At 41.1% G+C, this 72,089-nt stretch overlaps 1 protein-coding gene and 1 pseudogene across 1 annotated transcript; one reads left to right on the forward strand and one right to left on the reverse strand.

Moving 5' to 3' along the window:
• The first annotated feature begins 14,320 nt into the window (after positions 1–14,320).
• On the forward strand, positions 14,321–39,979 carry LOC147418072 (uncharacterized). Its single transcript, XM_086507067.1, has 4 exons — positions 14,321–14,346; positions 22,044–22,300; positions 22,607–23,022; positions 39,623–39,979. Exons 1-4 carry the CDS (start codon positions 14,321–14,323, stop codon positions 39,977–39,979), a joined length of 1,056 nt encoding a protein of 351 aa, XP_086363193.1.
• Positions 39,980–62,252: 22,273 nt separating this feature from the next.
• LOC147418073 (uncharacterized) lies at positions 62,253–64,151 on the reverse strand (annotated as a pseudogene).
• Positions 64,152–72,089: the final 7,938 nt, after the last annotated feature.

A 72,089-nucleotide genomic window follows, 5' to 3' on the forward strand; every position in this document is an offset into this window, starting at 1 on the left:
TAGTTGCATCAAGCTTTATCAAGGACTTTCGAGCATCTTGACATTCTTTATCAAACCACCTTTTGCGTGATCTATCTTTGTTGATACCATGGAGATGCTTTATGGCAAAGCATTCTTCCGCACAAGAACAAATAGCTTTCTTGAAAGCTTCCCATTTAGTTTCCAATGGTGCATCACATTAAAGCTTTGTCATCCAAAATTTTTGCTCAACCATTTCAATGTACATTGGTGCCCATTTGAAATCCATACATAGTGATAAATTCTCTTTCCTTTGGCTAAGATTATCATGCTTAGTTGCTTCTCCACATGAAAGGTCAATACATAAGGTGCGATGGTCGGATTCCGGGGTCCATTGACCAAACATAAAACTCTTTATGCGATACATGATGGCTTCAGAGAGTAGCATATAGTCAATCACACTATCCCCATTATGTCTCCTACATGTAAATCCATTGGTTCCACTCCACAAAGATACACCATTGGCAATGAGCATACCCGTGCTATTACACATGTGTAAAAGTAACTTTCCATAGTGATCCGGCTCTTTCTCATCCATTGAAGTACGATCATACAAGTGAACTTCCTCCAACTCCCTTGAAATGTATGGCATATCAAATTGTTGAGTATCATGTTGCAATGTTTTTGTGCGAGCATTCATATCCCCAAATACAATAACATCACCTTCACCTTTGAAATAAGCAATGTCCTCTTCCAAATCAGAAAATGGTTGATCTCTATCCATGCAAGCATAAAAGGGAGAATCATGATGAGGAATGTAGCAACCGGCTTCAAAAATGGGTGCTCTTTTTGGTGTCATAATTTTCAGCCATACATAACGTTTGTACTTGTCATCTTTCACAATTGATACAAAATCTTCCAATCCTTTCTTAACCATACATGCTAACCCTCCTTGTCCTCTTCGTTGCTTGAGATTCTTTGACCACATCAATAAATGTACATTGTAATCCTCCAAACCGTTAATCCTTTGTGTATCATGCTCCCAAGTTTCAACAAGAAGTACAACATCGGCTTTGCTTGTTAGTTCATCAATGCCAACCCCCGCATTCCATGGGTATCCATTACAATTCCAAAAGCATATTTTCAATTGTAACTCGGTCTCATAGGTCACGCATCCCTATTTGCTTGAGAGACTTGCCTCCTCCTTGGGCACATTTTCTTCATGAGAGATCTCCTTTTTTTTATTATTCTTTTCCTCATATGCCTTGCGACGCATATTTTGTTGCTTAATAGTGCAATCTTCACATACAAAACATTTTGTATCCCTCAAATAGATCCAACTATTATCAAGGATAATCTTTCGCTTGGTCTCATCCGGCATGGTGCATACTATTGGCCGTTCTCCCAAGCGAGGAGCTCCTTGCTTCCCCACTCTATGTGCTCCATAGACCATAACTCCGGACATGCCAAAGTGTGTTTTGAAGAAATCTTCAATAACAATGGCAAGAGAAGGAGGTGTCTCTAACTTCTCTTCGGGAATTCCACGAATAACAATGTTCTTGGAACGTCCCTCCCGTTCCTTCAACTCCTCCACATCCACATTCTCAACATTCTTTGTTTGAACCATAGCTTGCATGAGTGAGGAATTAGAAACCACATTGCTACCACATACATCAGCCCAAGACTTGTTTGTGCATACATTTTTCATGTCGCATACATCCCGGCTCATAGTGTCAAATTTCTCCTCTTTCAATACATGGTCATGCTCTACTTTGCTCATCCGCTCCTTCAAAGCATTCAAGTCCACAAGAGAGCGTTTACATTCCTTGACTTCCTCTTCAAGTTGCATCAAACGTGTTGTTTGCATCTCAAGTGTCCTCTTGAGATTCTCATTCTCAACCACAAGTACCCTTAGTGTGCCATTCTCCATTGCAAGTGCTCGTAAGTCTTCGCCTTGTTTGTTTATGGTCTCTTGCAATGATACCAAGTATGCCATGATCATGGTTTCCGATGTCGTTGGTTGGCTGGTTGTGTTGCTATCTCCACACTTAGGAGATTTTGGATCATTTTCCACAATGGTTGTGGACCTTGTTGAAGAAGAAGAACCCTTGCGAGTGCCGGAAGACATTGTATGTAAAATAGGAGATGAGAATCAATTTTGTTGAACCTGTTCACTTCGGAAATGCTACTACAGAAACGCCTTCCATAACTCTGAAAATTTGAGAGAGAGAGAGAGAGAGAGAGAGAGAGAGAGAGAGAGAGAGAGAGAGACTTGATGGCCGTACTAAGAATATAGTAAACATGCACCTCGATAAGGCGCAACATCCTATCTTGGCCCAGATCTACTAGTTTGGGGCCCAGTCCTTGTAGCATGAAAAGATTGGCAAAAAAAGTGAATCATGGAGAGAGAGAGAGAGAGAGAGAGAGAGAGAGAGAGAGAGAGATAGAGAGGGGGGGGGGGGGGGGGGGGGCACGTAGGCGATCAAGCAATGGGAGTACGACGGCAGCAAGGAGGGCAATCAGTAGCGCGATGACTTTTTCCTCTCAGCACGCACACAGATTCTCTCAGTGGCAGCAACGCAGGAGCTGAGTGACATGTAATGGAAATGGCCTATGAACTTTGAGAATAGAGGAATTAAGAGAATTAGAGTGAGCATTTTTGTGAGATTATTTTGAGAACATAGAGGATGAAGTTAATTATGGTAGCAACATAAACATAGTACTTAATTAACTTGGCATGAACAATACTTTTGCAAGAGAGAGTATTAGAGAACAATAGTTGAAGACCGGATTTACTTGGAGCTTGTCCCCCCTCCAAAGGACGTTTGGATTATAAATTCTCCCATCAAGAGAGACTTGGTACAACACAATCTTTGTGTTCCTTGTGACCTAGGTAATGCTATGAAGATGGAAAGATTCATGCATCATGAGCATAACATAAACTTTGCAAAAAACAAAAACTATCCCAAGCCTCGGTCCCAAGACCTCAAACACCTTCGAAGGTGGAGAGAGCTAGCCGGGGAATGAGGGTAGAGAAGAGGAAGAAGAATCATTCATAGGAGAAAGAAATAGTTCCTCACTTATCATCACTCTTCTTTCTTAGCATAGCATAGTAATGAAGATGAAGAAGATGGAAAGCTTAAGCATTGAAGCATGGCTCTTGGTTGAATTTGCATTCCATAGCCAAGAGTGTTGGTGTAGGATCTCAACTTCTCAACAAGCTTGGAGAAGGAGATAGAGCTCTTGCACTTTGTACTTCACACAATGAGTGTGTGTGTATGTGTGTGTGTGTGTGTGTGTGTGTGTGTGTAGGAGAGTATACCCCCTCTCATGCTTACTCTCTCTCTCTCTCTCTCTCGTATTTAATTATATCATTTGGACTTGTGTCCTCTTTTTTCTTTTTGAGAGAAAGAAATTAAATATTTATTTTTAATGTTTCTAAATTCTCATTGGACCCCTTTAAAGCCTATCCAGTAGGATTCAAGCACATCATGAGGGCCAAATGGGGAGGATCTTTACATGTGTCTTTTATGGTTTTTAAGATATCATGTTTAAATTGAACACTTCAAGCACCTTAGTCATTTAAGCATGAAAATTGTTTATGCCTCTTGAGGTATCATTTTTGAATTGGACACTTCGAGAACCTTAGTCATTTAAGCATGAGAAGCACCTCGAGCTTGGAAAAGGTTCCCACAAATATCTTAAGAACCTTAGTTAGCAAGCACGACAAGCACCTCATGCTTGGGTAGGATTCCCAACTCAAGGTCAGCCCTAGCTTACCTAAGGTCAAAGGACTTTTTAACACTAACTTTTGGAGGTCTTTAATGAAGATAACCCTAAGGTCTTTAAGTTCCATTAGGTGGTATTTCTCTTTAACAGGCCATCTCTCGTTTGAATTCCTTTGACCTTGGCCCCATGCTGAGACAAATCCATAAGCACATGTCTATATTCTAACACTTATTCCCGTTTATTCTCCCACATTAAATGATTAGTGTAATATGAGAAAATCATTTGGGTTGGCTAGATATTAGATTTTATGACATTACCTCTCTCTTGAAATCATAGTCATCCTCAACTATGAGGTAGAAGAGATGAAGTCTTAGTCATTAGTATACGTTTCATAGTGGATAGAGGATCCCTTTTCACCCTACGACATCATTCCAGAATGGATGACTAGTCCATTTGGTGCTTGGAGATGTAGCTGCCGCAAGCATGTCTGCTCTTTAGTCCATCTCATACTCCCAAAGTAGAGTGACAAATTCTACTTGGTGTTTGAGTGACGTCGTCATCACAAACATGATTCTAAGCGTGCATACTATTTAAATTTGTGCACAAAAGAGGATTAGTCTTATAAGACAAAAACATTGTTCTTTTAGAAAGAATTTACATTTGCTTACTATAGTGTAGCATTGTAAGCATTGACGAGGTTCATACTATCCTTAAGATGTATTCCTTGCATCCATCTAGCATCTTCAAAAGGATAATTTTTGAACTTAATAAGATACCGTCGAATAATCTTACTATGTCGTAGTACCTTGTCTTCATGCGAAAGGATAGCTTTGGGTTGTAGCACCTCTTCTTGGTCTTTGATTTCTGGAGGGTCTTCAATAATTGGTTCTCTTGGTGGATCTCCTTTGTAGGGCTTAAGTAGGCTCACATGAAAATCATTGTGTATGAGCCAATGGTTGGACAACTTGAGTTGATACGCCATGTCATTGATTAGCTTTAAGATTTGAAAAGTACCATAGTATCTTTTTGCTAGTTTAGCATAATACTTTTGATTGCCCGTAGGATTTTTACCCGTCGTTTGCCTCAATCGAGCCTTGGGAAATTTAAGTAAGACCCAATCGTTTTCTTTCTGCATTAAGGCCCTTCTGTGCTTGTCAGCAGCTTTTTGCCTTTGTTGAGAGATGGATATAGCCTCCTTAACCTTTTGAAAAGATTCTTGTAGGTCACGGCTATACTCATCAACACAATAAGATCTTTCCATGTACTTTTTAGGTTCTCCCTCTATGATCATAAAAGGTGCTTTTCCCGTAGTAGTATGGATAGTATTATTGTATGCATACTCTACAAGGGGTAAGTATGTCTCCCATTGTGAGTGTTGATCTACTTCTATAACATAAGTCTTTAGTAGATCGAGTATCGTAAGATTGACTATCTCACCTTGGCCATCCATTTGTGGCTGATAGGCAGAAGAAAAATTCAATCGTGTACCTAGATTTTCAAAGAGACCTTTCCAAAAATTATTGGTCATTCTAGGATCTCTATTTGACACGATGGATGTTGGTAATCCATGGTGTTTGAAAATCTGAGATATGAAGAGGGTTGCCCTTTGGTGTGCCTTAATAGTCTTTTTGACCAGAATAAAGTATCCTTGCTTGCTAAACCTGTCGACTATTGTCCATATTCCCGTTTTCCCATGGATAGACTTGGGAAATCCAAAGATAAATCCATGGATATACTCTTCCATGATGAATTAAGGATTGGCAATGAATGGAGTAATCCATGTTTCTTCCCTCTATCATACTTAGTGTTTTGGCATACCACACATTTTGAAACATACTCTTGTATGTCCACTTTCATGGTAGGCCAATAGAAGTACGTCTCTACTCCTCAAAGAGTAGATTGAATGCCTGTATGCCCCGCATAGGGAGGAGCATGGAACTCATACATGACTTTCTTACGAAGGGCGTGGGTAACACATAGACTATTTCCATGGAAAATATAACCACCATGTAAAGTGAATGAGTTCTCTTTCTTCCCCAAATCAAGGGCTGACATTACATCTTTAAAGTAAGGATCAATACTATACTCATCTATCATAGAAGATAGATCATTGTGAGTTGCTATAGACACCACATCAACTTTTGGTCATTGTGAAAGTGCATTGAGCACTTGATATATTGTACTTACCAGCAATGTGAGCAATATGAAATAAAATTACGAAAGAAAATTTTCCCACCTCATTTGCTTGTCGGAAAGCTTGGTTTGCATCATGAAGTTGAGACTTTGGTGGTCTATTCGTAAAATGAATGGAGTCCCAATTCCATGTGTCTAGGGCATGTAGAACAACTAAAAGATCTTTTTCATAAATGCCCAAGATCCGTTCATTTGTATTGATCCTTCAACTCTCATATGCTATGGCATGCCCTTCTTGAAGCAAGACTGCTCCAAGGCAATCACCACAAACATAGCATTGGATCTCAAATGGCTTTGAGAGATCCGGAAGCATGAGGACTGGTTGAGAGGTAATCTTCTCTTTGAGCTTGTCAAAAGAATTTTTCTCCTTAGCAGTCCATGAATACTTAACGTTCTTCTTTGTTAAGTCATGTAATGGTCTTGCTTGTTATGAAGCGTCTATAGTATGCACACATACCAATAAAGCTTCTTAGCGCATATAGATTCCTTGGATTAGACCATGCTTTTATTACCTTTAACTTTGATGGATCCATACAAATACCATCTTGAGAGATAATGTGACCTAAGTATTGAATCTCTTGAAGAAAAAATTCGCTTTTCTTTTGGTTGAGAAAAAGCTTGTTCTCCCTTAATGCTTGAAAAATCACTTGGAGATGTTGCTTGTGTTCCTCCAAGGACTTGAGTAGATGATAATAACATCAAACAACACTCCAGTGAACTTGCGGTAGGGTCTAACTATTTTCATCAAACGATTGAATGTGGCTGGTGCATTGGTCAAGCCAAAAGGCTTGACTAGATATTCATAGAGACCAAACGTTGGACGAAACGTGGTCTTTAGGATATCTTCATCCACTATCATTATTTGATGATAGCCACTTTTAAGGTCAATCCTACTGAAGTAGGTAGAGGCTTGTAGCTTACCAAACAAATCTTCTACCCAAGGCATGGCAAATCTATTTTTGATAGTGATATGGTTTAGTGCTCGATAGTGCACACACATACGATGGATGGGGGGAAAGGGGAACACACCCGGAACCCAAGCAGACTGCCTCTCTATAGCTCAGGATAATCACTGCATCCCAATCCACTAGAGTTCACCTTCAAAACTCGCACAATTGATAGTAATCCACATCGGTCTTTACGACCGTGCTGCAACACACACCGCTTTCTCTTTCTCTCTCACACACACAGAGGCCCAAGGAGGCACACACATCTCCAACACCATCACAATATTGTTGGAATAGAGCAAAGAGAAGAAGGGGGAAGGGGGAAGAAAGGGCACAAGAAATCGGTATGATTTACTTCAATTATGGCAAAAAAACATCATCTACACCACCATCAAAACCTGCTACAACTGGCTCGGCATGGAGACATCGAGAAACAAGGAAAAAATGGCAAACAGAGTGGCATGCAAAAACCCTTGAGATCGCCTCTGTTGGCTCCAAACAATTCCTCCACAACTCTCATCAAGCTTCTCCTCCTCGAAAAACACCTTTTTTTTGCCTTGGAAGCTTGGGAACACCCCTCTGAACTCTTCTCCTCCCTTGGCAAAAGAACTCCTTCCTCACCTTAAGCAAAAAAAACCCGCCTCCTCTTCTTCTTTTTTGGCTCTCCTCCATAAGCTCTCCAAAAATTGTCCTCCTCCCAAGATGCAAAAACGGGGCCCCCTCTGGCCGTGTGAGGCTTCCCCTCTCTACTTTCGGCCCTCTCTATTATTAGCCCCTGCATGGCGTGTGATAGGCTACCTTGGCTATTTTCGGCACTCCATTTTCTTGAGCCCCAAGCCTTACACCAATCCACACTTACTCGGGGCCATCGACGGCACCGTCGGTGCTCCCAATCTCTCTCTCAAAAGGGTTTCGCCCCCAAGGGCGGATGAACAACGGCCACGCTGGCTTACCACGTCAGCATTGAACTCAACCGCCGGACATCGCCAACGCCAACACACCACAGTAGGAGCATTGTTGGCATCACTCTCTAACACTCAAAACTGCCTGCGTCTGCTACCACAGAGCTACGTAGAGCTTCGCCCTTCCGGGTGCCATAGCTTGAGACCTCCAAGCTCCACACCTCATTGCTTCATAGTGTGGGGGATGTTCCACTACACATACCCCGTGTTCTGGCTGCCCACGTGCGCATATGGGATAGATCCCCGCCATGTGGCCATGTTGACTGCCCCTCACAAGCCTTCAAAGTGTTCCCCAAAACTTAAAGAAAAATCATTTTTTTTGTCTTGCTTGGAGCACCTCCCATCACATGCTTAGTTCTCCAATTCTCGAGCCGACAAGATTCACCAAAACTCCACTTTGTTGAATTCAAGCTGTATAATCTTTATTGCACCTTGACTTTGTCGGGTCTTCCAACGATGCTAGCCCCCTATACCGCATAGAATGCATCAAAAACCTTGCAAAGATCCATAAACCTTTGATGGCACACCTACCGAGGCGACCAATCCGGCACAAACCTGGGCCCCGGAAATTCAACTGCCCATATCTTGGCATCCAGGACTCAAATAATCGATGTGAAAAGACCAATAGGCTCCAAAAATTGAGTTGTACACACCCATAGCTCCAAATTGGCTTGGACACCTGGCATCACTTGGCCTATCCGTCTCGGAGCTGCAATCACTTCTAACTTCAAAGCACCGTATCTTGCACACCGTGGCTCGGTTTGACGAGCTGTCTGGACCTGCCTCTTCAGCACTTCAAGCTCTACATCCTCAAGTCAAGAACCAACACCTCGGACATTCTTCACCTGCCACCCTGTCAGGCCTTATCTGGAGCCCTTTTGGCCTATAAAACCACGTAAAGCATACATTTCTACTGCCACTTGCCTGCACAAGCTCTTCCCATCTGCTCTAGCCCTCTACCATGCATCAATAAGCATACACATCACTACATGTACCCTCTGCAAGTGTTGATGCACTTTGGTTGCACCATCATTGCCCCACCCCTTTGTTGAACATTCATGTTCAACCAAAAAGCATCTTTATTCTTCTATCAATTGCAAAAAAACTGGCAAACCCTATCCAAAACTGTGAGAAAACCGCAAAAAGGCTACCATATGTACATTAGTGCCAAACCTCAAGTGGGTTGCTCCACCCCTTGCGTCACATAGCTTCCACTTGGATCAAAAACCTTGCACTGACTCCTTCCATCCATCTGTAGCACCTTCCAATAGTGCTTCACCCATGTCCGCAACTAGCCATGCACACAATATGCCCCAATTACCTTAGCAATTCTCCGCACCGTTACATGCCTCATCAACACACCTGGCCCTGTAAGCACACCATTGGCACCAGAGGCCCGAGTAGAGACACACATCTCCAACACCGGCACCATATTGTCGGTACAGAGCAAAGAGAAGAAGGGGGGAAAGGGGAAGAAACGACACAAGAAATTGGTATGATTTGCTTCAATTATGGCAAAAAAACATCATCTACACCACCATCAAAACCTGCTACAACCGGCTCGGCCTGGAGACCTCGAGCAACAAGGAAAAAACAGCAAATTTGGCTTCACCACTCTTGCGACTCTCCTTGCTGAGAACGGTAGGAAAAAAACTCTTGAGATCGCCTCCACTGGCTCCAAACAATTCCTCCACAGCTCTCTCCGAGCTTCTCCTCCTCAAAAAATGCCTTTTTCCTGCCTTGGGAGCTCGGGAACACCCCTCCAAACTCTTCTCCTCCCTTGGCAAAAGAACTCCTTCCTTGCCTTGAGAGAAAAAAACCGCCTCCTCTTCTTCTTTTTTGGCTCTCCTCCAGGAGCTCTCCAAAACTGTCGTCCTCCCAAGTTGCAAAAATGGGCCCCCTCTGGCCGTGTGAGGCTTCTCCTCTCTACGTTTGGCCCTCTCTATTATTAGCCCCTGCATGGCGTGTGATAGCCCGCCTTGGCTATTTTTGACAGTCATTTTTCTTGAGCCCCAAGCTTTGCATGAATCCACACTTGTCGTGCCATCGGTGCTCCAAATCTCTCTCTCAAAAGGGTTTTGCCCCCACAGGGTGCGTGAATAACGGCCATGCGGGCCTACCACATCGATCGCGAGACGTCATTGGCGTCAACACACCACAACAAGAGCGCCACTGGAGCTGCTCTCTACACACTCAAAACCACTTGCATCCGCCTACCATAGAGCCGTGCAGAGCTCTGCCCCGCCAGGCGCCATAGCCTGAGACCTCCAAGCTCCACGCCTCATTGCTTCACAGTGTGGGGGATTTTCCACTATACATACCCCGTGTTCTGGCTGTTGCATGCACATATGGGATAGATCCCCACCACGTGGCACTGCCCTGCTGACTGCCCCTCACAAGCCTTCAAAGTGTTCCCCAAAACTTAAAGAAAAATCATTTTTTTGTTTTCCTGTTTGGAGCACATCCTATCTCATGCTCAATGCTCCAATTCTCAAGCCGACAAGACTTACCAAACCTTCACTTCATTGAATTCAAGCTGTATAATCTTTGTTGCACTTTGACTTTTCCGGGCCTTCCAATGACGCACGCCAAAATGGAAAAAAAGCATCTGGAATCAGTTCACCGCAATTGCACCCCAAATTCAAACTGCTATAACTTGCAGACTAGGACTCTGTTTGATGCATTGTAACTTTTGGCTAGCCCCCTATACCGCACAGAATGCATTCAAAACCTGGAAAAGCTCCATAAACCTCAGATGGCACACCTACTAAGGCGGCCAACCCGGCACAAACCTGGACCTCGACAAAACTTCAACTGACCATATCTTGGCATCTAGGACTCAGATTGTTGATCTAAAAAGACCAACAGGCTCCATAAATTGAGCTCTACACATGCGTAGCTCCAAACTAGCTCGGACCACTTGGCATCACTTGGCCTATCCGTCTCGTATCAACAATCGGTTCTAACTTCAAAGCACCATATCTTGCACACCGTGGCTCCATTTGACAAGCCATCTGGACCTGCTTCTTGAGCACTTCAAGCTCTACATCCTCAAGCCAAGAACCAACACCTCAGAAATTCTTCACCTACCACCCTTTTAGGCCCTATTTGGAGCCTTTTTGGCCTATAAAACCACTTGGGAAGAATTTTGGGCATTGGTTTTCCCCTTTGCATCACTTTTGTCTATATTTTTCATGGGCTTGACATTTCATCTAGCCCCTTGGTAGAAATTGATGCGGAAAACAACCATGGTGTGGTTGATTACTTCGGTGATAGAACCAGGCCGTTGGGAGTTGACATACTCGGCCATTTCTTCAGGTAATCCCACACAAAATTGTTGCTTTTTCTCGGCGAAGTCTATCTTTTGGAAGACAATAGCCTTGAGATGTAAATCCCAAAACTTGTCCACATATTTGTGAATAGACTCATGGGAGAGAAGCTTCAAACTACACCATTCGTCGGTAAGTACTTTGTCCTTCGCATTGCTTGCCAAGAATTGCTTCATGATGGAAACTCGTAGAGTTTTCCATGTCTTTGGGGCTTCGCCATTGCCACAAAGGCTAGCCCACCATTGACGAGCCGATTGCTGGAAGTGCATAGCTACATGGTGAAGCTTGGAGGATTTTGTTATATATATCATCTCAAAAGTCCGCATCAAATTGATGGATGAAGGCCAATGCTTTGTTGGTGGCACCAAAGGTGCCATCATAGGTGAGAAAAGAGATACTCTTTCCTCCCTATTTGAAGTTCTTGAGCTTTTGTGACCTTCGCCATGCAGGGTATGATTTGTGATGTCCTCCCCTCTTGTATTATCTAGGAGAATAGCCATAGCTTTTATTAAAAGAGGAGGAAGGTTAAGAAGAAGGAGAAGAGGGTGGTCTCTTTCTTGACTTTTTCTTCCTTTGTTTCTTCTCTTCCCTTTCGGAGTGACAAGGAGAAGGACTATGTGTTGAATGTTTCATCTTGAGAGGAGTTGGCGATCGTCTAGAGCTTCATCTTCATGGAGCCACATCTTCAGAGGAACTTAGGGATTTATTACTTTCTTGTTCTTTGGATTCCTCCTCTTGTATGGGAGAGAGTCTTCTTTTGGGGGTCTCATCAAAGAGGCCTCCTAAGCTCTCTCTCCTCGTGGAGAGGAACGAAAATCTCATAAGCACAAAGTTGTAACTTCAGCTTGCAAAGCAAGGCTACCCATATCTTGTTGCAACCTAGTAACAAGATAATTGAGAAACATGGGGACATCATCATTAGCACCTTTATGTGCAAAATCAAAGTTATCAATGTTCATTCTACTCTCTTGGCTATTGTTAGCCATGCAAATTATACTTATGTGTTTACTTAGTGTATTCTTTGGTAATTCAAAACCTTAGTTTCTACTCCTCTTAGCCTTTGAAAATCAACACTCAAGTATCTACACCCACGGCTCAAATTGGTTAATTTACAGAGAGTAGTGGAGTGGGTCTAATATTGCAGAATTGCCTAGAGCTAGCTCCTTTCGGGCTTATTATGGCTCAATAATGGTAAATCCATAGGCAAGTCTAAAAAGACCCCATTATTAAGACCAAAGCTCTCCCGAGGTGTGCACCATATCCCACCTAGTGGGCTCAACAAAACCAATAATAGATCCAGTTCCACTTACCCTAATATAAATAACAAAATCAACCATTAATAGCATACTTAAGGACCTCTCTTCTTAAGCAAGAAAAGAGAAACCAGATGCTCTGATACCAATGTAATGGAAATGGCCTATGAACTTTGAGAATAGCGGAATTAAGAGAATTAGAGTGAGCATTTTTGTGAGATTACTTTGAGAACATAAAGGATGAACTTAACTGATGGTAGCAACATAAACATAGTACTTAATTAACTTGGCATGAACAATAATTTTGCAAGAGAGAGTATTAGAGAACATGACAATAGTTGAGGATCAGATTTACTTGGAGCTTGTCCCCCTCCAAAAGGTGTCTGTATTATAGATTTTCCCATCAAGAGAGACTTGGTACAATACAATCTTTGTGTTCCTTGTGAGGTGATGCAATGAAGATGGAAAGCTTCATGCATCACGAGTATAACATAACCTTTGCAAAAAGCATTAACTATCCCAAGCCTCAGTCTCAAGACCTCAAACACACTTGAAGGGTCGAGAGAGCTAGCAGGGAATGAGGGTAGGGAAGAGGAAGAAGAATCATTCATAGGAGAAAGAAATAGTTCCTCACTTATCATCACACTTCTTGCTTAGCATAGCTCAATAGCATATTAATGAAGATGAAGAAGATGGAAAGATTAAGCATTGAAGCATGGATCTTGGTTGGATTTGCATTCCATAGCCAAGAGTGTCTGTGTAGGCTCTCAACTTCTCAACAAGCTTGGAGAAGGAGATGGAGCTTTTGCACTTTGCACTTCACACAATGAGTGAGTGTCTGTGTATGTGAAAGAGTATACCCCCTCTCATGCTTGGTCCACCCCCCCCCCCCCCCCCCCTCTCTCTCTCTCTCTCTCTCCCGTATTATTTGATTATATCATTTGGACATGTGTCCTCTTTTTCCTCTTTGAGAGAAAGAACTTAATTATTTTCCTTTATGCATATAAATTCTCATTGGACCCCTTTAAAGCCTATCAAAGAGGACCAAACAGGGAGGATCTTGAGATGTGTCTTTTATGCTTCTTAAGATATCATGTTTGAATTGAACACTTCAAGCACCTTAGTCATTTAAGAAGAAAATTGTTTATGCCTCTTGAGAGATCATGTTTGAAGTGAACACTTCAAGAACCTTAGTTATTTAAGCATGAAAATCACCTCAAGCTTGGGCATGGTTCCCACAAACACCTTAAGAACCTTAGTTAGCAAGCATGACAAGCACCTCATGCTTGGGTTGGATTCCCACCTCAAGGTCAGTCCTAACTTGCCTAAGGTCAAAGGACTTTTTAACACTAACTTTTGGAGGTCTTTAATGAAGCTAACCCTAAGGTTTTTAATCTTGGTTAGGTAGCATTGATCTTTAACAGACCATCTGTCATTTGGACCCCTTTAACTTTGGCCCCATGTTGAGACAAATCCATAAGCACGTGTCTATATTCTAACCCTTGTTTTCGTATATTCTCCCACATTAAATGATCACTTTAATATGAGAAAATCATTTGGATTGGTTAGATATTAGATTTTATGACATGACACACCAATGTGCAGTCGTAGAGCTTGCATGTATGCACAGGTTGCGTGCTTGTAGCCTTGTGGCTCACACACGATGTTTACCAATTCCCTAACACTTGACATTTTTGGGCTGCTATTGGGAAGCCGCTCTGTGACAAGCTCCACTCACAGCCTACATGCAATGTTGAGGTCTTTTTTTTACATGTTAGAAAGGTTGGGAAGTGGGTGTGTGCTGTCTATGTGTGCAGATTTGGATAGAATGATATTAGACAATCTAGTGCTTTTGGTCAATTTTTGCTCTGCTTCATTTTTGTTCACTATTTTGTTGCAAGTAGGTTCACTGTTTATTTTGTATTTCAACAATCGGTTATTTTTAAGGCATGGTAATTTCAGTTTTCCAGCAAAGGTATTTAAGTTTTCCTGTAAATATATGTTCTTGTTGAGGTCAACTTAAAAAAAGAAAACCAAAAAACAAAAACAAACAAAAAGAGTTATATGAATAGGGGAGCGAGTATTTTTTAGCAACAAAATAATCGAGCAAGTCTCTTCATACATTTTTAATACTTAGAGTGAATTACATTACTACAAGCGGGTTTTCCATTGTTGAAAACTAATCCCACAATCCAAATCAAATCCCATGATGACTAACCCCATGGAACCAAAATTGGAGCCAATTTCAAGGTTGACTCCTGCCTAGCTATGTGAGCATCTACTTCATTCAATAACCCCAAGCCAATGTATGTGCTCTCACTCTCATCACCATGAAGATCATTGACATAAAATTCCTCTGTGATCAACCCCAACCAAGGACCTAAACGTTAATGAGAAAAATATAATCAATTATTAGTTGAGAGTACCTAGCATTAGAGAGCTTTCCTTATTGTTTGTGGGGACAAGCTAGATAATGTTGGAATTAGGGTTGCAGAGAAACACACACAACTTGGAGGAGATGAAGGAAGCTCAAGGAACACAATAGAGAGTCTGTTGTTTGGTGTGCAATACAAAGATAGATAGCCCTAGAGTAATGGGCGTATCTACAATGCACAGGGGAAAAAACCTCCTAAAGATGGAAAAAATGCCCCAGTCCTAGTGTGTCCACACACATCACTACCTCATGCATATGGTAACAAATCCGTTGAGTGGCATAAAATGGTAACCATCTTTTTGCAACATTTGTCAGCCTACTCAACGTCCTCTTCCTCATATGTGTATATATTTTTCTATGCTATTAAGTTATCTAGAGTAAATTCCCCCTCTTCGTTTAGCTTTTGTGGCGACACATACATTATACTCTTCCCAAAAATGTCACCTTAGTCATATATTTATATTACCACCCTTTTCTTTTTTGCTTTGTAAATAGAATAAGCATACAATAACCAACTATATACCCCCAAACTTTCTTACCTCTTGTGAATTAGTAGTAGAAAAATCATATATCCATCTTCCACCCCTTATAGATAAATTCCCATGGAAATCAACTCTCCACTTGTCTTTACCAAAGATTATGGTCCCTCTCTACAAGTCTTCTATGCCCCCTACATAGGTGGCCCAATATCTCTTAAGAATATACATATAGTTTCTCTCCTTTCAAAAAGACTCCAATTGTATATTCTTTTCACAAGAAAATAATATTGGACCCTCCTCTATTTGCTTAAGCATCATAGCCTTTTGAAAAAGCATGATTCCCCTTGGATGCATACAAGCAAAGGGCCCATACAAGAAGACTTTGAAGCAAAAGGTTCCCTAGCCTAGCGTGGACCTTCCAAACCGAATTCCTTGGTGCATGGGCGTGAAGAATAGTCCAAATTCATATCAAACATGTTGAGAAGGTCAATTTTTTCTTTTGAAGCATGTCATTCTGAGCTACAGGTAAAAAGTTATGGTCAAAATAGTGTAAATCTGTCAGATTCGCAGCAAAAGGGAACTGTAAATCAAGTAAATCAAGAGAGTGAGATCTTATTTTTCCCCTACTCATCTTCTAGAAGAGCAATGAGTGTTCAAGGTCACTTGCATGTGATGGGACCAACCTAAAGATGCTTTCTAAATGCCAAGACAGACAAGTTGAGATACCCCGCAGGAGCCACCCGTAGGACCTCATGGTGGGGCCCACCTACATTATGCACCCCTATGGAGCCTTCACGGTCTAAAATGATATTTTTGGTGAATAAATAGTCCCTTTTATGTCCAATATTCAATGAGTGGTCAAAGGACACCTAATTAGGTCTAATCACTTACTCTAATTAAGTGTAGCATAATCCCACTCCTACACAACTATAAATAGCCCCCCTTGGAGAGACTCAAGGACACACACACCTATATTTTCAACTTCATGTTGTTTCTTGATCAATAGTAGAGAAAACCCCAACTCTCCCTCTTTCACATCCTCCCTCCTAACCCTCCTCTTTGGAGGAAGTGCAACTCTATTCTCCACTCTCTCCATTCTACAATCTCTTACTCCATCAACCCAATAAATCATTTGTAGCACCTCAATAACTTGTAAATACATCATGATCTCTCTCATGGTTATGTTAATGATCATGAAATCATCTTCAAAAACTTTCAAGTGTCGCAATTCGTGATGGTTAGCCAGCGTCTGTCCTCCCCTTAAAAGGTGTGCGAGAAATCAAGTAAGTGTTCTATTCTCAACTTACCATTGGTTTGTTTCTCCACACTTATTCAATTGGTCTAAAGAAATTTCTCACTCCAACTCTCTTTTGCTTCATTACATATGCATGTGGCTACCTCTCATGGTGATTTTATTTGTGTCACGGCATTGCATAGATGGAGATGAGCTCTCTATGCAAAGTGTGTTAGTTTGATGTAAGTGATTCTCTTGTGTGTTTGAGAGGCAAGTCTTGCGCGCATGATTTTTTTGATGAGTGCTTGAGAGAGGAAGAGTTTGGATGTATTATGGGTATTCTTATGGGGAGAAGGTGAATGCTATTCCACAAATTGCATATTTCATTTTGATGCACGGCATTGGGTTGCATAATCGTTGATGGTGTTCAAGTGTCCAAAATGTATATAGAGTAAGGGGGTTTTCAAAGTGTGTTGCTTGGGTGGGTGAGTGCAAGTGTTATTTTTTTATGATTGGTTTCCTTCTCCACTCCCAAAAGAAGGTGGTGCCCCAAGTAGTGTGCGTACCTCTTTACGAACATTTTGTGAGGGTAGGCCCATTGGTTTGGGTTTAGAGGCCCCATTTCAAAAAGCTCGCCCTCATAAAGTGGTGCCCCCACGGAGGAACATATTTCCAAGTTACCTTCAAATTCTTTAGTGATGAACAATGGAGTTCCCATCTATCCATTTCATTTTGCACAACACATTAGAGTAAATGTTCACATAGATAGAAAAGTCTTTTTCCAGCAACGCATTGTTTTTATGTTTGGTGCAGAAAGACTTAGAGAAATACTGGCATCACCCAATCCAGTTATACTTCCAATCATCAATTATGAAACTTCTTTTGATGTTCACGTTTTCATTTTGTTTTAAAGGCAGGAACAAGGAGTGGTGAAGGGGTGCTCAAGGGCCATATGAAGGAATGAGGTCTTCAAACCAACAACGAGGAGTAGCACATGAATCATGATCAAAATAATGAACCTTTTAGGCCTATTGCTCGGCAATCCATTCATATAATCATTGCAACTAAGTTTAGGTTTCAGTCTATCATAAGGAGGATATTTGGATCCACTCGCCTCAATGAAATCAATGCTTCAATTAATCCATTTATTCTACCTATGATAAAGTACGAATTAACAATGGATGTGTACATCTTCATTTTAATGTAATCAGATTTATAGTGTCAATAATCTTGTGCGGCCTGTAAGAGAAAAGTTTCTTTAAAAAAAGAGATTGAAAAAAGTCTAAACAAAATGTCAAGTTCTTTTCCCACGTTCTATGCAAGAAGTGGGGAAGATGCGCAAGAGTTTCTTGACAACTTGGAGATGGCACATCTCATATCCGGGAGAGATGAAGAGGAAGTAAAGCTACGAGCCTTCTTGTTGGTTCTAAAAGCAGAAGCTAAAGCATGGTATGAGACCTTGCAACCCCAAATCAAGTCCAATTGGGAGAGACTGCGAGCAAGCTTCCTCTCCAAGTTCGGGCAAGGTGATACTTCTGAAGGACTATGGAAATGTCTTATTGGGCATAAGCAGGTATCACTTGAAGACTATCCCTCTTATGAAGCAACCTTTGTCAATCTATGGGGTAGGTGGGAGGCTACATTAGAAAATCATGGTGGTGCACCTAACTTTCTAAAAAAAGAGAGATTCATGGCTGGCTTGTATCCACTTTTAAAGGCTAAAGTAGAGCTAAAATTCCCATCCACCTTCGAAGAAGCACGTGAGGTAGCCATCATCAAGTTTAGAAAACTACACTTCCAAGCACATAGAGCAAGGGGTTTGAATGAAGTGAGTGAGAGGGAGTCTTCACAAACCATGGAAGCACCAATTAGGGCCCCTCTTGCACAATCTTCACAAATAGGAGATAACTCTCAACAAGAGGTTTTACAAAGGCTAACTCAACAGCTTGAGAACCTCACTCTGAATCTAGTACAAGGCCTACCTCAACAACGACAACCAAGAGAAGGGAATCGCAATCAACGAAGACAAGCTCAAGAGTTGCGATGTTGGAATTGCAATGAAATGGGCCATGGCATGTACAATTGTCCACATCCAAGGCGACTTCCGGGAGACATATATCCCCCTAGATCGCCTCCTCTCACTGTGCAACAAGAACAAGCTCAAGGCCCACAAATCCTTCGACGACCACCACCACCAGCAAATATACCTCCCGTCCCACATGAGGAGGAAGAAAGAGGAGTCAACATCATCAAGCTAGAAGAGGTAATAGATGAGCATACTCTAAACTTTGATGTTATGCCGGCAGAAAAACGCACAAGAGCACATGATAAGGATGAAGACATGAGAAGTGAAGGAACAAATTCAGCCAGAAGGGACAAGAAGAAGAAGTCAAAGATGGAAGAAGCTGAAAGTAGCAGGAAGAAAAGATCAAGGCGAAGGGAAATTGGTATCAACGACTTCCCATTGGGAAAGGAGCTAGAGCCCTACAACATCTTGGAGGATTTACAAACCCAAAAGCCAAACATTTCATGGCCTCAACTTCTACACCTATCAGCCAAAGTAAGAAGGCAATGGCCAAAGTTGGTAAGTACAAGAATTCCAAAAAAGAAAGCAAATCTTTCCATTAAGGTTGTGGCCTCAAAGCTACAAAAAGATGTGGAACCCATTGTGGATGCTTACATAAGGGGTAAAAAGGTGTCTAATGTATATGTTGATGGTGGAGCTCAAATGTGTGTGATCACGGAAAAATCAATGAACAAGTTAGGGCTTGAAATTACAAATTCCTCTAATTGTCAAGCTAGGCTAGCCAACAACTCAAGTGTGAAGTGTTTGGGGATCATTGAAAATGTAAAAGTCTCTGTATGTAACATAGATGCACGAGTGGATATGTATGTCATGCCAGCTAAGGGGGAGGGCTATCCCATCATCCTAGGGAGGCCTTGGCTCATTGCTGTGAATGCAGATCAAAAATGGGGAAGTGGTCATTTGATTCTTAAGAAGGGTCAACCGGTGGTGTATGATTGGCGAGAAGGAAAGCAACTAGATATCAACTATGAAACCACGGCAGATGAAGAGAGCGAGGAGGAGAGTCCCTACTCAAGTGATGAGGAAGCATCAACCAGTGCATCAACCAGTGAAGAGGAGTCTTCTTTGGAGGTAATGGGAATTGTATTCAACGCCAACACTCAAGATGTTCCAGTAGAAGAAAAGCCAACAGACAATCACACACGAGGGGATGAAAGATGCCACCACCTTGAAGAAGGATTTGAGAAGATGCTCGCAAAAGATCTTACTTGTGAGGAGAAGAGGTCCTACATCAATATGTTAAGGAGGTATCCCAATTTGTTTATCACTGACTACTCACAAATAAGAGGTGTAGATTTAATAGAGCATCGAATTGAATTGAAACCAGGGACCAAACCCGTGGCTCAAAAGTTAAGGCGACTAGGATCTGTGCAACAAAAGGCTCTCCTACAGGAAGTGAATCGACTCTTGAAGGCTGGCTTCATCTATCCAGTATCCAACTCCGAATGGGTATCACCTATTGTAGTCACTCCCAAGAAGAATGGTAAGTGGAGGGTCTGCGTGGATTACAAACCCCTCAACGCTGCGACAAAGAGGGACCACTTCCCTCTCCCTTTCCAAGATGAAATTTTGAATGAAGTAGCAAGTCACGAATGCTACACTGTGTGTGATGGGTATTCAGGATATTTCAAATTAGAATAGCAGAAGAGGACCAACCAAAAACCACCTTCATCACACCTTGGGGATGTTTTGCATTCAGAGTAATGCCTTTTGGGCTCACCAATGCTCCTAGCACCTTCATGAGATTCACAATATTTGTATTTCAGCCATTCTTTGGAAAATCTATAAGAGTCTTTATGGATGATTTCTGTATTTATAGTTGTAGATCACTTCATTGCCAAAAGTTTGAAGAGGGGCTTAAAAGGCTCCATCAATTTGGGGGACAACTCAACCCAGAGAAGTGTCATATCGGTGAATCTCAGGTGGTTTTGCTAGGCCATGTGGTTTCTTCACAAGGAATTCAAGTGGATCCCTCTAAATTAGAGGCCCTTTTGTCATTATCTCCACCAACAACAACAAAGGAGCTAATGACCTTCAACCACAAAGTGAGCTACATGTCTCGCTTCATCCATCTCCTAGCAGAAGCCATCGCCCCTTTGCATAGGTTGGCAAGCCAATCTACATTTGAATGGGGGAGGGAACATGCAAAATGTTTTGAGGAAGTGAAGGGCATTCTTAGCTCTCTCCCAATCCTAATGCCACCAGATCCAAAGGAGACTTACTATGTCACTCCAAGTGTAGGTTTCGAAGCAATTGGTGTTGTTTTGATGCAAAAAGATCCTAAAACATCATACATGAGGCCGATCTATTTTGCAAGCAAGGTGATGACTCCAGCCGAGAAGGGATACACTGAAATGGAGAAAGTGGTCTTTGCAATCTTGTTTGCGGTAAGGAAGTTTCGATCGTATCTTCTCCCTGTGCCATTTGTTTTTCTCACCTTAGAGCACAATCTACCATATGTAGTACAACACATGAGCCTCTCATCTAGAATAGCAAAGTGGGTGCTTGAACTCCAAGAATTTGAATACACTTTCCTTGTAGAAGATAGCACAAGAGCAGGACTTGCAGACATTCTCACCTACAAAGTGAGAGAAAGGGAAGGATCACGACTACAAAGAGAGGAAGGCTCAAAACAGTTCAAAGTGAAGGAGATTGATAATGCCCATACTTTATGCTTTGACGGAGCCTATCAACGCCAACAAGACAAAGAAGCAGGGGGGATCCTCATTTTAAACCCACAAAAGGAGGTAATGGTTAGAAAAGGTATCACTCTACCCAATGTTCACTCTAACAATGAGGCTGAGTATGCTGCTCTAACCCTTGGGTTAGAAGAATGCAAAGAATTAGGCATACAAAGACTTATTATAAAAGGTGATTCTTTGCTAGTGGTCAGGCAAATCCAAGGGACTTGGAGGTGCAAGAATCGTACATTGTTTGAGTGGCTTAGTAGTGTAAGAGCTTTGATGAAGGGTTTTAAAGCAACACACGTACAACACATTGTGAGAACTCATAACAAGGAAGCAGACTTACTCGCAAATGAAAAGCTTCAAATGGCGGTAGGAGGTGTGAAACTATATGAACCCAAATATCAAGGTCAAGAGGAGCTAAAAGACATTATCTTCTTTCTACAAGCAGGTGAGTGTCCCAAACACTTAGACAAGGTGCAAAGACATAGACTAGTTAAGAAGGCCACACCTTACCAGTTGATCGGGGATGATTTATATCACAAAGGGAAAGATTTGGTCTTGAGGAGAGTACCAGGTGTGCAAGAGATAGAGAAAATTCTTCTTTCATGTCATGATGATGTCTGTGGTGGTCACTTTTCTCAAGATATTACAAGTAGGAAGATTTTACAAGCAGGGTTTATTTGGCCGAGCTTACATCGCGATGTCCAATATTGGTGTAAAGCATGTAAGCCATGCCAAATTGCTGGGGATAGACGACTAACATATGAGCCTCGAGTCCCAATAATATCTTATGGCCCTTTTGAAAAGTGGGGTGTGGATGCAATAGGTCCCCTACCTCGTACTTCTACAGGGAAGGTTTTCATCATCATGGGTGTTGACTACATGACACGATGGGCGGAAGCAACAAGCACAACCCGAATCACAGCTGAAGAGGTATCAAAGTTTCTTTTTGATCATATTTGTAGTAGGTTTGGAACACCCCTAGAAATATTATCAGATCGAGGCCCGGGTTTTAGGGCTGACCTTTTGAATGATCTCTTGAGGAGGTTAAAAGTGAAACACCTGCATTCCACACCCTACTATCCTCAATGCAATGGATTGGTGGAAAAAGTGAATGGAATGATATGTAAGATCATTTCTAAACAGGTTGTGGACCGGCCTAATGATTGGGATCGCCATTTGACGGCTGCTCTTTGGGCGTATAGGACATCTTTCAAGGTATCTACCCAATTCACCCCTTTTCATCTAGTTTATGGACAGGAAGCACTTCTCCCCATTGAGGTAGAGCTCTCAAGCTTGCGCGTTCTTGCAAGAGTGGCAAAAAAACCAAAGGAGGTTCTACATGAAAGGATCTTAGATCTCCAACGACTTGAGCTAGATAGAGAAGAGTCCATTGATCACTACATCACCAAAGCGACAAGCCAAAGGGATAAAATCAACAAGAAGCTCAAGGGGAAAGGATTGAAGGAAGGTATGTTGGTTCTTCGCTATGATAACCGACTTGATACTCGACTTGACAAAAAGTTTTTGCAAAGATGGGAGGGACCTTTCATGATAAAAACAAAGTTTGGGAATGGTAGTTACAGATTAGCAGATTTATCAGGAAAAATCCACAAGACCAGAGTCAATGGATGGAGATTAAAGCCCTACTTTCAACGTATCAATCCGTTGATAGGCAGTCATCTGCCTACATTGTCTAAGCTCCAAATTGGCATGGCTCCCTTCGGCTTGGCAAATGCTCCACCTATTTTTAAAGCTTTGATGTGCAAAGAAGAACCAGACTTGGAATCTGAACATTCCCAAGGCAACCCTCCCATCTCCGATTTATGGGATTGAGGTAATGAAAAGCAGGTCTAATGGAGTAAAAGAGTGCATGACACTCCTCCTATTGAAAAAAAAAAAAAAGTGAAAAAGAAAAAATGACAAAAAAAAAGAGAAAAAAAGAAGAAAAGAAGCAACACCGTCCTCCTAAAGATATGAATATCTCTAGGCTTGGGGGAGGGCTAATATGAGTGGCATAAAATGGTAACCATCTTTTTGCAACATTTGTCAGCCTACTCAACGTCCTCTTCCTCATATGTGTATATATTTTTCTATGCTATTAAGTTAGCTAGAGTAAATTCCCCCTCTTCGTTTAACCTTTGTGGCGACACATACATTATACTCTTCCCAAAAATGTCACCTTAGTCAAATATTTATATTACCACCCTTTTCTTTTTTGCTTTGTAAATAGAATAAGCATACAATAACCAACTATATACCCCCAAACTTTCTTACCTCTTGTGAATTAGTAGTAGAAAAATCATATATCCATCTTCCACCCCTTATAGATAAATTCCCATGGAAATCAACTCTCCACTTGTCTTTACCAAAGATTATGGTCCCTCTCTACAAGTCTTCTATGCCCCCTACATAGGTGGCCCAATATCTCTTAAGAATATACATATAGTTTCTCTCCTTTCAAAAAGACTCCAATTGTATATTCTTTTCACAAGCAAATTATATTGGGCCCTCCTCTATTTGCTTAAGCATCATAGCCTTTTGAAAAAGCATGATTCCCCTTGGATGCATACAAGCAAAGGCCCATACAAGAAGACTTTGAAGCAAAAGGTTCCCTAGCCTAGCGTGGACCTTCCAAACCGAATTCCTTGGTGCATGGGCGTGAAGAATAGTCCAAATTCATATCAAACATGTTGAGAAGGTCAATTTTTCCTTTTGAAGCATGTCATTCCGAGCTACAGGTAAAAAGTTATGGTCAAAATAGTGTAAATCTGTCAGATTCGCAGCAAAAGGGAACTGTAAATCAAGTAAATCAAGAGAGTGAGATCTGATTTTTCCCCTACTCATCTTCTAGAAGAGCAATGAGTGTTCAAGGTCACTTGCATGTGATGGGACCAACCTAAAGATGCTTTCTTAATGCCAAGACAGACAAGTTGAGATACCCCGCAGGAGCCACCCGTAGGGCCTCATGGTGGGGCCACCTACATTATGCACCCCTATGGAGCCTTCACGGTCTAAAATGATATTTTTGGTGAATAAATAGTCCCTTTTATGTCCAATATTCAATGAGTGGTCAAAGGACACCTAATTAGGTCTAATCACTTACTCTAATTAAGTGTAGCATAATCCCACTCCTACACAACTATAAATAGCCCCCCTTGGAGAGACTCAAGGACACACACACCTATATTTTCAACTTCATGTTGTTTCTTGATCAATAGTAGAGAAAACCCCAACTCTCCCTCTTTCACATCCTCCCTCCTAACCCTCCTCTGTGGAGGAAGTGCAACTCTATTCTCCACTCTCTCCATTCTACAATCTCTTACTCCATCAACCCAATAAATCATTTGTAGCACCTCAATAACTTGTAAATACATCATGATCTCTCTCATGGTTATGTTAATGATCATGAAATCATCTTCAAAAACTTTCAAGTGTCGCAATTCGTGATGGTTAGCCAGCGTCTGTCCTCCCCTTAAAAGGTGTGCGAGAAATCAAGTAAGTGTTCTATTCTTAATTTACCATTGGTTTGTTTCTCCACACTTATTCAATTGGTCTAAAGAAATTTCTCACTCCAACTCTCTTTTGCTTCATTACATATGCATGTGGCTACCTCTCATGGTGATTTTATTTGTGTCACGGCATTGCATAGATGGAGATGAGCTCTCTATGCAAAGTGTGTTAGTTTGATGTAAGTGATTCTCTTGTGTGTTTGAGAGGCAAGTCTTGCGCGCATGATTTTTTTGATGAGTGCTTGAGAGAGGAAGAGTTTGGATGTATTATGGGTATTCTTATGGGGAGAAGGTGAATGCTATTCCACAAATTGCATATTTCATTTTGATGCACGGCATTGGGTTGCATAATCGTTGATGGTGTTCAAGTGTCCAAAGTGTATATAGAGTAAGGGGGTTTTCAAAGTGTGTTGCTTGGGTGGGTGAGTGCAAGTGTTATTTTTTTATGATTGGTTTCCTTCTCCACTCCCAAAAGAAGGTGGTGCCCCAAGTAGTGTGCGTACCTCTTTACGAACATTTTGTGAGGGTAGGCCCATTGGTTTGGGTTTAGAGGCCCCATTTCAAAAAGCTCGCCCTCACCGTCCTGGAGTGATGCGGTGAATGAGAGCTGGCACATGAGTAAAGGGAAGTGCCATGCCCTGAGGAAATGATCAGTCCACAAAGGGGAGTAAGCCCAAAGCTTTGCGGAAAGCTTCGAGCTCCTCATGAGACAATGCCTTAGTGAAAATATCTGCAAGGTTGTCCTGTGTTGGCACATAGCCAAGCTGATCTCTCCTGTTGAGAACCTCTCCCTGACATAGTGGTAATGCACCTCAATGTGTTTTGTGCAAGCATGAAAAGTTGGGTTCCTCCGCAACTGCCACTGCGCTCTTACTGTCAGTGTAGATAGTGTTGGCAGTGTCCTGTCCAACACCCAAATCATCCATAAGGTGTCTGAGCCATACACGCTCAACCATAGTTGTGAAGACTGCCCTGTACGCAACCTCACAACTCAAAGTGGCCACAGTAGGTTGCTTCTTGATCAACCATGATATACATGAACTGCCAAGCATGAAACAAAAACCACTTGTGGACACTCGCGTGTCAAAACAATCAGCCCAAACTGAGGTGAAAAAAGCATGTAAGTCTTGCGACAATGATCCCTCCTTGGGATAAAACAAGCCAAGATGTAAAGTGCCACTAAGGTAGCGGAAAATCCTCTTGACAGCCTGCAAATGCTTAGACCCTAGGCTATGCATAAATCTGCTGACCTGTGAGACTGCAAACTGAATATCTGGCCTCGTGTTGCATACATAAATGAGGCATCCAACAACAGTTTGGTAAAGAGTGACATCAATAGGATCACCAACGTCATGAAGACTTAATTTCAAATCTATTTCCATGGGAGTGGCAATAAGTTTGCAATCCTCAAGTCCAAACTTACATAGCAATGTCTCTATGTAACTTTTTTGACACAAGGCGATACCACCATCACACTGCTTAAATTGTATACCCAAGTAATGATGCAACAGTCCCATATCTTTCATTTTGAAAGTAGCATTCAAATCAGCCTTAAATTCAGCAATATGTCTCTCATTTGGTCCAGTGATCAGCAAATCATCTACATAAAGAACCACAATGAGAAGTACATCACCCTCATGCTTTACATACAATGTGCTTTCTGTTGGACTGTTACGAAAGCTTGGTTTGACCAAATGAGTGTCAGCTTTCTCATACCAAGCACGAGGAGATTGCTTCAACCCATAAAAAGCCTTGTTACATTTGCACACCCTCTTGTCCTTTCTTGACAAAACTGTGATGCTGCGTTACATAAACTTCCTCAAATATGTCACCATTCAAGAAAGCAGTAACAATGTCTGATTGATGTACATCCCAACCAAAATGAGCTACCAATACACATAGAAAACGCACAGTAGTCATACGACAAGTGGGAGCAAAAGTCTCTTCATAATCTATACCTTTTTGCTGTGCATAATCCTTTGCAACATTTTGAGCCTTATGGTGATCGATCTCACCGTCCGGCTTGCGTTTCAACTTGTAAACCCATTTTGTATCAATGGCCTTTTTGCTAGGAGGCAAATCACATAAATTCCATGTGTCATTTTCTATAAGTGCATCATATTCTGATTGCATGGCAGCCTTCCAATTTTTTGAATTTTGTGCTTCATCAAAAGACGGAGGCTCCTCAACATCATGTAAGCTAGACACATCCAAATCATAACAATCTGATGCATAAGATGCATGGCGAGAGCCTGAACAAGTACAACTAACAAAGGTGCATCCAATTTACTATCATGCAATGTATGCACCAGCCTTTTGGCATACCTCTAGCTTGCTCATTTTCAACCCTTTCCTCATCAAGTATATCATGTACATCTGCATCAGTAATATGCTGATCTGTAACATTTTGAGAAACCCCCATAGGCTGTACATTTGCCTCATTGGAATTTACATTCGAATTTCCAGCACTAAAAAGAGGAAACAAAGTGTCATAAATGTTCTTTGAGCTTACATTACTATCTCTAGTACATGACAGGAAGGGCTGAACAGAATCTTCCACAAACACTACATCCCGTGAAACCAGAACACGCTTTGTTTGCGGATGAGACAACCTGTAACCTTTGCTTTCAACACTATAACCAACAAAAATACATTTGACAGCTTTATCATCAATTTTTTGCACTGTGTTTGTGGCACCAAAGCATATGCAAACAACCAAAAACACGCATGTGCGCAATAGAAGGCTTTCTATCATGCCATGCTTCATATGGATTAATAGACTGCAAAGCTTTCGTAGGACACCTTTTTAGTACGTAAGTGGCACACATGATGACCTCAAGCCAAAGAGAATGTGGTAAAGCTTGACGTTTGACCATACATCGTGCCATTTCCGTAAGTGACCTGTTTTTCCTCTCAGCAACACCATTTTGCTGAGGTGTATAAGGCACTATACATTGGTGTTTTATCCCATGACTAGCCAAAAATGCATTAAATTCATGAGACATATACTCCCCCCCTCGATCGGAATGGAGGGTGCCCAGAGTACATTTCGATACATTTTCAGTCATAGCCAGAAAATATTTGAAGCACATAAAAACTTCGGACTTCGCTTTAAGCAGAAATACCCATGCATGCCTGGAGTAATCATCAATGGAAGTCACAGAGTAAAGTTAATTGCCCAAGGAAGGAGTTTGCATGGGCTCACAAACATCACGCTACAACCTGCATGTGGCCCAAAAAATGAACCATCCTTTGGAAACTTCGAACGCTGCACCTTACCCAAAATACAACCTTCACAAACATGTTTGACATGTGCTTCAAGAGGCAGCAAAGAAGCAACCATATCAGATTTTTGCAAATGTAGCAAATTGGCAAAATTCAGATGACCAAAACGTGCATGCCAAAGTTTTGCATCTGAAATAGCCCTTGATTCTACCCTAGCTGGTGCCTCCTCCTCTTCTTCTTCTTCTTCTATCCTTCCGATGAATTTTCCTTTTGTTGAGGGAAATCTTGAGCAAAATGTCATGGTTGTCCACACATGTGGAAAGTGAAGTGTTCTCTGCCTCCACCTTGTCCTCTGCCACTTATTATCTTTCCTCCTCTTAATGATCCTTAGTTGAAGAATACCCAATCTCTTTGTGTTTCTACTGGACCCATATGGTTTATCTCAGTCTTGTGCTTTGAATAAACTTTCATAAGGGCAGAAATCACTTCATCATCTCGTTCTACTAGATTTTATAACCCCATGCACATTAATGGTTTTACTTTGCTAAGTGAAAATTTTCAACGTGAAAGATGGCCATCGTGACTAGCTTATGTACCTTGGTACGTGCCACAAAGGTCTTACTACTTGTGCTACGCATATGAGTTGAAGATACATATATCATACAAAGAATAGTGGGTGGTTTTACCAAGTGCATAGGTGCACTGACATGGTCTTAACCCCAAATTCTTGTACAATGGTACATGTGGCCTTAATTGCACTAGTTTGATTTGCAAACAAGTAATGATTGAGAGCCCATGTAATGAGTGTATACTTAAAATTCACAAAGTTTACTACATGACATGACACTAGATTTATTGCAGCTAGAAGAAGAGGCAGATCCAACTACAGTGGCCCGAAAGCCCTCTATAGTTGAGCTAGAAGCCGAACCAGGGCCTATAGATAACTTCACTAATGAGGCTTAAAAAGCACTCAAGCTCAACATGCAGAGAGAAACCAAAGATATTTGGAAAGAAGATATGGTGTGGTAATAGAGGATTCTACACTCTACAAATTTTTCTTAACTCACATCCAAGCGGATCATTAAAACATGGCACCAGCAATCTCTCCCATTCCCACTTATCAAATATGAAATTCTGAAAGTAAAGGAGAGACTAGTCAAAGATCAATCTATGGACAACATCGATCCACACCTAGCTTGGGATGATGCATTGGCTCAAGAGATATCCAAAATATCTCATCCTCTACACCCAAGATCCATCTGAAATCTAAAAGGACCCCACCTTTTGCCCAGTTCCTTGAGTGCAGAGTTGGGGAAGCCTTCAATTGCTCTTAAAGAAACATCCGACATGGATAAACTACCCACGACTAAGGCCCCCAACAAGCAAAGCTACAGAGGACTACATGGTTCAAATTTTCTTAGAAGCACTAGAAGTCTTCAAGAGGATTCCAGATCTGGCATGCATCATGTTTATAAAAATTGCCAAGATGCTTTTGACATGCATCCAAACTTTTCATTAAGTAGAGCATACTGACACGCCATGGATGGCATTCCTCGAGGGAAATCAAGGGCTATGCTCTAATCTATAGAATCAACGGGAAAATAAAGTGCTTTAAGGATTTTATGCTCACCTCATGTTCTTACCCTCCTATTACATGCAAACATTTGAGGAGGCCTTCTACACAAGATTCTTCAGTTTTAGATCAAAGGTCTTTGGTCCGGTGGTAGAGGATATTTGAACCAGGTTTGTGGGCTACACGACAATGAAGCTCAACACGCAGAATCAAATATTATGATGCTCTCAAAGCCTTGAAGAAGCAAAGACAAACCCATAAGCTAGAGCACTACCCAATCCTCTGAAGCTGTGTCACAGATGACTCAGTCTAGGAGGGGGGAAATGCTAGCACATAGCTAGCATTGGGAGACTATACACTCAGTCTATGTTGTAGCTTTTCACATTTTTTTATTATCATTCTAGACATCCATAACTCTAAGCTATTGCAATTCTTTTATTTTGGAATGATTTTGTGGCCATTATGTGATTATGAGCCAGACGACAGAGTGGGGCTGTGTGCTTCCAAACTGTATCAAAGAAATCATAAGCTGCTATGAGTTAGACTCTTTTCTCATTTTGAACCCTGAACCTTTGGCTAATGTAATGAAAAATGGCCTATTAACTTTGAGAGTAGCGGAAATTAAAGAAAGTACTTATGTGAAATTACTTTGTGAGTATGGATGGTGAACTTAATTGTTGGTAGCAACATAAACATAGCATTTAGATAAATTGGCATGAAAAATATTTTTTGCAAGAGAGAGAGTTTAGAGAACATGAAGACAATTGAGGATCAGATTTATGTGGAGCCGGCCCCCCCTCAAATAGGCAATTGTATTGTAGTTCTCCCATCAAGAGAGACTTGGTACAATATAATCTTTGTGTTCCTTATGACCTAGGTGATGCAATGAAGATGGAAAGCTTCATGCATCAAAAGCATAACATAAACTTTGTGGAAAGCATTATCTAACCCAAGCCTCAGTTCCAAGACCTCAAACACCTTTGAAGGTGGAGAGAGCTAGCAGAGAATGAGGGTAGGTAAGAGTAAGAAGAAACATTTCATAGGAGAAAGAATTAGTTCCTCACTTATCATCACTCTTCTTGCTAGCATACATAATAGCATAGTAATTAAGATGGAGAAGATGGCAAGCTTAAGTATTGAAACATGGATCTTGGTTGGATTTGCATTCCATAGCCAAGAGTGTTGGTGTAGGCTCTCAACCTCTCTACTTGCTCGGAGAAGGAGAGGGACCTCTTGCACTTTGCACTACCCACAATAAGAGTGAGTGTGAGTGTGTGTGGAAAGATATACCCTTCAAGAAACCCCCTAGCTTGCATTCGTCGACCCCCCCTTGTAGCTCATGATTGAAGATCATTGGACCTCTTCAGGCCTAGCCAATCACATGCAAGGGCATATCAAGGAACACTGGGGTAGCCTTGGGACAAGTGTCCCCCTTTCCCCTTTGAGAGAGAGGACTTTATAAATACTAAAATGATTAATTAAATATACTTAATTATCATTGGACCCCTTAGGAGGCCAACCAATAGGCTTTGGACACTCCTTGAGGGTAACCTAGCTAGGGGCCTCACATGTGTCCCACTTGCCTCTTGACCAAGGGGTGCCCTCTGGGAGAGAGAGTGGTCAAGAAACCGCCCCCCCTACTTTCATGGCTAGCCCCCTCTTTGTAGGCATATGATTTGACTTTTGTGACACCTCAAGCCCCTCAACCTTTGGGCCAGTTCTCACCACCAGCTCGACCCTTAAGCCCCTCAAGCTTGGGCTAGGTTCCCACCTCAAGTACAACCCTAGAATCTCAAGCATGACAAGCATGACAAGCACCTCAAGCATCTCAATCATCAATCACTTTAAGCATCTCAATCATCTCTATCATCAGGCATGACAAGCACCTCAAGCCTGGACCGGGTTCTTGAAGAGCACGTGCGAGAGCGTGTGTGTGTGTGTGCAGCAATGGAGAAGAGAGTAGACGTAGGTTTGGGTGGACTCCAAACACAATAGTGTTAGGGTTATGAGTCCTTATTCTTTTACATAGAGTGAATGGTCAGTGTTAGTTCCCGGTAGTCTCCGGCCGCCCAACACGTAGGCGTGGCATATTGGGCTTTACCACCCCAACAACCTCCCACTTAAAGGACAATGTGCCTTTAAGCTGGGGTGACAATGTATATATATACAATACAGGTAGACAATGACCATGATCATCTACCCAATGCCCATGAGTGCCCGACACTGTGAAAACTGCTCTAAAGGTAAGCCCTTTGTTAGAAGATCAGTAGGTTTTTTAGTGGTGTGAATCTTGGCAAGCTGCAATCACTTGTCCTCAAGCACCGCACGAATGAAGTGATACTTCACATCCACATGCTTTGTCTTTGCATGAAACACTGGATTCTTTGCCAATTGTATAGCACTTTTGGCTATCACAATGTAACACAGGCATCTCAACATTGATTCCCAAGTCTCCCACCAGCCGACCACGCCATATAGCTTCCTTGCAAGCTTCTGAAGCTACAACATATTCAGCCTCTGTAGTAGACATGGTAAGACAATCTTGCAAACAAGATCACCATGAAACTGCACCTCCAGTGAATTCAAAAACATAGCCTGAAGTGGACCTTCTCTTGTCCAAGTCTCCTGCATAATCTGCATCCGTGTAACTAATTACACATTCTTCCTTTCTTCCAAAGCAAATGCACATGTCTTTTGTACCATTCAAATATCGTATAACCCCTTTCACTGCCTCCCAATATTTCTTGCCTGGATTTGACATATATCTGCTAACGATTCCCACTGCAAAAGCAATATCAGAACGTGTAGCAATCATATCATACATCACTGCAGATGAATAAGTCACTTGTGCCATTTCAGCCTTTTCCTCTTCAGACTTAGGGCAATCATTTTTAGAAAGTTTCACATATGGAGGCAATGGAATACTCAATGTCTTCCCCTTCTCCATATTGAAACGCTTGAGCACTTTAGAAATGTACTCATATTGAGACAAATAGAACAATTTATTGCATCTGTCTCGCTTAATGCGCATGCCAAGGATATGGCTTGCTTCACCCATGTGTTTCATTTCAAAGTTTGAATTAACTCTAACTTCAAGGTTGAAATCTCATCCTTGCATTTCTTGACAATTAACATATCATCCACATAAAGGACCAAAATCATCAAACTACCATCGTTAGCTCGCTTAGTATAGAGGCAATGGTCCATATTTCTATGTTTGTAGCCTTGAGAGAGCATGAACGAGTACAATTTACGATACCACTCCCTTGATAATTGTTTTAGACCATAAAGAGTCTTTTCTAATTGACACACCAAGTCTTCATTGCCCTTCTCAACAAAACCTTCTGGTTGCTACATATAAACTTCTTCTTGAAGATCACCATGCAAGAACGCCATCTTGACATCCATCTGGTCAAGTTCCATGTCGTCTTTAGCAAACGAATGCAAGTACATACCGTAGAGTAGTCATCTTGACAACCGGAGAAAAGATCTCATCAAAGTCAATACCCTACTGCTGCTTAAATCCTTTAGCAACAAGTCGTGCCTTGTACTTGGGTTTATTATCATGAGGTGTAATTTTATGCTTATACACCCATTTGAATGGTAATTCCTTTTTACCTTTAGGCAGCTGAACCAACTTTCAAGTTTGATTCTTATGCAACGAGTCCATTTCTGATTGCATAGCTTTCTCCCACTTCGCCTTGTCATCCATCGACATGGCTTACTTATAGCAGGAAGGCTCTCAGCAATCTGTCAACATAATGTAGTCCAATGAGAGAGTAAATCTATCAGAAGGCCTTGAAACTCTTGTAGACCTTCTAATAAATGCTTGAGCCGGTTGTCCCTCAGCAACATCTTGTACTGCAGGAGGATTCTATACTTGTTGTCTGACATTAGGCAGTTCAGTCCTATTGTGGACAATTCCATCTTCTTGGAAGATAACTCTCCTGACCTCCACTGTATGCATAGGCTTCTTATGCATCTTTTCTTCATTGAAGTATACGTCATTGCTGTGAACTATCTTTTTAGCTTCAGGATCCCATAACCGAAATCCCATCTCGCCAGGATTGCCATAACCAAGAAATATGCATTTCTTTGACTTAGGAGCCAACTTGCTTCGAAACTCCTTTGGAACATGGAAATATGCTTCACAGCCAAAGACTCTAAGATGCTTGTAAGAAGGTGGCTTCCGAGACCAAAGGCCCTCTAGTGCCTTCTCATCTAAAGCTTTGTTAGGAGATCTATTAATAAGATGGACAACAATTGCTAACGCTTCCACACAAAATCCATTAGGTAACTCTGCATTAGACAACATGCTACATAACTTCTCTTGTATGGTACGGTTCATCCTCTCAGCAACACCATTTTGTGGAGGGTTATATGGAGCAGTCAACTCTCTTTTGATGCCTTTGGAATCACAAAAATTCTGAAAGGCTTTAATGACATACTCACCACCATTGTCTGACCTTAAGCACTTCACTTGCTTGCCAGATTGATTCTCCACTAATGCCACAAAAATTTGAAATTTCAAAAGAATTTCATCCTTCTTCTTGAGAGGATATACCCACACTTTCCTTGAGAAGTCATCAATGAATGTAACAAAGTACAATGAACCTCCCATGGATACGTTAGGCATAGGTCCACACACATCACTATGCACTAACTCGAATGGCTCACTTTTTTGAGTGCTTCCCCTTTTGTGTGGTGACTGTGTTTGTTTACCATAAAGACAATGCTCACAAACTGAAAAGTTTGAGAAATTGAAGCCAGGAACATAACCAAAACGAAATAAGATTTTCATTCCCTTTTGAGACATATGTCCTAACCGGTGATGCCACAAAGAAACACTTGGCTTCTCGGTTACACAAATTACATGGTTTTTAACATTGGATGCATGTAGCATGTACAAAGTCCCAGATTTTGAACCATGTGCTACCACTAAAGAACCTTTGGTGATCTTCCACGAGCTATCACCAAATGTGCAGTAATATCCTGCGTCATCCAATTGTCTTGTACTAATCAAGCTTTTGGTAAGCTTCGGCACATGTCTCACATTCTTGAGCATGAATGAAGAACCATTTTGAAATTTCAGCTGCACATCGCCGACACCAACTATGTCGCAAGCAAAATCATTGCCAAGACGAACACGACCTTTACGGGCTGCATCATATGTATTGAACCACTCTCTGTGAGGAGTCACATGAAACGATGCACCTGAGTCAATAACCCAATCCTGTAAAGCATAGTCAGCAGTGGCAACCAAAAATGATGAATCCATGGTAGATGTAAGATAAATATCTCCATCAGAATCTTTAACAAAAACATTGTTGATATCTTCAATCTTTATACTGCTTTCCTTAGTCTTGCCTTCTTCCGACTTCTTGCCTTTACCTTTCTCTTGTTTCCACTTTCGACAGTCTTTCTTCATATGACCCTTTTTGTGACATTGATAGCACTCAATGTCTTTTCGGCCATGTGATTTTCTACAAGATTTTCCTCTCTGATTTTGCTTGCCGTTTTCTTGTGATCGACCGAAAACAACGAGAGCATTGCTAGTACCACGAGAAGAGGACACCCTCTTCTCCATCTTCTTCATCCTCTTCCTCTTATGAAAGTGATGGTGAAGACAAAGAAGATCAAGGCAAGAAAAAGGTGAGAAAGAGGTTACCCTCTTCTCCATCTTCCTCAAATTCTTCATCTTTTGAAGAAAGGGATGGTGCAACCTTTGAACCATCAAAAAGAATAGTCCATAGGAAATCCTATGCCACGTGAAAGAGGTCGTCCAAGATCAAGAAGTTCAAAGAGGGAGGAAAGAGCATCTCTTTCTTTACCTATGATGGTACCTTTGGTGCTACGGACAAAGTCTTGGCCTTTATCCAACAATTCAATGTGGCATTTGGAGATGAGGGCTTCATGGAGTCATCTAAGCTACACGATGTAGCTATACACTTTCAAAAGTCCGCCAGGCAATGGTGGTCTAGCCTATGGGCCAATGGTGAAGCTCCACAAACATGGAAAGATTTGAGAGACTCCATTATGAAGCACTTTTTGGCCATCGATTCCAAAGAAGAAGTACTCACTGAATGGCAAAGCTTGAAGCTCTCTCCCTACAAATCCATTCACAAATATGTAGTCAAGTTTTGGGACCTACAACTCAAAGCCACTATATTCAAAAAGTTGGATTTTGGAGAGAAAAAGCAACAGTTTTGTGCTGTTCTAACTGAAGAAATGGGGGAGTCATTAGGAAGAGGATGGGGTGTAGGAGGGCCTCTTTATTTTCCATGAGCTTATGGAGGTGATTAACATTTTGATGAATAGGTGTAATCCATGTGTGCAAGAATGGTGGGTGTGTAAGAGATGTGTAAGAGTGGTCAAAGGATGCACTTTTTGCCCCAAAAAGGAGGTGGAAATTTTATGATTTTTGGCCTTCCATAACTCCCACATATGATCTCCAATTTGAGCGGAGATCATAGATCTGCATTCTATGCGTAAAGCTCTTTCCATACATATGCTACATGATATGGTTTTACCCACTAGATTTTAAATTCCATTTTGGGGGGAAACTTTGAATTCTAATAAACTAGCGGTTTTGCCTCTTTGGATTCAAAAGTTGTCCTTTAGTTACATTTTTAATACTAAAGGTTGGACTTCCTTAAACTGCCAAATAAAGAGCCCTCATAGACCTCATTCTCTTCCTAATGTATGTCAACTCCCAAAGGCCATGCACCATATCGGCGGTTATACACCATACTATGGTGGCTTCTTGAATCAATTTCCAAACAAGGGCTAAAATAAATTCTAAGCCCACGGAAAACAAGGGTTCCAATGAGTCTAAGGGGAAGAACAATGTCCAAAAGTCTCCTAAGGGAATTCCAACAAAGCTAAAGAGAAGGGAGTTTACAAAGGCAAAAATAAACTCTCTCCTGAAGAGCTTGAGTGTTATCGCAAGGATAACCGCTGTTTCAAGTGCGGCGAGAAAGGGCATATGTACCGCGCTTGTCCCCAAAAGAACAACCGCCATGAGCCTCCTAGAGCTACCTTGGTTGAAATCCAAGAGGAGGAAACTCACCACAACGGATCTTCTCTATGCCATGCTTGGGAAAAGGTAAGAGAACATGATGCTTTTATTCTCTTTGACCCTGGTTCTACTCATAATTTCATATCCACAGAGTTGTCTACCAAGCTACGTATCCAAGCCTATGAGATGGGAGATTTCCTACCCCTGCGGATGGTTCTTTCAAGGGGCAAGAAGCTTCAGTCACTCCCTTGGGAAATTGAAGCTCCATGTCCAAAGACATGTGGACAAAGAGGACTTCTTTATCTCTCCTCTCAAGCACTAGGATGTAATCCTAGGGGAACCATGGTTTGATTGCATGGCTGTCAATGTTAAATTCCCTAAAAGAAGAATCTACTTTAGGTTCAGGGAAAAATATATGTACATAGATGCTAAACAAATGGGTAACACCATACCCATTGTACATACGGAAGATTTCAATAAGTCAATAAAGAGCTCTATTTCTGTGTACATGATTTTTGTTAAAGATTCTCAAAATAAACCTAATGCTTTGGCAAAAGAAAATATAGACAATCACAAGGAATTAGAGCTATCCAATTTTCTCAAGGGGTTTCAAGATTTCTTTATCGATGACATCCCTTGTGAGCTACCTCCTAAACGAGGCAATGATGACCATGCAATTGAACTTCTCCCAAGAAGTTCACCGCCTAATAAACCTCCTTATAGAGTTTCTCAAGCTCAATAAGAGGAGATTATGCGGCAAGTGCATGAGTTAGTTGAGAAGGGCATGGTTAGGACTAGCTCATCTCCATTTTTCTCACGTGTGCTATTAGTGCAAAAGAAGGACGACATATATTGTATGTGTGTCGATTATAAAGCACTAAATAGGATCACTATTAAAAATAGGTTTCTTGTTCCACGAGTAGAAGACCTATTTGATAAGCTAAAAAGATCCACCAGCTTTAGTAAGATTGACCTAAAAAGTGGCGATCATGAAATAAGGATAGTTGATCAAGACATTGTAAAGACCGCATTTTGCACTACGTTTGGTCTTTATGAATATATTGTCATGCGTTTTGGCTTGACCAATGCACCAGCCACATTCACCCGCTTGATGGAGAAGCTATTTAGGTGTCACCCAACCTTTATTGGAGTGTTCTTTGATGATATTATCATCTACCCTAATTCACTAGACGAATACAAGAAACACCTCCAGGTAATATTTCAAGATCTAAGAGAAAATAAACTTTATGTTAGTCAAAAGAAAAGTGAAATTTTTTTGCAAGAGATTCAGTATTTAGGTCACATTATCTCTCAAGATGGCATCCAAATGGATCCATCAAGATTAGAGGTGATAAAAGGATGGCCTAAACCAAGGAATCTTCATGAACTAAGAAGCTTTATAGGTATGTGTGCATACTATAGATGCTTCATAGAAAAGTTCTCACTAATAGCAGGACCATTACATCACCTAACAAACAAAAGGGTTAGTTATACATGGTCTACCAAGGAGAACAATGCTTTCAAAAAGCTTATTTCTCAACCTGTTCTTACACGACGGGATCTCTCAAATCCATTTGAGGTCCAACGTGACGCTTGTGGTGATTGCCTTGGAGCTGTTTTTCTTCAAGAAGGGCACACCATAGCCTATGAAAGTCAAAGGCTTGACCCTGTTGAGCTTCAAACGAATCACCAAAGTCTTAAGTACTTCATGACGCAGACCAAGCTCTCCGAAAAACAAATGAAGTGGGAAAATTTTCTTTCACAATTTCATTTATTTTTATGTGTATATATATGTTGGAGAATAGTTCTAGGTAGAAATGGGGTCTATTTGAGAGTTTTCAAAAAAACTAACTTTCTGGGTTAGGGGTATGCACGTTTTTTATGATGTGGCAAGGATGTGGATCAGGGGGTAGTTATTGTCATATCCCCACTCTCCCTTGTCATATCTGAAATGGTAGAGAGAGAGTGTATCTATCTCCCCCCATTAGTCTCTATTTAAGTTTAGAAAAATCCTATAAGGGTCTTAAAAAAAGACCATAAACCTACCCTCAATCATTGTGCTTGTCCCCTTAACCACACATATTTTTAGCCTTAAATCCTTAAAATGAGGAATCCTTACAAGGCCCTTTTGGGGTTTATATTTCTCCTAATGCCTTGCCCAAGCAATATCTCTTTGTAATCAATGAAAAGGTTGTTTGTGTGAGAGCATTCCATTTTTGCAATGTTCTTTTATAAACGCTTGTAACTGACACGGATCTTGCTTCCGTTGATACATTTGGCATTTTGAATCTCGTCTCTACATATACTTTTTTATGCTCAACTTGTTCAAGTTTCAATTGAATGTGCAATTTCTTTGATGTGGAGCACAAATGTTTTCAATGTTGGTGCCTTTGAATGCTTTGTCATATGACTTTGTTTAAAATTATAGTTTTAAGTTATTTTCACATTAATTTTAAGTGCCTTTTAAAAAGTGACCTTAGGTATATAAATGACTTTCTAGGTTTTAAACTTCATTTTTCACCATTCACAAAACTCTAGCTCTAAGCTCTCTTGGCATCTTCTTTGCAAACAAACCTATGGCAATGTCTTCTGATGGACTTCTCACACAACTAGAGAAGAAAGGACTTGTGAATCGAGCACATGAACTACTCAATGTGTTTGAGGGGACAATTGACATATATGCCACTTCCAACCTTCATGTAGAGGCATTTAGAAGATTTCTTGACCACATGGCACAAGACGTGGAAGAATATGCCATAGTCTTTGAGGGATTTGATATGGCATAGCTGCCAGTGTACTTCTTCAAACATCTCTATGTGCCCGACAACAAATTTTTCTTTTGCTTGTTGAGGTTTATTAAAGGCCTCATGGAATGGAAGTACAGGATAAAGTATGAGGATGATCTCATAGACTTGGGCATGGGGTATAGGCACCCAATTCATTTCTTGGGACATGGTTCTGGCCTTACTTGTGCTTGAGGGCATGGATAAGGAAAAATCAAAGGAAAAGGCCAGCAAACAATCGCTTGTGACCATTGTGGAGGAATTAAATGAAGTTATCGAAGAGATTGATGAGCAGACTGAAGCATCTATGACACTCCTCCTCTTGCAAGAGACCATCTCCACTGAGGAGGAAGATCGAATGATAGAGGGAGATGAGGTGCTGGAGGAAGTCCCAAACCTCCAAATTCTTGCTTTGCATGCAGTGGTAGTGGATGATCGTCACTTTTTGTTCCTTGACAACATTACCAAAACACTAGGACTCAGAGAAGATGAGCCGCTCACTGTGCTTGCTATCTATGCGGGCATGAAGGATCCCAGTGGAAAGGAATATAAAGTCAAATTTCAAATTGACTTTTAAGACCAAGGTCTCCCAAAAAGCCTCTCTTTACTCCCCAATGACAAAGAGAAGCATGATATCACTCACCGTCTAGAATGGTGTTATATCATGGTCCTCTTCATCACAAATTTTTGTTGGGGCTACATCATTTACACATACATCTAGAGCATCTAATATTTGGTTCCAACCAAAAGGCTCAAACAATTCCTTAGGAAATAATTTTGGGATATAATCCTTATCCTCTACTGGTCTATCCAAAATATAATCTTCTCTCACAAAGCTCTCACACTCAAAATATCCACACATCCAAAGATGTGCTTTAGTTCATATCCATGAGGTATCTCTTTCTCATTGATTATTGTTGATTCAAATTCCTCCACATGAGTATGACTAATATCTCTCTAGATATGGTCTTTTACACTAATCCTTGTTGTAATCTCTTCAAGTGATTCAAGTAGTTGTGGTCATAGCCCCAGTCTTGCACCATTTAAAATTGACGCATAATTTGTCTCCCTAAAATGACATGGAAGTTATTTCTCTTAATGACAAAATATACTATTGCAAAGGTATCTTCATCACAAGAGGTTACTATAATCTGTTCCAACATACCTACATGTATCTCAACATAATTATCTGCAAGATATAATTTCATTCTTGTTTACATGAGAGTTGGTCTTTCCCATTTCTCCCATATCTGTTTGTTGTCAATGGCCACTCTAGTCCTCCTATCAAGTATAACAATCATTTTTATCCATTTACGTTTCTTTGACAAGGTGGTATTCCTTTCTTCTCCTTCACAATAGTCACCCACCTTGTTTATAGATACTACTTTTGCTTTTGGTTTGTCTTGAAGAGGAATTTTCAATTCCATCTTCTCTAAGTCTTTGCCCACCTCTCTCCATAGATGTGGTCTAGTCTTTAACAACCAACTCAAAAAGAGTTATCATGCAAGTGTAGGCATTAGATCATGCAAGCTCTTAGTGTCCATCATCTTTGGAACTGGTTTCCAATGTGAGAGCACTATCCTAACCTCCAATTTCATTTTTTGTTCTCCTATAAAAGACAAAAAAGTTTCAAGGTTTCAGGTTTACTCTCCATAGATGCTTTGTATCATATATCACCATATAGAGACTAAATATATCCTTGGTAAAATTCATAATCCATGTTGATCTCAGTGATAGGTACTGACTTGAAAGGACCACACTACCATATTTTTTATTCCTTATCATTTCCCATAAGGCTTGTGGCCATGACTCTTTGACCTCAGGAGCTGCTATCATTGTTTGTGTCTTTGAGTCATCTATGTTATTAGTCACTACCCTATTATCCAAAATGTTTTTGTTTAAAAAATATTTACATGTTCGCACTTGTGTACACAACTCCTTACCCAATGATCACCTCCACATTCATAGCATTGACCTACCTATTGGGTTGCTTGTAGAGCCCCCATTGGTTGTCCTACCCTAAGAGAATAACCCCTAGGTTTGTAGTTTTGGTCAGCTATGAATATCGGTGTATCATCCATCATGTACACATTTTTTGTTGATTGCATAACATATAATGGTTGTTCAACATCATTTTTATTGATCCAAGGAGGTTGAATTTCATCAACACACTTGTTACCCTCAGGTTCTTTCTCATACAGGTCAATTGGCTCTTCATAGTATGAAGTTGTTGTGGTTCATCACAACACAGAGAAAACTAAATCATCATACTACCCTTAACTTCACATAACTCAGAATTACATTCAGGGAAAGTGAAGTATTACACAAAAGATATGAGATGAGACAAGAATAACTTGAAACAAAATCCAAAACTGTTTCATATTCATCAAGGAAAATAGCTACAGAGTCATCTCCCTTACAGTCGGATCCTTCATAGAGCGCAAAGCATACTTATAACTACTTCACCAGAAACTGGTATAACAACCTCAACCTTGATACAAACTAACTGTTAAATATCCAATTCACCACAATCCAACTGACTACAATCCAATTCATTACAATCCAATAGAGCATATTCGAATAACTAGCAAAACATATCTGACTGACTACTAAACTGACATACTAGCGTGACTGTCAACACATGGCATGTCCCGGTGGTGGAATTTTCAAAAACCCGACTCAAATCCACATCTTTCTTGATAAAAAAGAGACAGACAAAAATTGTTGAGCTTCAACCACCCTAAACTGCAGAATCTTCTTTAACAACATCTTTAGTCAGAACTTCATGGATTGTTTCCAACACAGCTTTATCTTCCAGTACACCAATCATGTCTTGAACTCTAGTATCTACAATAGCTGCAAACTCTTGTTGAGGTTCATCCTCCATTGAAAGCTCTTCAACATTTGACTTTTGAACTTGAACATCTGTCTCCAAAGTTTGGACAACTATATCAACCAAATCCTTCTTTTCAAAATCTGATCCCAAGAAAATTGCTTCATCCTTGTGCAACTCTTTCCCTTATAATCCTGTAGCTACTTTAGACAAAGTTCCTTCTCTTCCTTCAACTGTTTTATAATCTGCAACAAATCAGATTCATAGGTACTGACAAACCCAACTTTTACAGCCTCATAAGGATACTTGACTATAGAAGTCAGTCTCTCCCTCATAGCTTTTTGAACACCTTGCATTTGTTCCACTAACTACTGTCTCACCACATTTAAATCCCCTTCATCCATCAGCACCCCATTGATAGAAACACCTGTTTCTCTAATTCTTCCAAAGGCTTTATTCTCTGATGTAGCATCTCATTCTGAACATGTAACTCTGTATTTCTCACAAAAACCTGATCTAGCTCAAAATTAACAATGCTTTCCAATTCCCTGGTCCAATCTTGAAATATCCCTAAGGACAACTTGACCTTGGCCACTTCTTGTTGATGCAATTGTAATTGACCCTGTAAATCTTGTTGAAGTTTATCTTTCATCTCCACTAACTCCAATTTCAAGGCTTCTACTAAATTCAATTGCTGCTGCAACATGACCTTGGACACTCGAGAATCAGCTATAATCTGCAAGAGTTCCTCCATCTGATGCTGCTGATGAGTAATTAAACCTTGTAAAGCTTGTAGCATTCTTATAGCTGTAGGCACATCTAAAATACTGATTTTAGATTTGCTTGAAGGACTTACTTCATGAATAAAAGCATCCAATTTCTGTTTCTTGGGCATGGAAAAATTCTTCGCAATTACCCTACTAGGTGTTTGAGCATCCACATCCAAATTATTCAACAAGTCACCTAGTATCAATCTATGCTCAAGGCTAGTCAAAACTTGCTTTGCTTCCTCTTTAGAATAACCGCCTGTTAACAAATATTGCAAAGTCTTCAACTTCTTTGAATCACTTGTGAATATATCTGATTTCTCAGTTTTCTTACCCTAATCTTGCAGCTTATTTGACTCAAGTATGGGAATGACAATAGGTACAGAAACATCTCCTGCATCCACCTTTAGCAAACGCAACAAAGCTAATAGAAATCCAGACAACCTGCTGCTACATTGAGTTTTCCTCTTATCAATACTAAAGATTTTTGCATTAATCCTATCATTCACCTAGTGAGCCCAACTAACCTTTCCTCCACTCTCAACAAAATACAAAGGTGCTTAATTATCTTTTTGACATATAATCATATTTTGCAAGAAAACTTATTCTTTCCAAAAACCAATTTAGTTGTTCCCTTCTGCAATAATCAACATTCTTAAGCATGAAGTACTGTCTACCACCCTCTCTTGTACCAAATTCCTTATTTAAATCCTCATCAGAGCATTTAGGCACAGTAGTTACAGAAGTAAAAGGTAAATTAAATGCCTCTGCAATAACTCTCGGACTCAGAGTGACCTTCTTTGAGATTGCTCCCCCGGTTTTCCTTAACAGTGTGAGATACCCCTTCCCAGGGGTCTATGCACAAAATATACAATTTACACTTTTATACAATTTTCAATATACATCACAGTTGCAGAAGCATTTGCATAGGGGAGGAGTTCTCAACGCCCGACCAAGAATGGGCTTTAGGCCATGAGCCGGACTACATCTAGAGGTACCTAGCGACTAGTGCTACCCCTGAATGGGTCTTATGAATGAAAGAGTGCTCAAGAAAAATATAACATTGTGGAGGCTGAATAAATGTGTACACCGCGCTGCGGGAAGAGAGAGAATATAATGGAGGGTGAAATAGAGAGCATAGAGACATGAGAAGATGACAACAGAGAATCTTTAAATGCCCATCTAAATGGGACAGGAAACCATGTATTAATGCAATGAAAAAATCTGGGTATACCATAACATCAAAAAAGTTTATGACAAAACAATTAGCAGAGCACCGGACCATGTGTAGGGATCGACCGGTCCACCCATCCACTTCGGCTCTACTATGGACATAGAGAATTTCACTTTGCTGGGAGTGAGCCAGAACATCTCCATCCTACCTGAGCCAGACATAGGTGAGGCCGCTTTGCCTCCCTCCATGAACCCGAGCTCTGAAAGGACCCCAAATACCAGTAGGTGGTAGGGTGTCAACACCAACCATACCAGTTTAGGCGCCAAGCCTCTTCGATGCCCAGCACTAGGTGCTTAGGCCAAGCCAAGACAAGATCCCCGACGCGTTAGCAGTGTAGGTCATTCAACCCCCGACGCACTAACCGTGTAGATGAGCCTAACAAAAAGAAGAAGACCTAGGCAACACCCTCAATCCAGCAAAGCCCTAGGTCAATGACCCTTTAGTCTAAGGCTAAGCGATGTAGGTGATCCTAATCTTGTAGCGACGATGCTATGAGAAACATAACAAATGAGTCTAATCACAATAGCACTTCCCAAATGCACAAACAATCCTTTTCCAAACAGTTGAACTGTATAGGGTCTCTACCCTTACACATCTACCATAAACCATCTTGATCACTTCATGATCCAATCCAAAACCATAAACCATAATCCAATCACATCACACGGGTGAGCTCTCCACCCTACTTGGGTGAGGTACAACCAACCCTGCATAACCACTTTAGAACATAACATGGCTGAGAAATTTTGGTAGCATTTCGTCAGCATAAGCCTATCCAGAAAAAAAACCATAAGCCACACCGGCTTTCACCATAAAATTTCAACCATAATCCACGAGGGAATCTCAGCCCTTAACCATAAATCATAATCACACTGAACCAACCCCCACCATTGGAGTTTGACACATCCCCTGCAATCAATCGGAGTCTACACACATGTGACCCTTAAGATGTGATTCTTCCATGCATAAAAAGAGTCCAACTAGCAACTAACCATGATATATAAATCCAATTTTGATAACATCCAACCATGCAAAGTTGATGCATCACATCTGCATTTCACCACTCTAGCACATAGAGCTAGTCCTAGAAAGGTGGAAAGCAGTCAACCATGCATATGAAGCATCCACATCAATCCATGAGTTCCCATACATCATATGATAACATTCCAACACCATAAACACGATGCAAAACAACTCCGCCCTTTAGGTCAACAATAAACCATAAGTTTGCACATATGCAAAAAACAAATTTTTGATTATTTTGGGAGCATGCAAAACATGCAATTGAAATTATTTTCCATCAACCCAATGCATCAAGTTCAGCTCCATAATATAGACTAACCCTCCATCACATCACCTGGACTCAAAAATTTTGGTTGTGTAGTGGGCAACAATCTGTTTTTTTAACATATCTCTTAGCTCATGCGTGTTTTTCACATGACACAAAAGAGAGAAAATGTTCTAAATGATGTGTTGTACCTGCGGTAAAAAGGGTTTGGGCTGATTCATAATGGTTTGTGATTTTTGACTAAAACAATGCTCCTACCGCCTCTATGACGTGAAACGAAAAAGCAATTTTTATACACACACGTGATCATAAACGCATCATGTGCATAAATCAGCATGTTAAACATGATGAAATAATCATGGGGCAACTTCGTATGTACTTGGTTAATCCATACATGCACTCGTACGTAAAAAAACAATCACCAAGAGGGTGACTACGCAGAAAAACGACATAGAGAGAGAACGACGTTGGCCATGGAATTTTGAGCTTCTCATCATGCTTTAGAATCAATTTGGGGTTGTCGAAAGGCTTGTTGCTTTGCCGCAAGAGAGCAGTGATGAGAGTTACGTAGAGGTATCCGCCACGAAAGCTTTCGGAGAGCGCGTACACCGTGAAACGAGAGAGAGAGTATCCTTCTTCTTCTTCTCTAGAGACAAGAGCTTATGGAGATGGTGATGAAGAGCTTGCACCACCCCGTATAATAGATAGGTAATTTTGACGTCAAGGCAAGAGAGCTTCCGTGTCTGAGAGTGTATCTATCTCCCTCCTCAAGTGAAGGAAGAGAGGTCTTTATATAGGCTCTCAAGGCCAAAAGCACAAGTCAAAAATAGAGTGAGCAAAGAGAGATAAGTTTGCGCACGTTCGTGGCTTGGGAAAAAAAATTAAGTTTTTTTTTTTAGAGGACATGGATTTCGATGCGTGATTTAAAGACTCTAATAAGAAGCTTGGCTTCCAAGAAAGAAGTTCTAAACTAAGCTCCTCTTCTCTTTTCTAAAAAGACTCTTTCTTTCCTAAAAACAAGCCTTTTCTTTTTTATGGTCAACTCTCCCACTTACCATTCAATTTTTACATTAAATTTGACCATTCAAACAGTATCTAACCAACTAATGAAAACCGTAGCTAGACTACGTCACACCGTAATATCCGGACATAATTATGACTTTCCAATACTGTCAATCAAGCATCAAAATCTGGCGAAATAGATATTAAAAGTTATTTTTCTTATTTTTAAAAGAGACCCAAAAATTGGGGATCTTACATCCTCGCACACTTGAAAAATTTAAGGTATCCTCACCTCAACATGGATAACAAACGAGTAAGTCTAAAACCTTCTACAGATATATGCTAAATTGACTATCCTATTTCTCAATTATGGTCCTGTCTTGGAGAGATTTCGGTTGCCATAATATTAAATAATGTTCAAGCATTTGTAAGTCCAAATGGCACCGAAAGTTATTCATTTTCCCCTTCATTTGTAGTAGTTGTATGGACATGAACATTTGATGGATTTCCTTCACCTCGAGCATTCTAGGTTCTACTGGCTTGGGTTCCTCCTTGAGGTTGTTGATTTCCTCCTGAATGAGTTGGTCTATTGAATTGTCCATTTCTTGTAAAGATGGATTTCCAGGTGTGAAATTCCCTTGGTTTTGTGGTGGTCTCTAGTTTGTAACAAGTCTAGATAGTGAATCTCTAAAGTTTCTGTTAGTGTCCGTACTTCTAGCATCATTTTGTATTGCAAGTTCATAATTCTCTAGATCATTAAACGGACAATTCCAAGACACATGGTTAGGCTCAAAACAATTGAAGCAAAGGTGATCTCTTATTGAACTCCTACATAATATGGCTTCTCAAGTCTGAGGATATGAAGATCTAGACTCATATTTTGGTCGAGGCCTTTTATTACCACTTGATATTTTGAGCTCAATCGGTTTACCCGCATTAAGAACATCTGTGAAATTTGTAAGGCGTAAGCTCTGAAGTCTAGTCTTCAAAGGATTATGTAACCCTGACACGAATCAAGCTACCTTGACCTCTTGAGTCATCCCTGTTGGAGCATACTTGATTCCAGGTCTCTTGTTCCTTGAGTACAGTTAAGAAACACATTCATACGATTTGAATGATAAACTTTGTTCTGATAGTTGCTCTTAAGCTGGGTCTTAAGATAATCCCAAGTTGTAGCATTAGGATCAAGATTGTGTTCTGTGCAATGGTCTTTCCACCAACGCTTGGATGTTTTCTCTAGTTTGAACTTAGCGATGATAGATTTTTTCTCTGCGGATGAATGAGCTAAATCAAAGTAATCATCCATACGCTAATCCGACCAGCAACTAATCATGATATAAAAATCCAATTTTGATAACATCCAACCATGCAAAGTTGATGCATCACATCTGCACTTCACCAGTCTAGCACATAGAGCTAGTCCTAGAAAGGTGGGAAGCAGTCATAACCATGCATATGAGGCATCCACATCAATCCATGAGTTCCCATACATCATATGATAACATTCCAACACCATAGACACGATGCAAAACAACTCCGTCCTTTAGGTCAACTATAAACCATAACTTCACACATATGCAAAAAACAAATTTTTGATATTTTCAGGAGCATGCAAAACATGCAATTGAAAGTATTTGACCTCAACCCAATGCATCAAGTTTAGCTCCATAATATAGAATAACACTCCATCACATCACTTTGACCATATGGTGTTCACACAAAAGACGGTAACTTTAAAAGAAAGTCACTTTATTCATATCTACCTATGCCGTTCGGGATGTTTAACCATATACTCCCACACAAGTTTATGACCATCGAATAATTGAAATCAACTCACCAAAACAAACCATAAAACGTATCAAAACGGCTCGGTTAACTCACAACGTCATATGGTATCCCCCCTTAATAGTACTCCTAAGTGTGTAGGTAAAACCGATAATAGAGTGATTAATAACTCGCATTCCCGAAGTGATAATGCAGACCTAAATTCATTAATCATCAAGTTTCATCAAGATTTTCAATTGGTTAAGTGGGTTTGTCCATCCCGCGAACCTATATAGTGGTTCTCCAAGGAGCCTTGAGTCAAAAAATTTGGTTGTGTAGTGGGTAGCAATCTGTTTTTTGATCATATCTCTTGGCTCGTGCATGTTTTTCACATGATAGAAAAGAGAGAAAATATTATAAATGATGTGTTTTACCTCCGGTATAAAGGGTTCGGGCTAATTCATAACGGTTTGTGATTTATGACCAAAACAATGCTCCTACCGCCTCTATGACGTGAAACTAAAAAACACTTTTTATACACGCATGTGATCATAAATGCATCATGTGCATAAATCAGCGTGTTAAACATGATGAAATAATCATGGGACAACTTCGTATGTACTTGGGTAATCCATACATGCACTCGTACGCGAAAAAACAATCACCGAGAGGGTGACTACGCAGAAAAACGACATAGAGAGAGAAAGACTTTGGCCATGGAATTTTGAGCTTCTCACCGTGCTTTAGAATCGATTTGGGGTTGTCAAAAGGCTTCTTTCTTTGACTCGAGAGAGCGGTGATGACAGTTACGTGCAGGTAGCCACCACGAAAGCTTCCGAAAAGCGCATACACCGTGAAACGAGAGAGAACGTAATAAGCAAGTAGAGAGAGAGTATCCTTCTTCTTCTTCTCTAGAGAGAAGAGCTTATGGAGATGGTGATGAAGAGCTTGTACCACTCTGTATAATAGATAGGTAATCCTGACATCAAGGCAAGAGAGCTTCCGCGTCTGAGACTGTATCTATCTCCCTCCTCAAGTGAAGGAAGAGATGTCTTTATATAGGCTCTCAAGGCCAAAAGCACAAGTCAAAAATAGAGTGAGCATAGAGAGATAAGTTTGCGCATATTCGTGGCTTGGGAAAAAAACAATTAAGTTTTTTTTTTTTTGGGAGGACACGGATTTTGATGCACGATTTAGAGACTCTAATAAGAAGCTTGGTTTCCAAGAAAGGAGTTCTAAACTAAGCTCCTCCTCTCTTTTCTAAAAAGACTCTTTCTTTCCTAAAAACAAGCCTTTGCTTTTTGATGGTCAACTCTCCCACTTGCCACTCAATTTTTATTAAATTTGACCATTCAAACAGTATCTAACCAACTAATAAAAACCGTAGCTAGGCTACGCCACACTGTAATATCCGGACATAATTATGACTTTCCAATACTGTCAATCAAGCACCAAAATTTGGCGAAATAGTTATTGAAAGTTCTTTTTCTTATTTTTGACCCAAAAATTAGGGATCTTACAAATAGCTCCATTTGAGTTTTTGCATAGATATTTGCTTTCCAAGGATTACAAGGCAAAGTGGAAAACTCATACAAACGCACAAATTTTAACCATTTTTCATTTCTTTCAGCCTAACAGCCGATTTCCACCCTGAAATCAGTAAAAGGCTACATGAGGCTTTGTAGCATTTTGCTGGAAGATAAAGGGGCTGCTTCTTCTTCTGGTAATACCTTGATGTCATCCTCAGGGTCAGAAACATCGACTCTCAAGACTAGGGTGTGTGCATGGTTAGGTGGACTAAATACCTATGTCCCGGACATTGGTGGTGGAGAGGTAGCTTCTTGCATATCAAAGCAAGAACCAAGAGAAGAGTTATAAATAAAACTTTAAAGTTTCAAAGCGTGGACATTTATGATTAAAATATTCCCACAACCTTTGGTAGTTTCGTAGTTCCATAGTTCCCTCCACACCCCTGGAGAACTTTCAAACAAAATTAGTCGGATGTGTGTCTCTCTCTCTCTCCCTCTCCTTCTCTCTCTCTCTACATGCACAGACACCTTGCTCTCTCCTTCTCTCTCTCTCTCTCTCTCTCTCTCTCTACATGCACCAAAACCAAGCACAAGAGAGTGAGCATTGATAGTCTTGCAAAAACATTTACACATAAGCTTCTCTACGAACCAAACACAGAAGGGGAGTTTCTTACAAAGTTGGTAGTCTTGCAGGAGCATTTGCACATAAGTTTCTTTTCTAGGCAAAGATAAACACAAAAGGGGAGTTTTGCAGGAGGTTTTGCAGAGAAGACATTTTGCTTTTTTTTTTTCCAATCAGCAAGCAGCTAGAGTAGCTTTTTGAGCTAAGCACAAAAGCAGGAGGTTTCAAGCAACAACTATAGCTACAACTACAACTATAACTTATACATTGTAGGAAGAGTGGCCATCGTGCACTCTTTGCCACATATCAAGAAGTCCATGGTGGGAAGACAACCACGTCTTGACCTTACAAGTGGTAGGACTTTAACTTTGGTCTACATGAGCGGAGCAGCCTCAAGCATTGGATCAGCACCCTTGGGGAATGGGTTTATTGGAGAAAGAAACAAGAATGCATCTATGGAAACAGCATTGATTCGGGCATCGGCAAGTTTTGGAGCAGGGATAATAGATGGAACAACATGTGTTGAAGCTCTCTCAGGTTTTGGAGCATGTGCAAACCATGCTGGCATTTGTGAGTGTCGCAAGCTCAAGGAAAGTCAGAACCAATATCCATCTCGTCCGATTATTGCAAAACGCCAAGCTATTGCAAAGCGTATTGTCACATGTTTCAAACAGCACACAAGAGGCCTTGACAACGAGACAAAGGAATCCATCATGAAGGATGTGCTGAATGATGGTTGCATGCGTGGGCTCAAAATTGAGACGCGAGAGAATCCAGTGCTGGTGGGTTTCAGGGACACTCTTTCCACCATCAAGAAACCCAAGAGCAAGAAAGAACTATTTCTTAAGAGGGCGACTATCATGATGGCCATGAGAGCACCGGCCCCAAACATTTATGCAGCGTCAAAACTTCTAGGGACGCACCGTAGAAACTTCTACGCAGCAAGAGAGAAATTAAAAAATGAATCCTTGCCATTGCATTTATGCGAGCAACAGGTACGCACAAAGGATGCAATCTGTGATGAGGTCAAGGAATTGGTGTTGTCCTTTGGGACAGAGAATACGCGTCTCTCGCGGAATAAGAAGGATGTGTGCCGAAGACGAATCAAGAGAAAATTATGGCAAAAGTATCCTGTACATCTTCTAGAGCAACCCCAGGTGAATTTTTTTTGCATTCTGATGTTTTTTTGCACTTTGAAAAGCGTCCTAAGATTACATTAGCTTCATTCCTATCTTTCTTGTTGGCGTGTTGTAAGTTTTTTCGTATCTGCAAGATTAGGTGGGATAAATACGGTAATCAGCCCTATGGTGGCAGCCACCCTCTAGTTTTCATGAGTCCTACCATTGGAGTGATATGCGGCAGGCCGTCAATGCTGATACAAGCTTAGTTCTTTCTGCATATCTACAGGAATGGTTTTCATAGTCACCAGATTGTGTGAGGTAAGGGTGGTAGCTATCAATTTTAACGAAGAAGTCATTGATATGATGCCCTGTCAATCAACATGCAGCTTATAAACTGGGATGTCCACCTACTATATACATTAGTATCTTTAGAAGTCATTGTCTTGGTGGCTACTATTAAGTATGGAGCCTGATTTACCCTTGTAATTTTCTGTGGTAAAAGCGCACATTTGTAAGGCCCCCATTATGAGGAGAAGCCATCGTGCGTGAAGGAAAATCACTCACCGGAAACCAAATTTTTCACGGACAAGAATCAGGGGCAACTTTAGAGGCCCCCGAGAATTTTTTTTCGCCGAAATATTCCTTTTCGCCGGAATATTATGGCCGGACGGCGGCCAGAAAGTGGTCGGAAAACAACCGGTTGGTTGGCCGGTAGTCAATGGCCGATGGCCGGTGGTCGAAAGTCAATGGCCAGTGGCCGGTGGTCGGAAGTCAATGGCCGGTGGCCGGTGACCGAATTCAAAAGCAGACTTGTCTTCTCAAGGGCGGCCACACATGGGCGGATTGGAGGGTCCGATTTGGACTTATTCTCGCAAGGGCGGCTACACATGGCTGTCTCTCATAAGAGAGGGCAGCCCTTTTGGACTATGAAAGGAGGCCATTTCTACACACATTTCATAGTGTGAAGTTGATGCAACAAGGTGAGTGTGAGGTGGTGAGAGTGAAGCAAGGCGGGAGCTCTATCAAGGGTTTAATCCCTTTGTAAACTACTTCTTCTTTTGAAGTGCTAAAGCCATTGAGTGGCTGCTTTCCCGTGGACGTAGCCCACATTGGGTGAACCACGTATATCGTGTGTACTCTCTCTCTCTCTTTCTCTACTCTATAATCTCTTGTGTGTGAAATCTATCTCTCTCCATTAAGTAATCTACTCAAAAATCTATTTAGCTATGTCTTATTTTCTAACAATTGGTATCATAGCAAGGTTTGCTCGTAGCTAAATTATCTCAAGGAAAGGATTCCTTGAATTGAGTGGGAGTTATGGCGGAGGAAGGGAAGCTCAAGATTGACAAGTTCAACGGCAAAAACGATCAGCATTGGAAGATGCAGATTGAAGACTATCTCTACCAGAAGGACCTCTATTTGCCACTAGGCGGTCTTGCGAAGAAGCCCGCAACAATGGCAGATGAAGCATGGATTGTCCTTGATCGAAAGGCACTGGGAACAATCCGGTTAAGCTTGGCGTCAACGGTGGCCTTCAATGTTTCGGAGATGAAGACCACGGAGGACTTGATGAAGTCACTTGACGACTTCTACGAGAAACCATCGGCATCCAATAAGGTATTTCTTATGAAGCGCTTGTTCAATCTAAAGATGGCAGAGAATGGTTCAGTTGCAGAACACCTAAATGACTTTAACACAAACATAAGTCAACTTCGATCAGTGAAAATCAATTTCGATGATGAAGTGCGAGCTCTCCTTATACTATCATCTCTACCAGATAGTTGGGACAGCCTTGTGATGGCTGTAAGTAATTCTATCTCTGGCACAAATACTCTTAAGTTTGATGATGTTGTGGGTGTTCTCCTAAGCGAGGAAATGCGAAGGAGAAGCACAGGAGAATTATCAAGTGCTGCACTATCAGTGGAAACAAGAGGAAGGCCTAAGGAGAGGTTCAAAAACCAAAAGGGTCGTGATCGCTCAAGGCGGAGCAAGTCACGCACAAAGTCAGTTCTTGAATGTTGGAACTGCGGCAAGAAGGGCCACGTCAAGAAGGATTGCTGGTCCAAGAAGAAGAAGGAGACAGAGTCTCAAGACAACAAGCCAACATCGGAGGCCAATGTGGCAGGTAAAGTAGAGCAAGATGCTCTAATTCTCTCATTAGACAATGTGTCTAATTCCTAGATAGTAGATTCTGGGGCTTCATTCCATGCGACACCACAAAAGCAACATTTCCAAGACTACACCAAAGGTAATTTTGGGTATGTATACTTAGGAGATGATGAACCTTGTGAGATTGTCGGCAAAGGTACAGTTTCTGTCAAAACTGCTAACGGAAATGAATGGAAGCTTAAAGATGTTAGGCATATTCCTTCTCTTCACAAAAATTTGATCTCTACAGGACAATTGGACGATGAAGGTCACAACATTGCATTCGGAAACAAACGGTGGAAGATCTCAAAGGGATCTTTGGTGGTTGCCAAGGGAGAAAAAGTCGGTACACTTTACTTGTGTACTGTTAGCATGCAACCTTCAGCTTGTGTAGCAACTACAGAAGTTGATAGTGCGGTGTGGCACTACCGACTTGGGCATATGAGTGCCAAAGTAATGCAAATCCTTCAAACAAAGAAGCTTCTACCAGGTTTGAAAGAAGTGGACTTAGAGTTCTGTGAAGATTGTGTTTATGGTAAACAAAAGAGGATAACATTTCATAAATCAGGAAATGAAAGAAAAAATAAAAAACTTGAGTTGGTTCATTCTGATGTTTGGGGTCCTGCAAGTACACCATCACTTGGTGGCTCATTGTACTATGTAAAATTCATAGACGATGCGACTAGAAAAACATGGGTTTATGTCATGAAGAATAAATCCGATGTAGTTTCCATATTTCAAAGGTGGAAAGCATTTGTGGAGAATGAAACAGGTACCAAGGTTAAATGCCTCAGATCCGACAATGGAGGTGAATATTGCAGCCAAGCTTTTGAAAGCTTTTGTGCTAGCAATGGCATTCGGAGGCAAAGGACAACCCCAAGGACACCTCAACAAAATGGGATTTTGGAAAGGATGAACAGGACAATCATGGAACGAGCACGAAGGATGCGGCTACATGCAGGCCTACCGCTTGAGCTTTGGGCGGAAGCTGTAAGTACGTCTATGTACTTAATCAATCGGTCACCCTCAACGGCATTGGATGGGGGAGTTCCAGAAGAGGCATGGACAGGTAAACTGGTGAATTATGCATTTCTCAAAGTGTTTGGGTGTGAGGCTTTCATGCACATAGATAGAAGCCTAAGATCAAAGCTAGATGCAAAGTCCAAAAAGTTTTTCTTCATTGGCTATGGAGAAGGAGACTTTGGGTATCGCCTATGGAATCCTGAAGATGATAAAATCTTAAGGAGTAGGGATGTAATTTTTAACGAACAAAATATGTACAAAGATTACTTGCAAAGAAAACAAACAAAAGAAATAGGTGATGAGTACATGGAGCTTGAGGACGGTGAAGACTCAAGGACTGCAAACGGTGACAATGTGCAACAACGTCAACCAAATGAGGAGCCTCAACCTATTCCCCGAAGATCTACAAGAGCAAGTAGACCTCCAGAAAGGTTTGTTCCTTCCTTCAACCATCTCTTGATCTCAGATTCTGGAGAGCCGGAATCATACGAAGAAGCTATGCAACATGAATCCAAAGAAGAATGGACGAAGAGCATGCAAGTGGAGATGGACTCACTACATTGCAACCAAACATGGGAGTTGGTTGAGTTGCCTAAAGGTAAGCGGGCACTTCAAAAAAAATGGGTGTACAAGCTGAATGAAGAAGAAGGTGGGAAGAAAAGGTACAAGTCTAGGCTTGTGGTAAAACGTTTTTCTCAAAATAAAGGTATTGACTTCAATGAAATATTTTCTCTTGTTGTAAAAATGAACTCAATTAGGCTTGTCTTAAGCCTTGTGGCTGCTCATGATCTAAATCTCGAGCAAATGGATGTAAATACGGCATTCCCTCACGGTGACTTAGAGGAGGAAATCTACATGCTTCAACCAAAGGGGTATGAAGTAAAAGGTAAGGAGAAAATGGTTTGCAGATTAAAGAAGAGCTTGTATGGTTTAAAGCAAGCATCAAGACAATGGTACTTGAAGTTTGATCGATGGATGTTGGATCATGGATTCACAAGATGCAACTCGGATCACTGCGTCTACACAAAGAATTTGGGAGATGGGAAATTCATCATCCTAATGTTGTATGTTGATGACATGTTGATTGCAAGTGCTAACATGCAGGACATCAAAGACCTAAAAGAGGAGCTGTCCAAATCTTTTTCAATGAAAGATTTAGGTGCTGCAAAGAGGATACTTGGTATGAAAATATCAAGGGACAGGACGAAGAAGACAATAAAGCTATCTCAAGAAGATTACATCAAGAAGGTACTAGAAAGGTTTGCAATGAAAAATGCAAAACCAGTTTCTACACCTTTGGCTGGTCATTTTAAACTAACGAAGGATATGTGTCCAAAGACACAAGAGGAGATAGCCTATATGTCTCAAGTTCCATACGCTGCAGCGGTAGGTTCTCTAATGTATGCTATGGTCTGGACAAAGCCAGACATTGCACATGCAGTGGGAGTTGTGAGTAGGTTCATGGACAACCCAGGTAAAGAGCATTGGAAAGCTGTGAAGTGGATACTTAGGTATCTAAAAGGGACAACAACAAATGCTTTGTATTTTGGAGGAACTGATATTTTTCTAGAAGGGTATGCTGATGCAGATATGGCAGGTGACAAAGATAATAGAAGGAGCACTACTGGCTATGTGTTCACGGTTGGAGGCACAGCAGTAAGCTAGGCTTCAAAGCTGCAGAAAGTGGTTTCACTTTCTACCATGGAAGCAGAGTATGTAGCAATGATGGAGGCAAGCAAAGAAATTCTGTGGCTTCACAGATTCTTAGAAGAGGTTGGATTCAAACAAGACAATTTTGTCTTGTATAGTGATAGCCAAAGCGCTATCCATCTTGCGAAGAACTCAGACTTTCATTCAAGGACAAAGCACATTGAGGTGAGATATCACTTCATACGCACTCTGTTGGAAGAGGGACAGCTAAAGCTAGGAAAGGTGCATACAAGTGAAAATCCTGCAGACATGTTTACAAAGGTGGTCAACAAGGAGAAGTTGAGCTTTTGCTTATCTTCAATCGGCATTCAAGGATAAGAAGCCAGAATGGAAAGCAGTCACAGGTTTGGTTTGGAGATCAGTCTCCAAGTGGGAGATTGTTAAGTATGGAGCCTGATTTACCCTTGTAATTTTCTGTGGTAAAAGCGCACATTTGTAAGGCCCCCATTATGAGGAGAAGCCATCGTGCGTGAAGGAAAATCACTCACCGAAAACCAAAATTTTCACGGACAAGAATCAGGGCCAACTTTAGAGGCCCCCGAGATTTTTTTTCACCGGAATATTCCTTTTTGCCAGAATATTATGGCTGGACGGCGGCCGAAAGTGGTCGGAAAACAACCGGTCGGTTGGCCCGTAGTCAATGGCCGATGGCCGGTGGTCGAAAGTCAATGGCCGGTGGCCGGTGGTCGGAAGTTAATGGCCGGTGGCCGATGGCCGAATTCAAAAGCAGACTTGTCTTCTCAAGGGCGGCCACACATGGGCGGATTGGAGGGTCCGATTTGGACTTATTCTCACAAGGGCGGCTACACATGGCTGTCTCTCATAAGACAGGGAAACCCTTTTGGCCTATAAAAGGAGGCCATTTCTACACACATTTCATAGTGTGAAGTTGATGCAACAAGGTGAGTGTGAGGTGGTGAGAGTGAAGCAAGGCGGGAGCTCTATCAAGGGTTTAATCCCTTTGTAAACTACTTCTTCTTTTGAAGTGCTAAAGCCATTGAGTGGCTGCTTTCCCGTGGACGTAGCCCACATTGGGTGAACCACGTATATCGTGTGTACTCTCTCTCTCTCTCTACTCTATAATCTCTTGTGTGTGAAATCTATCTCTCTCCATTAAGTAATCTACTCAAAAATCTATTTAGCTACGTCTTATTTTTTAACAGCTACCCAATCTATAAGACATATTGAGTGTAGCTACTTACTAGTAGGCATCTAGGATGGTAGTTATAGTGTTGCTTGTAGTAGAAATTTGTGGGTCTAGTAGCTAGGTTTTCCTAGCTGGTGGGGTTGTAGTAAAAAAATTGTTAGTGTGGTAGCTAGGTTTTCCCATCTAGTGGTGTTTGAGCACAATGTAGCAATTCAGGTCAAGAGGTGGCTATTTTCCCTTTTCACATGACTAGTATGTCCCTGGTAGCTACCTTATGTTAGTATCTTGCTTGGTAGCTATCCCATTATTTGTGGTGGGGTGTGCTCATGAGGTGGCTACAATGACATGGATTTCACTCTTTCTTGAGAGCATCACAATTGTGGTCTAGGTAGCTACCCATTTGGTTTGCAGCCTCCCAAGGTAGGGCGTGACCAATCCCTTGCTACCTTCCATACATGGTAGCTATCCCCTAGGGTTCAACTTGCTATTGACCAATCCCTTCCATACATGGTAGCTATCCCCTAGGGTTCAACTTGCTATTGATTGAAGATTATAGTCAGGTAGCTACCACTCTACCTTCATTTTTGGTTCGGTGCTATGTGGTGGTAGGTGCATGTAGCTGGTACACTTACAGATCATACAGGTAGCTACCCCTTAGGTGGTGGAAACCTGAAAAAGAGCTTATCATACAGGTAGCTACCCCCTAGGTGGTGGAAACCTGAAAAAGAGCTCATCAAGGAGGCTAGTCTGGTGATGGGTGGCTATAGATTGCATGACACCTGCTAGCTTCCTGTATTAGGGAAGGTATTTTGAAGTGCATGGTTTCCATCAAATATACTTAAGCTGACTAGGCCATAAGTAGGTACAATCAAGTGCATAATAGAAATAGGTCAACAATTTTTTTTTAACTTGTTGCTTAAATCGTGCTCATATGGATGCGAAGTCCAAAGGTTTTCATGTTTACAGGTATAATTTTTCCTTCAATTTCAAAGAGCCCATCCAGATGTGAAGATTGGGCAACAAACTTTTGAGAAACTGAAGCCATACTTTGTCCGCAAACTTAAGGATAGGTACACGTGTTGCTGCATAACACATGTCCAGATGTCTTTTTTGAGAGATTCCTTAAACCAGATAAGGAAAGGTTCTCTTGGCTTGAATTCCGTCAGCTGTACTTGCCAATATAAAATTTGTGGGGCCACTGACAAGTGCAATGCATGTGCTCAAACCTACAGCAGTATGACAGTACTATGGGAATCTGTTGTGTGTCCGAAGTCTGAAAGTGCCAACAATCACAATAAAAAATGTTTAATGGGAGAATGCTCTATTTGTGGACCAGAAAAAATGCCTACATGCCCAAGAGAAGAATCATAGACATGATGCATCGTGACAGTCAAGCTATTCGAGGATGTCAAAGTTGGACAAACAGATACAGGGAAAAAGAAGAAGAGGAATGTCCTTTCATTCAAGAAGATGAACAACAAAGAGATTCTCGTTTTGTTTAGGGATCACTTGCAAAAGTATATCCAATATAACTCTGTGTATAGATGGCAGGCTGAGAAATTCAAAGATTGTCTTCTAGTTTTTCCAAAAACGGTGGTATTGTCTGTAGTGGACTTTGGAGAGAACTACACGTTCAAAGAGCAGAATGAGATTCAAACAATGCACTGGTACTCTGATCATGTCACAATATTTGTCCACATCACCTATATTCGTGTTGCAAGAGTGGTCCAAAAATATTATCACTTCTACATATCAGATGACAAGACTGATGATACTTTTTTTGTTCAGCATTGGTTCATGCCACATCACCAATGGTTGCAACAACTTGGCATAGCAGTCCAAGAACATTGGGTGTGGTCGGATGGCGTGGCCTCTCAATTCAAATCCATGAGGACTTTTTAATTTGTTGCTAGGTATGGCACTCTAACAGGGGCTCTTATGACATGGAATTTTTCATGATCAGGTCATGGAAAAGGTGAGCATGATGGAACAGGGGCTGCCATCAAACTCATCTCACTCATGAGCAGTTGAAGCCAAATGGAGTAAAACTCCAGTGTGCACATGAAGTTGTAGCATTCTTGAGGGAGACCATGTCTACAGGTGCAGAGGCTTCTTATCCATCAAATACCAGGCTAGTATCACGAGTGTTTTGGGAGATCACGTTAGATCAGGTCGATCAAAGTCACGCATGGGATTGTAAGGTTGTCCCTAATGTGTAGAGCATTTTTTGCGTATCTGGTTATTCGCTGACAAATCGGAGAGCTCTGAAAAGCAGGACACTATCATGCTTTTGTAGTGCATGTATGCACGGTCTCTAGAGAAGATGCTCCAATTCTTTGCATGTTGGTTCTTGGGAGTACGTTTTGATCGAGCCCACGGATGACTTTGAGACGGAGGAAGAAACAGACAATCCAGCCTATGAAGGACATTATGACGCCCTAACAGATGTTCTGCATGTAGATGATAACTTTGCTATTGCTGCAAATGTAGGCAATGAAGAGCTTGTGGACTTCTATTTGTTGAAGTGCACGGGAAAGAAGTCATGCACGAGTCTCCACTTACCGATCTTGGGGTAATTATTGTCTGCGAGAATCTTATGTGGTCAAGGGAATTTGGTATGAGCAACGATCTGGAAATCCACATGAATACAAGCTCTTGCACTTGAAGCCCGAAGTCTATATGCTATCACACCTTGTGAGAGCTATCAAGTTTCCCATGGAGAGAATCGACCACAACTTGTTTATGATGTCCCTTGATGTATATGAGGCTGTTTACAACAACATTCCCTTTGATACATAGGGACCTTAGAATTTCTAGTAAAAGTATCTTTTGTTTCTTCCAAACTAAATGGTGCAAGGATATACTGCTATGTTGTTCTTAGGCTCTAATTCACAATAGGGCATTTCTATTTTTGTACGTGTGATGGCTCCTTCCTTTCACTTTGAAGGTTGCTATGGGTAGAGAAGTGTTTGCTTTGTAATGGTACCTTCCTTTCACTTGGGAGGTTGTTGTGGGTAGGAAAGTCTTCAACTGATGGTTTAGGGTTCAAGGCACAAGGCCTCATCATCAATGAACAAACAATAATCCAACCAAAATTCCAAATCTCCTCTCAATCCTTAAACCTCAATTTAGCCAGAGTGGGTGATGACTAGGTGTGAACAAGTCACGAACCTTGGTATTCAAAGCCATTGTAATTTCCCACTTCTAACTAAAAAATAAATACCGCAAGGGGCACCGGACTTTTGAGTCAACTAGGTGTTGAGTGAGGAAACGAGTTTAAAGTATGTGTGTGTGAATAAGTCTAGGTATTAATTGAATGAAGTACCGCTTTATGAGACCATAGACGGGTTTTATGGTTCCATCAATGAAATTTGAATTCTTTTCTACAAGTCTGACATGGATAGATTTGGGTGAAAAGGATTCACAGACAGTTGCCTTACAGGTGAGAAAAACCAGCATCCTCGAGTCACGGTCTCTCTCTCTCTCTCTCTCTCTCTCTCTCTCTCTCTCTCTCTCTCTCTCTCTCTCTCTCTCTCTCTCTCTCTCTCTCTCTCTCTCTCTCTCTCTCTCTTCGTGGAAAAGAAGGTGGGCAAAATTTGTAACATAAAACTACACTGCAACGGCTGAAAACCCAAACACAAGGCTGAAAATCGCGAGGTAAAACCCTTGAAATATTATATCACAGCAAAACCCCAACGGGACGAGCCTCAACCAGAACATAAAAGACATAGTATTAGGATTAAGGATCCACAATAGGAGCTTTTGGTAAGTGGTAGGAAGAACGAACATCCAAGAGGAGGATTAAAGTCTTCAGCTAATGGTTCCCAGACCGAGGCACAAGGCCTCATCATCAAACTCCAACCACAAATCAATTAAAAAATTGGAGCTGTAAAACCAACATCCTCTCTCCTCCCCCCTCCCTCCCTTTCTCTCTCTCTCTCGCTCTCTCTCTCTCCCTGCCTCCCTTTCATTTCTCTCTCTATCTCTCCCATGCACACAATCTTCTATTTCAAAATTGTCATGAGTATGAATCATGAGTTAGAGGGGGTAGCTACCATGAGACAACAAGTAGCTACCATGTAGAAACAGGTAGCTACCAGAAGAAATAGATAGCTGCCACATAGATCTACCATGCATATAAAGATAGCTACCATGCTAATACCAGATAGCTACCAGTCATGAGCAGCTGGCTACCATGCTGAAAATAGATAGCTACTAGTAATAAGAAGCTAGCTACCATGCAGAAAATAGATAGCTGCCAATCTTAAACAGGCACCTACCATGAAAAAATAGATAGCTACCAGTCAAGAATAGGCAGCTACCATGCAGAAAACAGATCTAACATTCATAAACTGGCAGCTACCATGCAGAAATAGACATCTACCATACAACAAGATTTATACTGGTGGCATTTGCAAGGAGGAGACAACACAATTGACTAAGCTTTAAAAATTTCAACTCAATTACAAATGACTTGAAGTACCGCGTGTCATTTCCCAACAAAATCACAAATGCCAAGAAGTATGAGATATCCATTTTAGTATGTAGCCAGTTTACAGATTCAAGAAGGCTAATATAAATAGGTCAATGATACAAAAAGGGGTTATCAACTCCCATTGGCTATTTACACAAGTACATAGGCCCAAACCTAAACTTGGTCTCTTACGACCGAGTCGCTTTTCTCTGTGACCAATATTTGATAACATATTGGGAAACCTGGTCCTTCTCATTTGATATCATGTGCATCCTCACATACTGATTAGGAACTTACACACAGTTCCACCCCTTTAGCCACGACAATAGAGTGTTCGTGAGGTAGCGAGGATCCTGTGATTCGTCATCCGGTTGAAATTTTGGTGGACATATCATGGTTGTATCACTGTTGAGAATATTTTTGTACTGTGTATCGTCCACCATAAGAATCGATGACCCCCTCCAATCTGGTCTCCTTTTTAAGAGCTCCGGTAATCACTTTACAAAAACTGGTTTTGCTTTGCTACCTTACAGCTCTCTGATATCAGTAAGTCTGAAAGGCAATTTGACGCAACCAGTTTGGCAGAATTGCTCTTTCCAGATTCTGGGGTGCATCCCGCTCAGGCAACCCTTAAGTGTAATATTCATGTTTCTGTTAGTGCAGCTGGACTAGATGCAAAGGTGAAAGATGTCTGCGCATTCACGAAGAAATTGAAGCACATCTGACCTGATTATGCAAAAGGTGCCACGGTCACTGCCTCCCTTGAACACTTTTTGACAGAGAAAATCTTTGGTTCTTGGAGGGATCTCTGGATTGGGGTATCTTCTCAAGAGAACCACATTCATGTCTAATACCAAGACTTTTTGAGCAAGACAGGTTAGAGGTGGCGTACCCTCCATCAGTGGAGCAGTCACAATGCTAATTGGGAAAGGCATTAGAACATCCTTCCACCTTTTGGTACAGGAACTTACATCTTGCTGTAACTCTAGCGAATGCACTTCTTTTGGAGGCTCTAGCTACACATCTTGCCCCAGAGGGGAATCTTTCTGAGCATCATCGACAGGGATGAAGTCTGGAGGGACTGCTGGGTGCACATGCGTGGATGCCTCAGTAGTAGGATCATGTGATTCATCATCAGACATTGTACCACTCTTCATGTCAGTGCCTTCCTTGCCAAGAAAAATAGCCAAAGATTGTATCAGCAGGAGAAGCTCCTTTGTTGTTTTTGCTTTCTTGGCGCAAAACCTGTGTGTCGTAAAGTAGACAAGATCTTCAAAACCCCTTTCAATCCTTGGGGCATTACCCATTTCCACCTGTTGTAGCCCAAGGGTTTGAGTTCCTCTAAACAAACAAAACGCAAGAGTCAGAAAGTTGCAATATTAATTTTTTTAAAGAGAAAATGGATCTTACCTCAATGGACAAGGCATTAAAAGACACATTTACCACATCACAAGTCACATAAAAAAACACTTTGACAATGAAAGAGGAACTCCAGGTTGATCCAAACGTTCTATTGTTACATTACGAAAGGATTGTGGTACAAAGAAGGATAGTGGTTTGATACAAAAAGGATGGTACAACCAAAAAGGCTCATAGAAGGGTTGGCTATAAAGCATCACTCCTGGACACTAGGTAGAGTCTAAGCTAGGCATCTTTTTGCCCTATGTTTGCAACACCTTTTTTGAGGTTTGCTCCACTTACTGCACCGGTGTCCCCATCCACAACCACAGAATCCTTCTCTTTAGCACTCTCTAACCCTTTGGCTGTATCCAACCTTTCATTCTGGTCTCCCCTTGCCCCCCTGCAGGAGCAATAGCTATGAATAAACACCCTAATCAAGCCATACAGATGCAAAAATCTTAGAGACTACCCAATTATACCTGAGTCCCTTTTTGTTTTTTTGCATTTCTTGCCACTGCGAAAGCCTCTGCAATATTAGGACTTTTTGAGGGAGATTTCTCTTGGTTCACCGGTATGGATGTCAAGGGTTTTCTAGGATACTGGCTCTTGAATAGCTCCACTTCTTCCCTGACAAGTGGCGATTCCACAAGTATTTCATGCGCAATGGGGAGCACATCACCATCCATTAATTGGGTTTCCTCTATATCAGGTACATCTGTTTCTGAAACATCCCAAAAATAAACTCTAGGTGCATTCTAAAAAGAATGATGAGTAAACTTTGTACTAAACAAGTGCTTTGAAGGACCCAAGGAACTGCTGTTACCTTCTAGATTGCAATGTCTCTCTTCCTTATCGGAGAGAACATTGATCGTAGCGCCCACTCTGACCTCTTTGGAGATCACTTTGGTGTTTAGATCACCCTTTTCAGCATCTGATCAATAGATAGGAAGCTTAGGGAACATTTATTGACAAAAGCATAAAAATATTGTACGAATGTCCCTGAAGAGAGGGTTACCAAAATTGTCATCTGATTTGGTTGAAAGGACCTACACCTCACTTTTTTTTTTGGAGGTAGATTCTGCACAAGCATTAGGCAATTTAGGTTATGACAAGCTAACCATCAATGGATAAAACCTTAAAGATTATGTCCCACCATGCTAGATACCATTGCATGAAAAAGGTAGCTATCCCCAGACTGGTAACTACCACAATACTAGTGGGTAACAACACTATGCTGGGTGGCTCAAACCATAGTAGCTACAATTTAGCCAATACAACATTGGTGCCTAAAGATTGAATGTAAGACACATGATCATGGCAATAAAGTGGTAGTCACCCCCTACCATAGCTACCACCTTTGGAGTAGTTAGCACATAAGCCACTCGCCACCTAGCCACCTACTATCCATCCAGCAAACCAAGTCAGCACTTGTGACTAGGCAGGTCTGACTTGGGTGGGGTGGACCACCACCTACCATAGGTACTAGCACCTTTGTAGAAGCTACCACATAGTCACTAGCCACCTAGCCACATACTACCCAACCAGCTAGCAAGTCAGCATTTGCGACTAGGTAGTGCTAAAGGGTGGCTACCTGTGACTAGGTAGTGCTGACTAGGTAGCCACCACTCAGCAATAGCTAGTCACTAACTAGCTCTGAGTAGCTAGTGGTAGCTAGTCAACAACTAGCCATCTACCACCCAGCTAGCTGCCACCTTGCCAGCTAAGACCTAGCTAGCTAATATCTAGTCTAGAACACCTATACATGGTACCACCTAGCCAACCACATTTCTACCACATGTACAAGAGGTACCACAGTTCTCTTGGAGGGAAACTACCAGCCATTAAGAAATAGGCACCATAGCTACTGTCTAACAAGGTGGCTACCCTTCATGTCACACTATTAGATGTCTGCCCCAGTAAGCACCACTTTGGAAGCTAGTACTTGTGGAGATGCATTTATAGGTAGCCACCTTTGAGATCATGCTCATATGACACCTACAAGTATGCACAGGCCTGAAGTTGTATTGGTAGAAGACTAATTCTACCACAAACACAACTACCTCTATGTTAGGTGCCTACCCATATGTTACCTAGGAAGATGGTAATACCAATGCACATTCTCAGCCACATTCACAGATACCATATGTAAATGAGCAAAATGACCTGCTTACCAAACTTTAAGCATCCAGGAGATGTGTCGCCCCCGCTGTCTACAAACATTAATTCCTTGATATTATCTGGGATGAGACGACCACAACTTGCAGCCAAGCATTTTCCCTCGCTGCCAGCAAGGTTGGCAAAACAATATATGTGGTAAGCATGTCTGTAGGGGAGTATGAATATCCCCAACACCTCTTCATCATACATGAGCAGGCCACATGCACTGCAACTATCAAGCACCTGCGATATCTCAGCATTAGGTGGTGGCACTTTGGGGGGTGGAACCTGCAAATGAACCAGGCTTTTCTTGCATTGCATGGCGTTTACAAAATCAACACGAGCATGCAGTATGGGAAAAAATTTCTTCATTCATCTCAATTTCCCTAGTAATCTCAAGTAACTGTGCATTGCAGTCATCATCCTCCACCTCAGCTTGCAAGGTCTCTAGTGTCATTTCGAGCTTGAAGACCCGTGCCTTCTCCCTTTCCACATCAGCACTGTCCACCGCCGCAGATGATTGTAGCTCCCCCAATCAATGTTTGGCTTTAGCAAGCTGCGTTGTCACACTGTTAATGATTGACATTGCCCCCTCATTTTGATGCGCATTTGCCTGCATGGAATCTCTTCTTTTACACGCTTCATGGTATTGTGTTAATGCCTTTGCTTGGCTGAGTGCCACAGCCATTCCAACATCATCAAGTTCACGAAGAGACAAATTTCCAAGCCTTGAAAATTTGGCCGCATTGTGCAAGCCAGAACCTCTGCTGGCATCCCCATCATCTACATTCGTAACCATGGTCATGCGCCGCAAGCTCTGCTGTGCACTTGTGGAGTGGAATGCTGCCCATCTCTTTTTCTTCAGCTGCGGCTTGCTAGATTCCATATTGGTTACAATGCTCTTAGCAAAAGCTTCCCAATTCACAGCCCCTCTCAAATTTTCATAGAGGAAACCCTTGGCAAATGCCTTTGCTACCTCCATACCATAGTTCCCAGGAGGCTCCTGGTACACCGAAGTGAACATGGAGTAGAATTTGCTCCAGAATTCCTTCTTAAAAAACTTGCATTTGACTTTGCTGCCTCTCTTTAGCACCTCAGTAAACACTTGCAACCAGTCTTCATCTGAAAAATCCTCCTCATTGAGGAGCCTAGGATCCTATCCAGCAAAATTAATCTTGTACACCTCATGGGCCTCTGCTTTTGTCATGCAAAAATGGCTCTTCCTCTCAAAGTTGACATTAGGAGGCTACCACCTAGATATCGGTGCAGGAGAAGCGGGGGCTCCGACGTTTTGGTCTGATCGAGAACGACAAGCTTTCCTCTCCTCTACAGCAGGTGTTGTGTGAGTAGGATTTGGAATTCTCTTCTTCACCCTGCATGTGTCATGGTTCTCCCCCTCAGAAGTAGAGGATGCAGCTCTTTTGTTTGGAGAAGCATGCACAACATGCTTGGGTGGTGTCTTCCTCACCAGCTTGCTCTCCTTCTGCCTGGCTTCTTGCTCCTAAGACCTGTGCCTATGTGCCTTCCTTTCTTTCCTCACCTACTCCTTGACGTGTTGTGGAGAGGACTGAGCCTATTTGGCGCGCGACAGGAGCGCCATGCCCTCAACTCTCCACGTCATAATTCCCTCGCTCGCGGCTGTTACAAAGGGGCCCAAGCCACTCAAACTCACTTTTAAAAAAAAGACACTAATATGTATATATATTGAAAAAGAAAAACCCATGTTCTCAAATTCGGTACTACAAGTGACCTCCACCACTTACAAACTTAGGTAGTAACATGAAGTGGCTAGCCCCCAAAAATCAAGTAGCTAGTGTACCACCTTAGCATGCATATACCCACTAGACCTTTCCACCTTAGTCGCAGCTTGCATGAATCTCCTTGGTCATCATCAGGCGAGGGATTCATAACTGGAATTGATTTAGCTTTAGGCATGGTGGGTGTGGAAGGCGAAGAAAGCTTGAAAGGTTGCTGCATATACATGCAGGACTAATTGACGTGACTAGCCACACAAGACCCACAATGTTTGAAAGTGAGTGAGTTGATTGATCCCTCCCTTACTCTCATGATAGCCCTTAGTGGAGAATAATTTGCATGCGCTTCAAAGGTTAATTAGAAATCTAAACGTATTTTAAGAAATCCAATAAACTGTAATCCGATATAGTAAATTCTGAGGTAGTAAACTTTGAGCTAGTAAAATTTGACCAGAATCTGAATAGCAACCCAATACTATGTGATGAAGTTTCAATACTGACCTTCTCCATTGGATGAGGGAAGAACTCAACAACTTCACACCAAGCAGAATTTGCAACAATAGTTTAAGACAATCCAAATGAGGTGGATTTCCTTGAAACTTTTTCAACCTGAAACCATTGACAGGTTTGTCTACTCTAGTGCCAAATATATCTTCCACAATGAATGTTCCCTCACATAAATCTTGCACAATCTGATATGGTTCTTTCTATCTTAAATTCAGCTTACCAGGATGAGGACCCAATCTAGAATTTTAAAGCATAACCCAATTCTCAACCTGAAAAGCTTTGAATTTGACATTCATACTTACCCAAGCTTTCCTTCTTCTCTGAATTACCTTTGTAATTTACGAATTGATCAACATGTCTTCCTCCAACTGCATCAAATACTTCTATGCTGAACTGACAATTTAGGAGTCATTTTCTCATGAGACTAGGAGCCACAAATTCCATAGGGATCACAGCCTCAAGACCATATACTAATCTGAAAGGATTCATACATGATGTTACCTTAAAGTCTATTCTAAAAGACCACATAGCAGAATCCAACTTTTCATCCTAGCCCTTCTTATTCTCCTGAACAATCTTCTTCAAAATTTTAATGAGTGTTTTGTTGGTAATTTTAGCTTGTCCATTGGCCTGAGGATGATAAGCTGTAGATTTTTTGTGTATAACCGTGTGGGTTTTGGTTAGCTTAAAAATTACTTCATTCAAAAGACGCGTCCCTCTGTCACTTACCAACTCAACATGACAACCAAACCTGGTCATAATATTGTGATACAAGAACTTAGCTACACTCTGAGGCTTGTTGTCTTTTAGAAACAACTTCCACCCACTTAGTATAATAATCAATAGCAACTAAAATATACTTGCACCCCTTACTAGTAGTAGGTTTTACAGGTCCAAATAGGAATGAGCATCCTTCAATACAGTAGGCCACCATAAAATAGCTTGTAAAATCTTTTTACTTGTAATATCTCCTCAAAAATGACCTCCTACTGTCCCACGACGAGCTTCTTGAAAAAAAAGTCAATTGCTCAAAATCAGGTATATATCTCCTAATTACCTGATCAATTCCTTTTCTATACAAGGACCAAGCAATAACCAAAAAGGTCTGCTAGTAAGAGAAAATTTCTGCCTTTGGTCTGTAGAAAACTCTGTTGGCATGATGCCATTAGTTAAGAGAATCAGCATTTGGTCATACCATGAATCAGTAATAATAGAACTTTGAACCTTAAATAATTTTGCATTTGGTAGATCATCCTAAACACCAATAGGCTGTTCTCCTATCTCAATCCAACTTAGATAGTCAGCTATGGCATGCTCTTTTCCAGATGTATGAACAATTACAAAGTCAAACTCCTGTAACAACAACATCCACGTTGCCAACCTTCCTGTAAGTAAAGGCTTCTTGATAAGGTATAACAAATCTTAATGGTCAACATGAAATATAACCCGAATGCATGAAAGGTAATGCCTAAACTTATCCAAAGCATAAACCATTCCTAAGGCTTCTCTTTCAGTAACTTCATAATTCCTCTCAATAGAGGTAAGCACTCTGCTTGCATAGTATACAGGTCGGAACCACCCTTGGGTCTTTTCCTGCATCAAAATAGCTTCAATAGCTACATCCGACGCATCAACAAAAACATGGAATGGTAACTCCAATCAGGAGGTTGTAATATAGGAGCAATTGACAACATTTTCTTTAACATCTGATTTTTTTTTTCTTGAGGTTCAGACCATACAAGATCTACATGTTTTTTGGTCAAGTGAGTAAGAGGCATGCATACATTGGCTAAGTATCTGATGTACCTTCTATTCCATTTAACTTTCCCCACAAACCTGCTCAATTCTTTGAGATTGTTAGGTGCTTGAGATAATTGAATAACCTCTATCTTCTTTACATCAATGGACATCCCTTATTGAGATACCACATGGCCTAACAAAACACCACTTATGACAGCCATTACACTTTTGTAAGGATTCAAGGACAATCTGAACATCCGACACCTTTCAAAACACAACTTGAGATGCTGAAGATGTAAATTCCTTTTACCAAAAACTGAGAAGTCATCCACAAAACCCTCATAAAATCCTGCAAATAAGGATCAAATGTTTTATAAGCTGTAAAATTGAATGATGGTGGTCCATGCTTGAGACCAAAATTCATAACTGTAGATGCAAAATATGCTCCCCAATCTGTTATGAAAGCTATTTTGTGTTGATCCTCCTCAGCAACTTTAACTTGCTTGTACCCTGAGAAACCATCCAAAAAACTATACATATCCTTCTCTGCTACTGCATCCAATATGGCATCACAAAAGGGCATTGGAAAAGGATCAATGATAGTAGCTGCATTTAACTTCCTATAGTCCACACATACTCTAATCTTTCCATTTTTCTTTGGTACTACAATGATTGGTGATAGCCATGTCACCTCATGGATTGGTTTGATAAACCTAACTGCCAATAACTTATCAATTTTCTACTTGACCTATTGAGAAAAGTAAGGGTTCATCCTATACCTTTGCTGCACAATCAAAACTACATCTTCTCTCATATTAACATGATGCTAATGCAACATTGGATTGATTCCTTTGACATTTGAGTAATCCCAAGACAATACATCCTTATGGTCCAACAACAACTATAACAAATCCTATAAAAATTCTCCATCCACATAAATACTGACATTGATCATTTTAGGATCATCCTTAGTTCCCAAATGCAAATCCTTTAGTTCATCCTGTTGAACTATTTTAGAGCCACCAAACCTCTTGTTATAGATCTTCTCCACCATGTCTCCGGCATCCATTTCTTCTTGTTGAACTTCTTCTTTGGTACTAGAATAGACACTCTGATCCATCAAATTTAGTATGTCGGATCCCTGAATTTCCTGACCCATGGCAGGTTCAACAATAATCTCTTTAGGTTCCTGTTCCTTTTGCAAGATACCTGCAATATCCCCCTCAAATACTGGAACGACAGTTGGATTAGCCTGCAAAAAGGCTTCCTCCTCATCATCCTCTACTTTTTTAGCAAGACTAATTGATTGAGCAAACAATTTCCTTTCTTTTCCAAGAATATTATTTCTTCCCAACATAGGAATAGTGATTACCTATTTACCCTTGGTAAGAACTACCTGATTCTCACCCCAATCCTGTTTTACCTTGGCTAACCTCAACCAAGGTCTCCCCAACACCATTTCATAGGAAGCATCTCCTTCCTTCATCCTGAGGACTACAAAATTCACTTTAAATTGCATATCTGCAATTGGAATGGAAGAGTTTCTCAAAATTCCTACACGCTGGACCCTTCTTTGATCTGCCATTTTTACCTGAAAGGTGTTGGTTCCAACTTTCCTAAGCCTACTGTAAGATACACTGACTCAGGTAGACTCCAGATCCTCCATCCAACAATACATCATCAAATATCATGTTCTTTAAAGTAACTTTAATCACTGGGACCATAAAATCCACATCAGAAGGATGAATTAACTTAACACCAGGTTCCCCCTTTTGCTGAGTCGGAATTTCATAGTTCTTACCCAACAATTTATGCGATAGCCTTTCTTAAAATGCTGGTACTATAGAAAGCATTTGATCCAAAGATAAATATAAAGGAGAATTAATGAGTACCTCAAACCATTCAGGTTCAAATACCTCAAACTTCTTTTACTGTTTCAGTGGTTCATGGAGGAATCAAAATTATCCTCCAAAACCTGATGCTATTGCTCCTTTTGAAACTATTTATGCATCCAATCTCTTACTCCTTTTTTCTGCTCCCAGTCAATAGGACCCTTAGCCCTATACCTTGTTATAGCGAACACATCAATCTTCTGGTCCAGCTGCTCTGGATTATTGCAATCAATTCCCCCTCTTCATACTCCTCTATCTGAACTATTGTTGTTGATCTAGTATCTGGTCCCTGATAAATTGGAATATCATTGATAATGACATTCGCTTGTGCCTGTGGTTGATTTTGAGAAGGTTGTGGAGGACCTGCTTGTTGGTTCTCCTTATTAAAAGGAACAACTGAAATACCTCTTTCTTCCCTATGTTTTACCCATAACACACAACGGAGACCAACCCAATGATTAGGGTCACCACAATAAACACAAGGCATTATCCCTTGGGGTCTTCTCTGATTGTTATCCTAATTTCTCCCAGGTCCTCTCTGATTTCCCTGTCTAGGTGTTCTTTCTTCGAATGG

This window comes from Adiantum capillus-veneris, chromosome 30, assembly GCF_014529385.1.
Source record: "Adiantum capillus-veneris isolate H3 chromosome 30, ASM1452938v2, whole genome shotgun sequence".
Taxonomy (NCBI): Eukaryota; Viridiplantae; Streptophyta; class Polypodiopsida; order Polypodiales; family Pteridaceae; genus Adiantum; species Adiantum capillus-veneris.

What these genes read in the sequence shown, in the direction of transcription:
- LOC147418072 (XM_086507067.1), top strand. Translation starts at nt 14,321, where the DNA reads ATGGTAATTTCAGTTTTCCAGCAAAG. An exon ending in ATTTCAGTTTTCCAGCAAAG is followed by an intron (nt 14,347 to 22,043) that starts GTATTTAAGTTT and finishes TGCTGGGGATAG; the next exon opens with ACGACTAACATATGAGCCTC. An exon ending in GCATGGCTCCCTTCGGCTTG is followed by an intron (nt 23,023 to 39,622) that starts GCAAATGCTCCA and finishes GAAAAATCAAAG; the next exon opens with GAAAAGGCCAGCAAACAATC.